Source organism: Corvus kubaryi, unplaced genomic scaffold (genome assembly GCF_017639235.1).
Source record: "Corvus kubaryi isolate FWS band 111438036 unplaced genomic scaffold, C.kubaryi_AGA036_p1.0 37387, whole genome shotgun sequence".
Taxonomy (NCBI): Eukaryota; Metazoa; Chordata; class Aves; order Passeriformes; family Corvidae; genus Corvus; species Corvus kubaryi.
In genome coordinates this window covers 10,317,698-10,389,786 of record NW_024581129.1, presented here as the reverse complement: position 1 = coordinate 10,389,786, position 72,089 = coordinate 10,317,698, and the positions used below count along the sequence as shown (strand labels likewise).

General features: G+C 40.0%; 2 long non-coding RNA genes across 3 annotated transcripts; both read right to left on the bottom strand.

Annotated features, from left to right (window-relative positions):
- Positions 1–10,928: 10,928 nt before the first annotated feature.
- LOC121669077 lies at positions 10,929–26,500 on the bottom strand. The gene is made up of 3 exons (XR_006017605.1): positions 26,295–26,500; positions 25,900–26,038; positions 10,929–13,150 (listed from the first exon to the last, which is right to left on the bottom strand). It is a non-coding gene; the product is annotated as an uncharacterized LOC121669077 (long non-coding RNA).
- A 4,578-nt stretch (positions 26,501–31,078) lies between these two features.
- Positions 31,079–62,476, bottom strand: LOC121669078. Of its 2 annotated transcripts, XR_006017606.1 has the most exons (4): positions 49,966–62,476; positions 46,409–46,447; positions 33,068–33,111; positions 31,079–32,419 (listed from the first exon to the last, which is right to left on the bottom strand). It is a non-coding gene; the product is annotated as an uncharacterized LOC121669078 (long non-coding RNA). The 2 variants fall into 2 exon arrangements; XR_006017607.1 differs by lacking the exon at positions 46,409–46,447.
- Positions 62,477–72,089: the final 9,613 nt, after the last annotated feature.

The window sequence follows — 72,089 nt, the reverse complement described above, 5'->3', positions numbered from 1 at the left end:
AGAATTAAATGCCTGCAGTTAGGTGTCTAAAATGGATGCAGGTTACCTTCTGTAATGAATTTAGATGATGTTATATTGAGTTCCAAGAAGATGAGGAGACAATATAAGGAAGATATTTTGTCCAAAATAAAAAAAACCCCCCAAAACTCAGTGGAATATAATGTTCACAAGCCTTATCCCCCTTTGAACTATTAAAATCTTGCTCAGATTCCATTGTGCATTTTTTCCATTGAGTTCTATAGTTACTTGTAATTACAGAGGTATATCAGCACCTGAAATGGGGAACTGGGGAAGAAGCTGAATTAGATTAACTGCTGTTCTTTACTTTGATGCGTTAGCTCTGTGTTCCTATGATAGAAACCTTTTGTCTTATCCAGCGCAAAATCAATGCCACTTCTAAATCCCAGCTCCAGAGGACTTTGCAAATACATAACAGAAAAGCTATAATTTCTTAAATAATCCAAAGCAAAGTGAATTTTCACATTACTCCTGCATAATCTTTCCAGTGTCATTAAAACAAGCAGCTCACTCTGCCATAGGAATTTTCCTATTTTCTTTGGGGTTTTTTTTAATAAAAGATGATAGGCTAGAGAATAGTTTTTCTTATCTGTTTGCTTTGTGTCTTAAGCACGGTCTGTTTTTAATAAAGTGTTGGAGATACGCAAATAAAATACCACATGAGAGTCTCCTACCCGAGAAATTAAAAGTCATCTGTCATTCACAAGGGTACCGAGATGATCCTTCTCGAGCCTTTGCAACAGGACCTGAAAGCTTCGTTTCCCTGTAATTCATCAAGCCTGTAAGAGCTTGATGAATTGGAAATCAGAATTTTTTGCTTCCTAAAAAAATAGGGTGACCAGACCCTGGGATGACACGGAGGGTCTGGGCAGAATCCTCTCTGCAGCTGTGCACACAGCACTCCTGTCGGCTTTGTTGCGACTTTCTCGTCAGATGAACTGGTGGTGCTGAACTACAGGGTGAGTCTGAGATGCCTTGAACACCCTCAGGGGATGTAGCCCCTGCTTCTACTCTGTGCTCTCAAGTGAGTTCCCCAAAGATGAAAAGCTTTAACGCACTGAGCAGCCCTCCTTGGTGGGAAGTTTGCTCTACATCCCATGAATCCAGTTCATGGATTCATGGATTTCTTAACTGTAGACAGTTAAGAAACACTGTCCTCTGTGTTCCCACGTCAGATCATTATTTTTTGTTTTATTAACCACTGAATAATGCTGAATCTCCACCAAAGTGGCAGGATGGCTTGCTTAGAAAAGAGATGCATGTGGCCCACAGACCAAATAACCCGTTCTTTTTGACCTCTTTTCCAGAACCAGTCACTCTTACATGGATGTAAATTTGACCACTCTGTGAACAAAAGGCCTTTTCCTTCCGTCCCACCTTTCCATTGCCCCTGCTGAGCCATGCTCTGTCACAACCAGCCTTCTCTCTCACAAGCCATGGGCAGCTGGGCTGTTATACACGTGTTTGACATTCACCTTCGTTCTTGTTCAATGCCATTGCTCCAGCATTTAAGACTTGAGTTGAGTCCTATTTGACCCATAAACATTCTGGTTTTAGGCCCAGAGGTGAATTTGAGTCAGTTAGCTCTAGCTATATCACAATGTTCTACATTGGAAGGGTGGCATTAGCCTGTGTCTTACATTGTAAATGAATTTATTTAACTTTCCAAGTTCAAGAGCTCTTGGCATTTTCTGCAAAGAAAACTCTACAGAGTCAGTGAGGCATCTTTGTGGCTTCCTATAGTGAGACAGCTCCTCCCATTAATTTCCATCCTTTTCTCACTCCTTACTGAACACCTTTAGCTAGAAGAGACCAGGAGATGCTCTGATAGAGACTGCTGGAATTTAAGAATAGCTCAAGTGAAAATCTTAAGTGACTCTCATTTCAGTGCCTCAAACCTTCAGCAGGAGTGTGGGGATTTTGAAAATACTGAGGTGACAGAATGGCATAAAGGAGCTGCGTTGGAAGGGAAAACTGAATTTAGTAAGTGCAACTTCTTGTTAAAATTTTTGAATTATGTTAATTTTTTTGGGTATTTTTTATTTTATTTTTAGCTTGGTAGATAAGACCTGCAAAGGGCTCAAAATAAGATTTCCAAATTAAATTTGGACTTTATAAGATGTATGGAAGGAACAAATTAAGGAGCTTACAAGCTTCTGCAGACTGTGACAGATTCCTCACTTGATGTCAACAGAACATCTGCTCCCTGTCCAGTATCCCTCTGCATTTCATTTGATTGTGATTCATTTTTTTGTAGAGGACTCAAAAGCTTTTCAATAATATCACCTACCCTAATCTGCTGAACTCTGTTTTGCCAGGTATTATGGGAAGGCAAATTAAAAATATGTTCCATGGCTCAGAGAAGCAGCTGCATGTCATACCAGAGATACCAGGGCTGGTGGATAAATGGAGATAAAGTCATGAGCTGGAGGAAGCAGAGATAATGTTGCTTAAATGAGACTAACAGTGTGAAAAGGCAGAGCGTAAAGAAGTGTATGGAGAAGGGAAAAGCTGGATGGAAGGAAGGTCTCCTGGCAGTTTGGGAATTCCATGGTGGATACTCCTTGTACAACCACCCCAGTGGCTGCTTGCATGCACAGAGAGAGGAGAACAATTTCTGCCTGGAGTATCTTCTGTATTTTCCTGATGTTCTTGCTACTCATTGTCTGACATTGTCCCAGATCTCTCCCAACCATTTTGACTTTTAATACCAAGTTCTCTTACACTGTGTGAGCACCATCTCTTCTCAGCTGGTCTCGGTGTTCCTGGGGATACCTCACATTTGTCTTGTCCATCATACTGCAGGAGTAAATGCTTGCGGGTTGTTATTTCCCTAGATGTTAAACAGAAAGAGATGGAGTGATTTCATTTCCTGTTTGCTTTCACCTTGACTTCCCTCTGGATGTTCTTGGTAGATGTATTCATTAAGGACGCACTCATGAGCAAATATAAATAAATGATATGGAAAGAAATACCCATCTTCTGCCTCTGGAGATCATCATGTTACATGTTTTGTAGCTGACCTAGCAGGATATTGAAATAAATTAATTATTTTTTCAAGTTTCATTCAAATGAATATTGGAACCCAGAAAATCTGATTTACCGATAGTGTTGTGAAATCAATTAATTTTTTTAATATTGATATTTTAATGTGCTCTTTTTCTGAAACATTCATAGAGGCATTAAAAACTTCCCCCTCTTTTAGTTCTCCAACAGTATCTTCACTGAAGTGTTTCCAAAGCAATGAGAAAAAGGGTAACGAATAACAGCAAAGAAAACCATTGAGGATCTTTGTAGTAAAAAATACCAATCACACAAATGCCCTAAAACAAATTCATACTGAAAACACATGATGAAGACACTCACACTAAATCAAACAGAATTCCAGCCCAGGTGTCCTGCATTACCTTTTAACCACAGCCTTAGGAAGGTTATTAGTGTTATTCTACCCGCTGTGGTGAAGACAGTAGAAATGCCTAGATTTTTTTTTTTTTTTTTTTTTGAGGTCCAGAACTGCATTCCTTTGTTCCAATGTGAAAATTACAGAGTATCAACAAACAAATAGCAGCACCACATTTCCGATTTCAGAAGATTTGGCCTCTCTATTAGAGACTGTTTCATTTTATTGTCAGCTTTTGGAAACTCTTTTTGTTCCTTGATTATGAACCTCATCTTGCATAAATCACGCAGCCAAAAGCTCCAGTGGTACAACACAAATTTGCTTGTGGTAAGGATCACAGTTAAAGTGTGTCAGCTTTTACCATTATTGCGGTTATTACTAATTGCTATTAATATCCTGTGTTGACTGACTCCAGTCCCTGTTCTGATGCTTATGGATATTATTCAGCATTCTAGAGTACGAGAAAATCTGTATTACCTTCAAACAGGCTGGTACTTTTATAAATTGCTCTTTTTCTTTATAGAAAGAGAGCAAGATCATTCAGAGGCTGTTCCACACATTCTTTTTTGCTCTGTGTGCATGATGCTTGATTAAAATAGAAGCCTAGTCAATTTATTAAAGCTCTATTCAGCAGAAATATTGTATAATATAGGCATTCTCTTCTTTTGACCTGTTTAGCAGAAATGTAGCTGAATAGCCCAAATCAGGGCAAGGATGCGCAAAAAGCACTGCACAATTTAATAGTTTTAACTTGCTGAGGCACTTCTTAATACAGTCTGTGACAAACAAATCCAGCTATTGCAAAAACTGACTGTTTCAGTAAACTTAAGGGTAAAAGCTGCATGATCTAGTGCAATAAGACTGGGTCTTTAAGTTACTATAAACTAAAAATTATATAGCAAATCCAAGCTCTCCTACATACTGATTGTTTTTAATCAATAGAACTAAGCTGAAATTGAAAAGTGAAAACATTATTTTGAAAATAATATTATAAAACTCTCAGTTTCAAAAAATGTGATATATTATTTTCTTATGCATATCATGCTTAAGGCTGAAAAAGATACCTATGAATTTAAAATCAATTTTTATCCCCAATTAACATTAAAAGATACTTACCAGAATCTCTGGAAAACTTTGAAGTTGGTGCCCTTCACATAAAATGTATCTATTTGAACATACAATTCAAACTCAAGGGATAGAGCCAGCATCCCATTGTCATAGGGTTGCAAGTGTCTTGCTCACTTTTATTTTGTAATTTGAAGGATAAGTTAAATTTAATATATTTCAAGTTTAAACAAGATGCAGCTTCTCCATAATCTGAAGGCGAATAGGAACCCTTGACTGTAGACATGTAGCTGTACCTACCCTGTTACCAGAGAGCCATGCAAATCACTGGTGGTGTCTTCTACCAGCAGTTAATTGACAAAACTTCTCTATTATTTCCCTTTCCTTTCTTAATTAACTCATCAGCAATAAAAAATGCTCCTCTGTAATCGGGAAGCTTTAAGGATGGAAGCTGAAGTGGCATATTAGTCCCTATTTTTATGAGTGCTGTAGCTGCCATTGTCTTTCTGGTGGAAGTTCTCACATCCTTGGGCAGATGGAGAAGAATCTGGGAGCTGACACTAAAAGCACACCCTGGGAGCTCGGTGCCTCTCACCACATTTTCAATTAGTGTCTGCAGTGTGTGTGAGGTGTCCCAGGCACAGCCCTCTCTTACATCATTCACGGCAATTTAAGTGGGGAAAAGTCTCTGCTGGGAGCAGATGTCAAGGGCAGTAATGCCTCCTCTTCTCTTCTGGCTTCTTGGCATCTGCTTTGAGTTTTGGGCCACCTCTGTGGATCCCAGAAACCCATTAAGGGCAAACACAATCCGTTTTCATTAGTGTGCAAAGCAAGAGCAGAAAGCTGCTTTCTTCTGCTTAGAGCATAACAGAACCAGTGGAACAGCTCTAAAAGACAAAGGGTCTTTTTCTCATTACTGTTGGAGAAACATTTTACCCTCAAATGGATCCTTCTCAGTGCCACAGTTTACGTAAGCTCAGTAAAAGTTGTGATGAGATGAAGCTCTGGTGAGAGTCCTTCTGTGCTCGACACACTGAAATAATGAGGCTGTGGAGGAGGATCCTGGAAGGAGGCATCCCCTCAGCCCTGCGGCCAGCAGCAGTCCATCAATGTGCTCTTGGAACACCAGAACTCTCTTACACAAGGTCTAAAACCATCTGAGCACTCAGTGGGGAGACTGAGCTGGTGCCTTGTTTCAGAATATGACAGCTTTGAGGATCCATGAGGGTTTTGATGTCCTACCAAATCTAAATACGTTCTTCCAGTTAATAGAAAATTAGGTGTGTTTTCAAGGTCATGTTGATGTTAAATTGTTCCTTTGAAGCTCTGTAACTGCTAGTGTAAAAATACCTTGATAGGGAAAGACGTATAAAAGCTCAAAGGTTTTTACTGAGGTCAAAAGAGCACTTCATAAAGAATGTGGGCAAGTTACAGGGCATGGCTAAGTGCTACATTGCATTAAGAGAGGATTGACTGTAGAAAAATGTAGTGTGAAATTTTGTGTTGAGGCAGTAAATCCAGGAAATATAAATTTTTATCTGAGTTCTCAAACATACATCACCAGAAATTCTTTTCATCCAGATGAGATGCAAATTGAGTGAAAAATCAAATAAACTGGAGTCCCACTCATCTTGTTAATTCTACTTCTTATTTTTCTTTACTCTTTTTCTCAGTGACAAAAGTAAGTTTACACTAGTCTTTGTGCTTTGTAGCTCAGTTTTCTCCTGTAGATACCTTCTGGAAAACTCAAAATAGAACAATGGAAAAGTAATGAAAGTAAAATGTCAGTTTGCTTGGATACTGAAAATATAATCAATGCAATTTGTCAGACTCATGTGCCTTTCACTGGGATAAGCATTGATAACAATTCATCCTTACAATTGTGAGTCCTGAGATTAATACTTAGAGTTCCCTTTCTTCCAGAATTCTTTGTTAACAAATGTATTTTCATGCTTCTCACTGCATGGCAATTTGTGATCCCTTGTAACCACCCTGAAAACTAGTCTGTCTTCTGACACTTCTTGTATTTCCAGAACTATTCTTAGACATTCCTGACTATTGTGGAAGTTGGTATCAATGCCACCAGGTTCCTCCTACCAGCACAATCTCAGAACTTGCCAGGGTAAATTAGACTTCAGCTAAGCCATGTCCGCACAGAATTTACTGTGAGAGTTGGACCCCGTACCAAGACTTGAACATGGCACATCTGAATGTGACCTTCAAACAGCTTCTCCAGGTTTCCACACACTGCAGAGCAGAGTAAACAGAGGATAATATTTACACTCAGCAACTTTTTGAAGATGCTTCTATTCTTCTCAAATCTCAATGACATGCATCTTTTATAGATGAATTAATTTCTGCAACTTTTGTTGTCTAGCCTATTCCTGGCTGTGAAACGAAAACATTGACCTTGACTCAAGAAATCCATAGAGTTAGAAGGAATCAATTTAAAACATGAAGTGCTTGTGAAGGAGGTAAGTCTGCTCCTACACTTTGAACTATGTGGGCTTGCAGATCATTACTGCAATGCTTTCTAACTCTGCTAGCACCTCTGCCTTGCTGACATTTTCATGTTGACTTGAATATATAAAAACCCAGTCATGTTTCTTGTTATTATCTCTTACCAGTTGGTGCAATATGGCCATACAGTGAAAAGTCATTAGGCCTGCAGATAAACTGAGTTTTTCTTGCCTGATCAAGAGGCGCATAAATCAGTCACAACTTAACTTTCCTATTCTTTCTTTTCCATGTATTTTCATCCTCCTTCAAACTGTAATTTCTGTGTATAAATATCAATATCACTTAAAGGGAATGAATTAGAAAGGGAAAACTTATAAAATATGAATTTAAATGTGTAGCTGTTTCTCTTCTTAATTTTAAACACAATCTTGGAAAATCCCTTGTGTCATGAAGCCATGTGCCCAAAAAGATTAATCGAGGAAATGAAAATAATGACTTTTTTGCAGTGGAGTTTTAGTTGACAAATGTTGCCAAAGCACTCTTGAGACTGTCACAAGATTAAAATACACGTTTGTAAAGGAATGATGTTAGCAAACCAATGTCCTAGTGCTGCATCCAAAGGCTGCTGGTAGAGTGCTCTGAATTATTCAAAGGATAAATGTGTAAAGATGCCTTTTCAGACTCCTCACAGACTCAAAATTCAGTGTTATTTCTACTGTTGCTGATCCTCTTTTTCTGTTTTTTTTCCAATAGATTATTTCAAAGTACCTTTATATTAAATGCATAAATCTCTTTGTGCTCCCAAGAGCCGTATTTTATGGTTGCATTGTACTTACAGAGGATGAGATTGGGGAACATGGAGGTCACTGGCATGACCCTCTATGAAGTACCTTCCATAGAGGTTAAGTTGTCATCATATCCTGAAGGGAGACTGTAGTACCTGGTAAGAGCAAAGCCACAGCTGACTCATACCCTAAGGCACGAGAGTAAGTCCAGCACATGCTGAAGAAAGATGCTCCTTGGAGCCTTTCCTGGTTAAAACCAGATCACTGTGTTCTTGCTCACTTGTGTAACAACAGTCCAGATGACTTCAGCAGGATCACTATGGCAGAAAACTGTGCTTTAGAACCACCTTGTGACACTCACAAGTCCCTTGCTGTTGTCTGCATTCAGGCACGGCCATTTGCAGTGGTACCACAACTTACCACTCCTTCAGGCTGTCGTGTTCCTTTGGAATCAGGGCTTTCAGAGAAAAAACCAAACAGCTGTGTATAACAAATGTTGTCCTGATGGCTCAAATTGTCTCTCCTTGGACTTCTCAATAGAAGAGAAACATAAAACTTAACATTGTTTGCCTTCAAGGTCTCCTTCTGTCCAAGTTTTTAATTCTATCTCTACAACTGCAGGATATAAAGACCAATACACATTTGCAATGGTTAAATGAATGCTTTATGCCACAAGAGCCACAGCCAGCTGAAGCAGCCCTCAACCCTCAGTGCCTCCTCCATTGAGTCCTTCACTCTTATTAAGGACTAATGTGAGTAGGTGAAAGATGGGAAGCACTTCCAGTGTTGGCAGGCAGACTAACAATCGCCCTTTTGGGATACTTCAGGAATGATGTCTAAGCCCCAGTGTTAGGCAAGTGACAGATTTGGCTTCCCTGAGCCTGGAGGTGTTTTTAGAATGAGATTCAGATGGGCTGTTATTTAAGGATCCACTTTAGCAAAACTTGCAACTGCTAAGTGATCTTAATGCAAATGAGTCACATTCCTACCTATGTTGTAACAGCACAGGATGTCATCCCCACTTGAGAATAATGTGCATACAAATAAGGACCTGTGCTGTCACAGAGAGCTCTCAGCTTGGTAACTCAACCATAACCCAGTTCTGAGAGAAGAGAGGACCCCCACACACCTCTGTGTGTTACACTGTGCCACATCTTCTATATTTGTCCATGCCAGGGAACCCTTCCTCACTCTCTTGCCTCAGTTTGTTTTGTGATTAACCAAGCAATGTCTCATCTGTATGGGAATAATCACAAAGACTGTGAAAGGATGAAAGCCATTGTGCTGGTGTCAAACTCTGATGGCAAGCAATTTCAGAGTGGTTGCCAGGATTGTAATCATTTCAGTCATTTCAAAAGAGTTTAAAGTAGTTGTTAAAAAGAAAGTGCCTCATCATCCTGGGAAATAGAGTCATTCTTGGCCTTCAGTCAGGCATTCTTTAGAGCTAGTGACACATTTATGTGATTATAATGACAAATTACTTTTCTGTCCCTCTCTGTTTGTATAATAGATGAGATATGTGCGTGGTTTCTGAGGATGGAAGAAATAAGGGAGGGTGGAATATTTGTATTTCAAATATGGGAAATTCTAAAATTTCCTCATTAATAACCCCACCCCTCACCCCCAAAAGCAGGAAAACCAAATTACAATTTTAACTTCGAAAGTGTGAGTCTAAGACAGCACCTTGCATCAGAATTAGCCAAACGTGGCTGCTTGAGTTCTCGGCCAGCCTGGGACAGATCAATTCCTGTTGGAGCTGTTATGTGCCTGTTTTCTGCAGATTTTGTCAGTCTGCACAAAGGACAGGTAAAGCTATTCTGAAGCCAGCTGATACAGGTCCAAAACTTACCCTCAGCTTAACTGGTGCAAATCATATTTGATCAGATACACACCAGATGTAAAGAAACCGAGAGCAGGGTTTGGCCTGTTGTATTTCCCTAGTGCAGCCCAATGTTACACGTACAGACCTCTTGATGCTGTTGCTGACACTGCTGACAGTGCTAATGAAATTATGAGTTAAAATCATTGCTGGAATTAGTCATCTTGATTTGTTGCTTTTGCTGTATCTATTTCACAAAAGAGTTCTGCATTTTCAAAGTACAGAGAACAGTTCAATTAAGTGTTTAGTAGCTCCAGCTGCCCTCCAAAATCTGTTCAAACAGTCTAATGTGAAAGGAAAAAAAAAATCTGAAATTGAAGGATTCTGCAGTATATAAGTTCAAATTTTGATTTATGAACTTGGCAGTCAGTCTCTACCAATTAAAAACATGCACAGGGTTTTTTCATCTTCCCCAGACAACTGTTATTACTGAGCTGGTCTGTTTTGTCAGCATGTGCCAAGCCCTGGCTCTGCCCCAGCCAGGGAATTTGCCTTTGCACCTGTCAAAGCCCAATGTGGAAAGAGCTGCATGACAAAGAGTGTAAGTGACAGTCCAAAATTGTCCACACAGCAACCTTTAAGTGCTTGGAGAGACTTTTCTTTCATGTTTTACCTGTACAGTTTTAATTGTAAAAGCCCTGTTCTCTACATCAAACCTTTTTCAGCAACAAAATTAAAGAGATTCTAAGTTTGTCAGTAAACCCTGACATTCAAGTGCTGAAGTTCATCAGGGTAAGGCAGATTGAAAAGTTATAGCACTGGGAGATTTTCCACTGAATTCATATTGTAAGAGATGGATTAAAGTTACAAAGATCAAATGATCTGGAAATACAGATGATATCATTTGACTTCTATTTCTATTTATTAAAAATGCCAGGCTGGATGTGACCCTGGGCAAGCTGTTTTAGCCGCCCCATTTGAGTGGCAGGACAGCGGATCCCAGAGGAGCTGGCCAACCTCAGCTGCCGTGGGATTCTGTGCATTCAACAAGATTTACACCCCATTTATCCTTGGCCAGTGGACCAAATAAAATGAATACTCTAGCATAGCTTTATCCTTAAACTATGTATTACAGCTTTATGAGTTAATATAAATAAATGCAACAGCAAGAATGATTCATTTTCATTCTTTGGGAAGCTGTAATATCTTATACTAGATAGACTGTCAGGATAGAATAAACAATTTCCATATTGATACTTGGTCCTTAGCACTTCTGTTTATTAATTCCTCTTACAGCAAAGAAACAAATGCTGAAATTTTAAAATGGCTCTTTGTTTAATATCAGAATTAAGTTTCTGTGCCTTTAGGTGGAAATAATTGGTATCATTTTATGAAACTCAAAAATGAATAAGAAGGGAATCTTTTTGCTCTCAGGAAATTTATCTTGTTTTAATTTAGGACAGTGAAAATTGAGAAAGAATCATCTACATTGTCAAAAATATTTCTATTTGCATAAGCCAACAACGTAGTGCTAATTAACCAGGGTAAAAATAGGCTAATTTTATATCACTAATGTGCTAGTCGCTTTGGTAGTGTTCAGATGATACTTAAGGATGCATGCTGAGAAAGAATATGTTCTTAAATGCTCCCTATTAAATGAGCCAAAATAAATGAAACCATTGCTATATTGCAAAAATCACTCATGTCAAGGTCATGGAGAGATAATATAATAAAAGGACAAGAAGAGCTGACAGGATTTTTAGGTGCCAAAAACTTAAACTTTTCTGTGGGCAGTTACAAACTCAAATGGCACTTGCTGCTGCCACAACCACTTCAGCCTCAGTTGAACTAAAGTTTTATTATCAAAACCTTTTCCATTAAAATGGTCACATCCTTCCAATGTAAAACCACTGATTACAAACAAATCTGGTTCGAGAACTTCCAAAATGCTAAATAGATCACAAAATGGCCACACAACAGGGAGATTTCTCTCTGGTTTCTCATCTTGAGTCCAGACAGTTCTGTCACTGTTCACCAAGCTCTACTGCTGAAATGGCTTCCTGGTTTTTACCTTTTTTCCATGTGCTTGGGTCTTTAGGGTGTCTTTTTTTCCCCTCCGCAGTCATTATGGACAGCTGCACTTTCAGATATTGGGACTTGTGGGAGCACTTTGGTTGGTACTGAATGGCCACGTGGCCAGTTTAGGATAGTGACTAGTGAACATTTTCATCCACTGGTGCCTTTGCAGCTGGCGTGTTCTGTCCAAACTAGAAATTTCACATGATACTGAGCCTAGAGGGTGTTTTAACACTACTGAATTCCGTTTCAGCTGGCACAGGTTGCACTGCTTGCTCTTTGGGTGTCCTGTTCCTCCTGACCCCTACATGTGATTTCCCCTCCTCCTGACAATGGTTCATTACTATGCACAATTTGTGACTAACACCTACAGTGACTCTGTTGGAGGGATTTTTCAGAAAAATAACAATTTTTTAAAAAGAATGTTTTCAATAGACTCCGGTGCAGTCTTGTTAAACACTACAGGGGAGCCTTACTTTTTTGCTTGGCTGCATGATTCTCCATTCTAATCCTGGTTTGTGTCCTTTGCTACCAGTACAAATCTTAAAAAAAAGTATTAATTTAATTTAAGCAGCACTAATGAAAACCCTAAGCAATATTATTTCACATCTGACAAAGTTAGCCTTCATTATATTTGTATAAAACATCAATTATGTGTAAAATAGGTTTGTATGAAATATCCCTCCTTATAATTAATCTTCCACTTCCAGCAGAATTAAGGGTATTCAATAAGTCTGGTTCCCAGTCTTTGTCTTGCAGCCAAAAAAAGAAGAGGTATGGAAGCTTACATGCATATGGGGAAAGGTTTTACTTTTTAAGTTTTTGCTACTTTTATAACCTTTTAGGTAGGAAGTCACTCTTGTGTTCATCATCTAAGTTTTAAACATCCTCTGTTATAATGCTGTTACGCTATTCCTCCTGAATAGCCTCTCTTTTCTCTACTCAGAAAGAAATTTCATTTATAATTCTATCAACACATTGATTTTTTGCTGCTTTTTGAATTATTCTAATTGATAATAGGCCAAGTCTAAGATCCTTCATATAAAGAAGATATGCAAAAAGGCTACAAGGCCTGCTCTGCTGATTTTATCAATAAAGCAATGAATATTTAAATAAAATAATTGTGATGTCTATTTTTTCTGTGGACTCTGGGATGGTGGCGATTTGTGATGGATCCAATATCCTGGAATAATTTCTTATCTTCCTGGTGAATGAGGTTGGAGGTGGAAAGAAAGAGCTGAGAGTCCTGCAGGGGCATACATCAAGTAAAAGAGCAGCTTCTGCTGGAGAGAAGCAGATGTGACATGATTTGAGGTTGCTTTCCAGGCTGAACAAATCCTACCTAAAGAGTTTCCTGAACATAAGGTAACTTTCAAATGTCAGTGGAGTCACTAATTAATTGTTGTGGTGTTCTCTGCAGATATTCCATCATGCCAGAAGCATGTCCAGGAATCCACAGGCTGCTGTATGACTTCTTCTTGGGTGTGCACACACTTTTCTGTCTTCACCACAAAATATTGGGCTTTGCTGTTAATGACATAACCAAAATCAGTGAGATTTTACTGGATGGTCTGTATTTACATTAGGTTTGCAACATTCATGTTCAGTTTCTTGTGGTTACTTAACTGAGATGGTCAAAGGATGTATTTGTGAGCTTTATTTCAGACCCAACAGGAATATTGTGAGAACAGTTACGAGATTTTAACAACAACAACAAAAAAGGTAGAATTGTGTCAGAGGCTGATCTCTTGTAAATTCCAGTGTGATGCATTAGACTTTTGAACTTTTTCACATTATTGGCTCTAAATCCAAATTTGAGCTCTGGCTGACCTTTATTCTGATAAACATAAATCAAATGAATGAATTAACAGAAGTGTTGTTACATATATGAGATAAGCATAATAACATTTCTGTATTTTTTTATTTGTCCCAAAAAAGGTTTTTTTACATGTAGGAGTTGATTAGCAACAGTATTCTTCTCACTTGTTCTAGTAAGTACCAGAGGAGATGTTCTGTAAGAAAAGAGAGAAGTTTGCCTGGGGGAACAGGATTTCATAGTAGGACAGAAGGACAGCAATGACTGCTCAAAACAAGTGAGGTTCAGAACACTCTTTATAGGTCCATGCCATGAGAATACGTTGGAGAAAGTGAGAAAATGGGATTTTTTGAATTATTTTTTTTATTTTGCAGAAAAATAGGCCTGTAGTCCTCACAGCTGTGATTTGACCACATATATGATCTATGTAGATGGTGGAGAGTCCTGATATGTATTAAAAAGGTACTTTAAAAAATATGTAAGGGATGGATTAAACAGAACTAATGGCATAAAATGTGCAAATTCATAATATTTTCCCTTCAGTGTGAATCACTGCTTTGGCCATTTATCAGTCAGACATCTCCAGAGTTTGCACAATATTGGCTGCAGCATGTCCCACCCAATGGTCAGAACTTCAGCAATCCTGTAATAAACATAAATAATAATGCCAGTAACTCGAGGTACAGAATTGCTGCATGGCAGAGCATTTGCAGAGTGAAGGTTTGCTTGAAGAGCATCTTCTGCAATGACCTGTGTTGCACAGTGGGTTTGTTAGGCTGCTGTGTCAGTCCTGCTGATAAAGTGGGTTTTTGTGGAGATGAGTTTCATTAAGAAGGGAAGAGGTTTTTTCCCTAGGTTTTACTAATCAGCACATATCAATAATTTTTTCTAGTTACTCAATTTTTCTAACACTTCCTACAATTAATTACAATGTTTATGTAACTCAGTAATTAAATCTGGGCACCTGATTGTCTCTGGGAACTTAACATTAATTTCTGTGGGGCTAAGCCTCTAGAGACTGCACATATATGATCATAAGTTATATGGTGAAGGCCAGGGAGAGTTTATGCCTCTGTGATCTAATTATTTTTAGGTAATCCATTATGCACTTTTTTCTCTCCTCCCTGGCAGTATCCAAATCCACAATAAAATAGATATTTATATTCTCCACTTCTGCTAGTTCTAACAGAAAAATTGTCTCCAGTGAGTGACAAATGTTTGCAAATACTTGCTTGCCACTCCTAGAACAGGTAGCCACATAATCCATTCTTTCTAAGGGCGGTTATGACTGAAAAATATAAATTATACAGTGTTGTACACTGAAGAACCATTAAACTCTTACTGAAGTGATGAGAAACTTTACAGAACCACTCCAAATTTGTATCTGGTCTGAATCACACTCTTTCCTCTGAGAAGGTTGTATCCAGCTTTTTACAGTGTACATGCTTGAAAAATATGGGGAGCACACCCGAGTGCACCTTTCTGAACACCTTTTATTTGTAGATCTCTAGACATTTCTAAAGGGTTCACTACCTTTTATCATTATTTTGAAAACAGATTTTTTTTATTATTACACTCAAACTTTTCTTTTGTTTGTTGTGAAGAGGCATAGTTCAAGATATGATAAGAAACAGCACATTGCCGAATTTTCTGAGGTTTTTTCCAAAATTATTTTTATCTACAGTGCTTAAAATTAGTCCTATGGTAATTTTCAAACACAGTTAAGGAATAGCTTGTCAAAAATTATTTATTCATCTAATGATAGATGTGACTATCTTCTGGGATTTTAAAAAGTGCCTGAGTAAGTTGGAACTAATGAAGTTTAAGCATCTAATATGTTTAGCTTATATTAAAAATCCTGTGAGATGATGATATAAAACGTTTTAGACCCAACCACACTTTCAAAAGTGCCTTAGAGACACTTAATTGATTAAATTGGAAATAAACCACCCACCCTAGTAGTTAAAACCCTGAATATAAATATGCAGAGAAGTATTGTTGCATTTGAGAGGATTTAAGGTTGGAAAAGGAACAAGACTTGTAGGGAGAAGTAACTCTAACACCACTGAAAATCAAAGCACTTTTCCAATCCTTTCATCCCCATAGTGTGTCTGACAGCCTGTTTGCCTTTTTCCTGTGCTATCAATGAGTCTGTTAAATGTATTGCTGCCCTGACAAAACTTTGCACTTCATCACAAATATCAACCTGCTAGTTATTAAACCAGGAGAGGTTAAAAAATGTCCCCTACATTGTGCTTAAAGAAAAAGCTCTAAAGCATGAGAAAACATCCCAGCAGCTCACCTTGGGATTGCGTGCAGTGACAGTAACAATAAGTACTTCTTTAAGAAGTGCTCCATCTTCCAAGAACTAAATTTCTGTCTGAACTGGAGATCAGGAGAGCCTCCCAGTAGCACAGCAGCTAAACAAAGCCCCAATTACTATTCTAAAGAGACAGAAACTGCAGCTCTTCACTACTCATGATAAAGGCAGCCAAAGCCCCTGGGTCTTATGAGAATGTTGTTTGATGTCCTCCAGCAAAGCTGTGTCTCGAGACAGCTTATCAATCCAAGCAGGGCCATGTGCTGTGCTCCTGTGCTGGGCTGAGGCTCCCCTGTGCTCTGCCCAGACTGGCATTTGTGTTACACAACACCCTGCAATTCCGGGGCAGTGCCCTCGTGGGAAGTTTGGCTGAGCAGACCAAGGCCAAGAGAGTTCCCAAGGAGTGAAACTCCACCTTATTCTCATCAAAGCCACAATGATGGATGTGACATGCTGGGCTCGAGACCACCCCAGTGTTTTACTTCCCCACTGTGCAATTTTTGTATGCAGAACACGAGTGTCTGCTACGACTTTGCAGAAGAATCCATGAGACTGCCTGTGCATAAGGCAGTGAGATGCCTTGATGCTGTAAATCACCTCTTGAGACGTATTTCTACTTTAATGCAGAGGGAACAGAGGGAGGACTAAGTTCCTGACTAAGCTGCCTCCTTTGAATACCAGAAGTTAGGCTGAAGTTGCTCTACTTTAAACTTGAATGGGAATGCAAGAGGCTCATTTGGTGAAGGAATGGCAAGATATGTCCTGAGCTGGCTCTGTAAGAGTGTTTTAGGTCTTACAGGTGCTAATAGCTACTTGTATCTGGTGATTGCATTGCTCTGCCTCTTCAGATTCTGCTCCCTCTGCCTGAAATTGTCCATTTGTACCTGGTCCCTTTGCACCCGGTTTTGAATATTTTGTCTAATTGTTCTGAAGGAGAGTTTTCCACTTCTGTCATTTCAATAAATTGCACATGCTTTGCTATAGATTTACCTTCTGTTCCTTTGTTTTTGAAGGCTTAGCTGGAGAGTGAGAGCTGCCAACATTGCAACTGTGCAGTATTTCCTGGCCTGGCAAGTTTCACATTTCTCCCTTGCTGACAATGCCACGAATTAGTGAATGATAATGTGTTGTTGCTTTTTAAGCCTTTCCCACACCGGTCTTTGTTCATTTGAAAAGATCTCATGTCTTCTCTTAAATGACTAAAATTGAAGCATTTCCAATATAGTAGAAGAAGAACCCACAAAAACTCCTTTCCTTTATACTGGTAGGGTACAGGAAAATTAATAGCAGCTTTATTAGAATTGGTCAAAGCCCTTTTCCACAGGAGGAAAACAAAACAAACAAACAAAAAAAAAATATATATATATGTGTGTGTGTGTGTGTGTATGCAGTCCAGGCCTGAGTTAGCCTAAAAGCTACTGGAAGCTCAAAATCTGGTGATTTAGATATTATCACTTCTTTCCCATGGGGAAGAATCTTTCAAAACCTTACCATTCAATCACAGAGCTGGAGCACCAGGGCTCTGTGACACATATCTGTCTCCTAAGGCTACACAGATATACTTGCACTCATAAATATTTTGCCAGATGTGAATACTTTTTCTACCTTAGGAGATCAGTGAGAAAGAATTTTGTGGTTTGTCATTTGACTGTCAAAGCTGCAAGTTGATTTACAATAGACAGTTTTAAATGGAGAAGGAGCTGAGGCCACATCTTTTCTTCTCTATTGTTCCATTCCTGCACTGGGTGAGGAGAAGAAACCACTGATAATAGCAACATACATCTCTAAGTCTCCAGAGAGCCTTCTGAGGGAGCAAGTGTCTGCTGTGGAGAGCTCTGCACCTCAAAATATATGGTGGTAATTAAATTGCTGCTAATTGAGTTTAGTAGTCCAAAGGCTCAAACACGAATGAGTTAAAACAGGAAATATGGAAAAAGGAAAATACCTTTCCCGTAACATTTTATGTTTTCCATCTCATAATTGCCTAGCCTGCACTGAGAATTGCTTTCTGTCACATGTGCCATCTCTTTTGAATTTGTTATTCTTGGATTTCTTTTCCTTGGGGGCAATTTTATTTGTAGTTGATGTTTGCTTACAGGATTGGAAATAAAAAAAAATTCACTGCCTGTCATAAAACAATTTACCTGAGAGAAAACAATAACACCACTGAGGCAACTGTACAGTTACATTTCTTGGTAAATATGTGCTTTTTACTGATTGCTTTTATTTTCGTTGTTTCTCTCTCACAGCCCTTGACAGCCTCTAATTCCCAAGGATAAATTCTCTCTTGCTCCAAAGCAGGTTATCAGTTAGACTGATAAAAGAGGTCATACTAGCAGTGGGTAATTTCACAGGATGGAGACAAACCAACAATCAAAAATGGTAATAATCTGTCATTAAAAAAAAAAAAAAAAAAAGGGCAGCAAAATTAATATATTGCATTCTTCCTCCAATTCTTGAAAATGGAAATCAAGAATTTAAAAAGCAACCGAATTTAGTTTGTATGGTACACATTTTAATGGCATGTGGGAAAGTAGTGTTAGTTTTGTTGGTTTATATATTTTAAAAACTCTTGCTCTTAACTGTGCTTGCCAGCAGTTGTATTCTTCTGGTCTCAATTTTCTGCAAGCTCTGCCTCTTGATTTATAATGTGTTATCATCAACTGCGCTATTTTCATAATTTATTAAGTATTCTTTCCTTATTTCTTCATGGATTCTTTTGCCTCTACAATGAAGCTTTAAAAATGAGTAGGTTTCCTTGATTATGATTTTGTATCATAATGTCATTGTAACTCATGCTATTCTGTTAAATTCACATCAACAATCAATCTGTCCTGTAATTGTTTCTGACTTCTCGGAATTGGTTCTCTAAAACCACTGGGGTTTAGACTTTATTTTGTTTGCACATAAGAAAAGCAATGGGATGATTGGTTTTACCCCAGCTATCACTTTTTTAGCTCTAAGAAGAATTAGTCTTTATCTCTCAAGATAAAGTGTAGCACAGATTTCCTAGCACACTGGATGGAAGCCTTTTGATTTAGGAAATTATCTTCTGGACTATCACCAGTCTTTTAAGATACATATTTCATATTTTAGTCTGTGTGTTAATGCAACAGTTTTCTCTAGGTAGAAACATAAATTGATATTAGGAACCCAAGCATCCTTTACTTTTTCTGGTTTTATGGTCTGTAAAAACTATCATTTATTTCCCATCTCATGCTTTATCTGTTATCATTCTGAGCATTCAAGATCCCTTTCATATTATCAGAGAAAGGTAATTCCATCTTTTTACACAGTTTTCTCAACCGCAAGGAACTTATTTGGGAAATCTCTAGTTTCTGCTCATAAAAAGGATACAGAATCAGTTGTTCTATAATGCAACATCTTTCTCAGATATTTTTCTATAATATCTTTTGTACTTGAAGATGAGAAACAGTAGCTTGTGTATAATAAATGTCAAAAAGAACATGTGCCAAATTTTCAGTGGCAAACTGCAGTGAAGCACACAGCCTAAAAGCTGAAATATATCATTTGGAGTCACAGGCCAGTAAGGATTGTTAGATATGTCCTGATGCTTTCCTGCTAATATTTTTGGTGGAAATTAAACTTTTAAACCAGGTACAGGTTGCTCACTTACGCACAACTTCCTCAGATTTTTGTTTTATTTACAACACCTTTGGAATTAAGAAATTTTAGCTCTCAAAGCTCTCATTACACTTGTTGAAACAAAACCAGAATAGACAATAACTATTAGCCAGTTATTTATGGAGAAAACAAGAATTCATGTCCTCCTCAAAAACCACTTTCCTTTGCAGCCAGCAAATGGTGCCATCTTCCAAGGTAGCAGAAATATTTGAAGCTCAGGAATAAGTATTTCTCTTACTGACCTCTCTCCATAGAAGAGCAGCATAGTTTACATGTGGAAAAACAGTTGGTGCTGTACTCCACAGGCCAGTAAAGAATGGGGGGATGGGTTTCAGGGTTGCCAGAGGGATATCTGAGACCTTTTCTGAACAGCACTGCTCCAAGGATAGCCTTTTCTCTTTTTCATCTGCACATTGTCATTTAAAAATGCATCCTGGTCTCAAGATAACAGATTTTGGTTTTGCAAATTTGGACACGGATTTTTTTTTTCCTCAGTTGGTGTGGTATTATCACATCCCTACTGTTTTTATTCTTCACAGAAGACATTTTTAAAATGCCACTTAAAATCTTGCTGCAGCAAGGGAGGGATTATCACACATTAATTTGATATGCTCACTCTGAGTGGTTTTATTGCTTTTCAAAACAATTTAAAATTTCAGTATTCAGAACCCATTTTAGAAATTATCATCAGAGGATATTAGTCTTACCCATGAAGGACAGATGATATATATTTTTACAGCTTATTGGGCTCCTAGATTTACTTTCAACACATACACAGAACCTGCTTGAAATATTGGCCTCCTACACAGCGACATGTAAATTACTGGGAAGATGGTCCCACTGGGGTTCCTGTTTTGTACCCTGGAACTATCAAGATTCATTGTGCCAGTGAGCATCCTAATGATAGCTGAGAGTGCCGAAACTTTCCGTTTTCATGGCAACCACACAATCTGTTGTACAATAACTACTGCTTTGTCACTTGTTTCAAGTTGAGCTTTGAAAACAGTTGGCAGGAGAAAAGTATCTTTTCATGCCTTCTCTCTACTGAGCCTGATATTGTTGCCTGATGTGTTTTGTTAGCACACAAGATACATCTCTTCCCATGCAGGTAATTGGCAGGGGGCTTTCAGGGATGTTAATGGCTGTGTGATCAGCTTGCTGTTCGTGCCTCTGTGATAATGAGAGTTTCCTTCAGGGGAACACTGATCTGAGCCTCACCTTTGCTCTTCACCTGGGAGGCAGCAGCTGAAGCTCGTGAAGGTTAGAGCCAGACCTGAGGAAAGGTGCAATGCCAGCAAAAGCAGTACCCATTGCCTGCAGAAATCCAATTAGGGATCGGCCAGGTGGGGCTGAACACAGTCAGGTGTGTGGGGAGGATAGGTGGAGAAGAGGCCTTTGACAAAGATTCCTCCCAAGAGTGTGTTGTCTCTCCCAATTGCTCTGTGTCACAGTCCCAGAATGGTGCCATGGCAGGAGATTTTCATACTGATGTTAAAAAGCACAGTCTGAGCTCTCTGACTGTTATCCCAGAAGTAGTGTTAATTTATACAGATTCTGTAAAATAGCTAACTTTCATCTGCTTCTCCAAATGGCAGTAAGATCTGAGCTGCTGCCTGCTGGAAGCCATGGAAATGACCCAGTAACATTTAATGGGCTTCAGATCAGACTCAGGATATTAGTTTCTGCATCAATTTTTAGGACATGATCCCGAATAAGCACACAAATGCCTGCCTGCTCTCCCTGAGTAGAGAGGCTGCCTGGCACCAGGGTCTGGCTATTTGCTGTGTACTTGCTGCTCCCAGGAGAAGAACTGTTCCAGCTGTGACTGGGTGTTGGAAGAGGGGTACACAGGGAGTCTGAGGTTTTGTAAATGGGCTCCTAGGGGTATTTCCTAAATGAATGGACTTTCTCAGACCTCTCAGTCACAGGAGCTCTTTCAGAAGGGTGATGTACCTCCTACTGAAGTGGACCTCGGTATAATGGGAAAGCTTTCTTGACGAGTGTGATGACAAGGCAGTTAGATCTATTTCCCTTTTTTCTTTTTTTTTTTTTTAATGCAAAACTGTAACCAATTTATCCAACACATATATTTCTGTGTCTTCATGGTGCTGTAAGAATCTAAGCGATTATGGAGACACAGTCAGTAGAGCCTCTTCGATCGAGGATCTGAGTTAAGTCCCAGGGAAAGCAGTTAGGCCACCTAATCTGACCACCTGGGTACCACATGTGTGCTGCATTTCACTCAGATGTCACTGTGTAAAAGACCCTGCCACTGAAATGCTGGTGTTGAACTCTCAGGGCACTGGACTGTGCCACACACAGGAAGGAGATGCACTAACCTTGCTGCTGTTCCTGGTAATCAGGTGAAATTTGCTGTGGTAGCCATGAAACTTGTTCCCCTGTTCCTTGATTTTGAAGGCATTTATTAAAAAAACAACCAACCAACGAACCAAGATCCTGGTGATCAATGTAATCCTGAGCTGGTCAATGAACAAGGTGTCAAGCCAAGACTTTACTTTAGCCTCTTGTAGCAATTATTCATCCCACCTGGTGTCTCAGTTCCAGATGTGGTCAAGCTCTGATTATCACAAAAAAAAGTGAAGAGAAAAAATCCTGGAGTACCAGCTCCCTCATGTAGTGCCTCTGTGTCAGAACGTGCCCTGGGCTGCCCTGCCAGGGTGCAGATCTGCCTGACTCAGTGCCACCAATCCACACCACCTTCAATGAGCGATTGTCCCCCAGAAGAGCTCTGTTCCTCCTCCACCAGCCTTTAAAGCAGGCTGCAAGTTCTAGTGGTCCCTAACCCTGGTACTGCCCTTTTGCTTCCTGCACTTGATCTGACCTACACATTTTCTTTAGTTTTGCTAAAAATAGGTGGTCTAAAGCTTTCAGCAGAATGATCTATTCAGAGACAAGCTGCAATGTTAAAGTACATTTGCCTTTTAGCAAGTATAATATGCATCAAATAAAATATCTCAGTGAAGGCTAAATACCGCTTTACTGTGCTGACCAGGGAGCTCCAAATTTCTGTTCTCTCAGATAACATTTTGTTGCTTTGAAAATGGTTTTCTCCATGAAAGAAAACAACAATGGTTAGTGGTTGTTTGGAATTAAAATATTGAGCATTTTTGTTGTCAAATACAACAATGGAACAAGAACAATTGGCACAGGAAAAGTAATTTTGATTTTCAATGTCTAAATTGATCAATTAGGAAAGAATTTGATTGGTATGGACATCACAAAGAAATGTCAATAGGTAACAAGTGTCAACACTGTAATTTGGCCTAGTCTCTAAGTAAATGTGCTTGCTCTTTCCCTAACTCCTTCATCCATAATTTATAAACCATTGATGGGATGAAGACACACAGATATTATATGAGGATTCCTCCAGTCCCAAGATTTGGGGTTTCATGATGAAATAGTCAAAGTATCTGTGTGATCCTGGAGGCCAGGCCCCATTCCCCAGCAGAGAACGCAAGCACAGCTGCTCTTCTGAAAAATACGTGGCCAACATGGGTGTGACAGAAAAGGGAGGGAGGGAGGGAGCCAGGAGGTGTGTGGGGGTTAAAAGGAGATCAGGGCAGAGCCAGAAATAGATGTAGTCCTATACGGTGCTGGCTTTCAAGGCTTATCTTGCAAGATAGGCTAAGTGTAGAGTCAGATGCACATTTTCATTCCGGAGTTTTAGACCTGACACTGGCTCAAGTAGTGCCCCACATTCCTGGTCTATTCCCCTGTGACTGTAGTGTGAATTAGCAGGAGAGGCAATTACTGTCCCCGAAAATGCTGGGCTGTTGATCCTTTTGCTTTCCACAATCTTTTGAACAGCTCCTTCGGGAAGAGGCTTTCATGGTATTTCCCCTAACACTTTCACTTGAAAGTTTGAAGTGCTGCTGCAGGTATTTTGACAAAACCTATCAAAAATGTCTTTCAGTGTCACTCAGTTTCTCTTGCCGTCTCATCTCAGTCTAACAGAGCCACAAATAGAGCTGTTTAACTGCATTTAGAGGCCTGGGTCCTGGGATTATGGCTAAGCAGGGAGTGGATTTTCCCATTCACAAGAGTAGTGTCTTGGTCACTTTCCCTGTAAGTGTCCAGATACGTAGTAAGAGTTGTATTTTCTTTGGAAATTTTCCTTGCTCTCCCTATGGATTGCATCTCTTGCTGTGATCTGAGAGACACCCTGCTCAGTTTTCTCAAAGTACTGACACAAATCCTGATGGAGCTTCCAAAAGCTCTGGCAGGAGAGTAGTTAGACTTTCTTTCTTCTGCTTCCCTTGTCTCACTTATCTGCTGTCTCAGGAAAGTAGGTGCCCTGTCTCCAGGGACTGGATTCCCCAGAGGGACTGTCTCCTGCATATCCATTTCTGTTATTGATTATTGTGTATTTCATTTTGCATTTGCATTTGCTCTGCATTTGTCTTTCTGGAATGCAGTGGTTACCATCAATGTTGACTTTAAATCAATCCCTTGACATTGGCAATGGCTGTAATTGATTTTCACAAGGTTATTGTCTTTGTTGTGGAAAATGTCCAGATATAATTCATGTTAAACTGTAGTGAAACCTGTAAGCCATTGGAAGTGTTTTAGCAAGATCAACCCTCCAGTTCTAATTGTACGTAACTGCAAGAGGAAAGACATTTCCCAGGGCCATGAGGTAGAAAATGAAAGTATAGCAATTAAGGTTAGAAGTTGGATATGTTGTATTGGGAATGCACAGATTCACATGTACAGTGAAACATCAGCCCTTATAGACTGAATAGCATCATGAGGACACTTTAGGAAGGGTAGGGGTATTTTAAATCCATTAGCTTTTCCTTCAGTCTGCATTTGCAGGCAGGTTTTGAGGCAGAAATAGCAGTGTGCACAAAGTGCTGATATCTAGCGTTATGGAAATCACATTTTTATATAGGACAGTCCTCTGAGTCCTAGAAGTACCTATTTCCTTATTAAAGGTAAATTGGTTTGGGTTCTCTATGTTTCCTGAATCCTCAATTGAATGAAAATATGAGCTCTTGAAAGTGCTGCAATTTCCTAACACTGATTCTCTATACATGACAGCACAACACTGGACACAGCAAAGACCATTTGAGTGGCTGTTGATGTGAGGTGCTCACAAAGCTGGGGCTGTGTTTACTTCAATTCTCATGATGAGTTTCATCAGGAGTTCAGCCCAGTAACAGAGGACTCAGGATAAGATTTGTTTGAAATGAGTGTACAGCCAGTGTATATCTCAGCCTCTCATTACCATATGAGTGAATGGCTTATATTTTTTAGAAAGTCTCAAAGTTGGCAAGTCTGTCTGGAGAAAGGGCAGTTGACTCACTGTTGCCTGGCTCCTTGAAAAGGTCCCAGCCTTCATCCCCTTTTCATAATTGTAGCAATGTTCTGGTGTTATGATTAACTTCAAACATATGATGAGCAGTGCAAGCTCAATAGCTTTATCTGACATGTTCATTATGCTTCAACAAAATATCACATCCAGTCATTCCTAGATATTTTCAGTTAGAAATGCATTTAAGATGATTGTGGCCAGGTGGACCAGAATCCTCTAGAATATATGTTTTTGTCTGGAAGTAAACTTTAGAATTAATCCCAGTGAAAATGGAAAGTACTTGTGGGAGAACTGGTGTATAGAGGTCTAAACCCTAGAACTTCCCTTAGCTCACTTCTGAGTACAATGTTCAGAGCAGTCACAAAATAAAAATGTGCAGTATCCCACTCTTCCTTTGGAATATAAATTTAGGCTTAATTGCCAGCAGAATTAACAGAATTGTCTTAAAGTCTGTGCAAGGAAGCAAAGAAAAAAATCTACAGGATGTTTGTCTTAAAAATGATGAGTTTTTAAAAATTTTTTGTCAGTGAAAAATAAGTATCTGCATCACACTAGAGGAGCTTCTGGTGAGCTAATCAAGGAATGTCCATTTATTTTAGAATGTCAAGAGCAGTTTAACCTCAAGATGGTGCTAGATGGTTAAGTTGGCTGTCACAACAGCTATTTATCTTTTACATTTTTTCAGAATGAAAAAGCATCGGTAACATGTAATTGGTTAATAACCAATAAGAAAAGATAAAGACTTCATATTAAAGTGCATCACTTTTACAGATTGATATGTTTGTCAGCCTAAGCAAGACATGAATTGATTTGAAAAGGTATTAATTATATCAATGTTTCAAAATAGAATAGTGAAGAGAATAGAAGAAACAGAGCATATATAAAAGTCGTTGGAACCACAGTGGTAGGAGATATACAATATGTTACTTGACAGCTTATCTGGTTATTAGAACCAGGCAGCCTGGGATTAATGGGACTTAATCATTCTGGCAACATAAAGTGAGCAAAACCTGTCAGATAAGTAGTAAAGGCTTTTAAGTTGCTGAAGAACTTAAGGAACTTCTTCATTCACAGTAAATAATATGTAGGAGTGCTTTAATTATTTCAAATCCAGCCGGTTTTCTGCTGGAAGGTGGTTATCCAGGGCATGGCTGTCTTACCTGAGCAGTAACCTGTCCCTGAATCAGGAGAGGAGCAGAACATCAGGAGAGGAGCAGAACATCAGGAGATGAGCAGCACTGGCACGGCAGCACCGTTATCCTGACAACTTCCTCAGCACGAGCAGCTGTAGGGATGGAGCTGCAGAACAGAACACTCAGGCTGCTGCTGAGGATTTTCCCTGCACTTATGGCACCAGGTCTGATTTTCTAGAACAGCCAAATAGTGACCAGATGACCAGAAATTCATCTTACCGCTTCCTTCTTTGTGGGACAGTTAAGGGAGAGATTTTCCAAGGAGCCCATGACAGCATTTTTAGTGTTTATGGTAAAAACATGCTGCCAGGTCTGTAAAAACTGTATCTCGAGCTGGTGGTCTCTAAAATGGACCCGCTTACCTTGAAAAAACTCTTTTCCCAAAATGAGATGTGAGTCTGCTTGAAGATCCTGGCTCCTGGGCACATCTCCTATGACTGGTGGGTGTTGGAAAGCAGAGAAGCTCTCTTCCCCACACAGGGTAATTTTATTCTTCTTTTTGTTTTCTTCTGTATTTTTCAATGTTTGCTTCTTTTTTTTTTTTGGTGACAAGATTTAATCCTTTAGAAAATCTGCAAAATGAGAACAATTTCTGTGTCAGGTTAATTTATTTTGCACCAGAATGGCCTTTCAAAAAGATGGCCGTTTAATATATAATCTTATAAATGAATCAGCAAAATAATATGGGAACTTGGGGATGTGCAGTGACAGAAGCTTTTTTATAAAATTTTATTTTGATTTTTTTTTATTCTCCCAGACATTTTTTTTATATGTTCCAAAGTTTTTATATTTGTTTAATGCAAGCAATTACTTACGAGGTGGTTGTATCAGCCAAGACAATGTTACAGAAATGTGAAAAAACCCTGGCATTGAAAAGGGATGCTTGATCTACTGAAATAATTGGAAATTTGCCATCATTCCTTTGTCACCTGAAGAAAAGAAGGTTTTACAGTCCTTCTTATTTGCAAATATGAACTAATATACCTTAACACAGTGCTGCCTATGCTGCTCAAGTATTCGTTTTTTCATTGTTTGGAAAATTTATTTCTTGGAGGGAAAAAATCAGCTAAATGTGATTGTTTGGCTCTATAAAGCAGGGAAATAGAAACTAGACTGTGTGTCCTACCCACAAATTTTTATCAGATGCAGATAAAAATATAAATAGCCTAGGAGACAGTGTCCTCTTAAATGATGATCCTAAGGTTAGTGGGACTTTTTGAGAAGATTTTTCTTGTCTAGACAGTTATAAAGAAGCTGAAAGTTGATTTAAGGTTTTATTATAGGGAATATAATTCTACCTCCCTCATATTCAGTATGTAAGTAGGAAGGTATTTTATGTGTAACTTTAGAATGCAATTCATAAGAAAATATACCGGTCATTCCAGATAGCTGAAAATATATTAAAAAATTATTTTAAATGGAGAATAGGTTACATATTTTAGAACAGTGAGGAAATCAAAACATTATTTTTGTTTTCACTAGATTAAATTCCAAAGTGACATTCCAGCTGACAGAAGGAGAGACACAGTAGTAAAATTCATGCTTATGTGGCTCAGGCTTAATCAAGGGGAGAGTTAGGGTGAGAGTGTTTAGCTAAAAGTCATTTTAAGTCACAAGTACATAAGAATAGATGATTAATTATGTTGTCCACTTGGGGCAATGACTGTGCAGGACAAATTGCATTTGAACTTGCAAATTTGCATTTGCATTTGAACAAAGAGTTTAAAGAATGAAAGCACTGGATGGCAATAAAGAAAACAATTCCTCCCTCTCAAAGGATGGTGTATTGACACAGGGAAATGATTCCCTCTGGGTCTGTCTGTAGAGGAATTTAGGAGAAAGCTGTCTATAGATATTGATCCTGACACAGGATCCTTCCAGTAACAGTCTCAGAGGTGCCACTTCTGAGATCTAGAGGCTGAATGTTTGCAGTGACCTCTGCCATACAAAGATCAGAGTCAGCATCTGGATCTCCATATGGAGGATGAAAGTTTTTGTATTACAAAAATCTTTCCAACAACTATTTTGGCAGGGACAATCATAAAAAGAGTATTTGAGCATCTTATTACTCTGTTAATATATTCCCATCAGGAAGTTAAACTAATTAACTCCTCTCTTATGCATACCTTGGTGATATTTTTACATTTCCCAGGGCACATAACCAGTCACAAGAAAAAGAAAATGTCACCTTCCAATAGTCACTCCCTAGCAGGCACTGGAGGACACTCTTAAAGCAAAATTTTTTGTGTGCTGTTAAGGTTCTTGTTGAGGTAGAACAAAAGATGATGGTCTCACGTGACAAATTTGCTTCACCTTGGTGTGTATCTCTTCTTTGTCTTTTTTTTGGATATTTTTACTTCTTTGTGCTCTTGAGATCACAGTCACTTCTTCTGCTTGTATTCTCTGCCCCAAAAAAAAAAAGTTTAATAATTACTGAAATTACTTAGTCAAGATACAGAGCTACTGGAGAGTACTGAGATGATTAAGGATGATAAAGGACCTCTGAGAGGATTTAAGGGTCTGGAGTACCTCACCAAGGCTGAGACAGCTGGGACTACCCAGCCTGGAGAAGGGAAGGCTCAGGGTGATCGCCTCATGTGCAGATACCCAGCAGGGGATGTAAAGAGAAAGCAGCCAGACTCTTCACTGGTGTTCAGTGAATGACAAGAGGCCATGGGCACAAGCACACAGGAGGTTCCCTCTGAACATCAGGGAACGCTTTTTCACTGTGAGGGTGACCGAGCACTGGCACAGGTCACCCTGGGGGGCTGTGGAGTCTCCATCCTTGGGGATATTCAGAAGCTGTCTGGGCATGGTCTCAGGCAGCCTGGTCTAGGTGACTCTGCCTGAGCTTGGGGTTTGGGCCAGGTGACCTCCAGAGGTCCCTTCCAACTTCAACCATTCTGGGTTTTTTTGAGTCTGTACCATTGCTGTTCAGTGTTTCTGATGTCATCTGTGACAATGATGAGGAATAAAAGACTTGGATCTCTTTAATTCTGAACTAAACTTACTACCGCTCTTGCCTTCTTTTCTTGTTAGGGTTCAATTTCTTCAGACTGTCTGTGCAAACAAGGTCTAAAAATAAAAAGCATCCCTTGGGAGAAAGCAGATTTCAGCACTGAACATTGGTCAAGGAGAGCAGAACATAATTCAGGTGACTAATGAAGGACAAAGCAAGGTACCTGTATGCAAACAAGGTTGCCTGTGTGCAAACAGCATCTGAAGGCAACTTGTGATATTTATGGTTTTCTTCCTATCATGAGGGAGTGCATTTTTTTAAAAGTGTTGTCAATGTGTTGTGGACACCAACAGTTACATGGAAGGACAAGGGCCATTGTCTCATCTACTTAATGCTTCTAAATGAGGTATTTTTGGAGAATTGGAATCTGAACTGGCTTGTGTGTCAGTCAAGGTCACATTTTATTTTGAGTTTGTCTGTAGCACACGGTGAAGGTCCTGTATTAAATGCTATTCAGCATAATATCCCTGATTTAACATGTAGAAAATTATGAAGGATTAACCAGGGATAATAGCTGTGAACGTGATCCTTTATTACCTGGATCAGCAATGTTGGAAGAACAAATGGAAGGCATAAATGAAATAATTTGTTGCTGGGCAGTTGAAGAACACACTAAATCACCAGGCTAACCAAGGATGAAGATTATGTTTCTGAACTGACAGAAAAAATCATGGTTAAGGTCATTGTGGATTTATTACCCCAAGGAACATTATAATAAACTGGTTTGTCTTCATATTAACTAAAGAAAGCCTCAATCTGCAGCCAGTTCTCTGTTGAAGGCACATGAATTTGTCTAGAATTAATTAGATGAAATGTTATCTGATCAAATTGATGGAAATCAATTGAACTGCATGAACTATAGGTTTTCAAAAGAGGCAGTCAAGATTTTGGCAGCACTTCCTTTGTTTGGCTTTAAGGAAATTCCACAGTTGGAGAACTTTTTGTTCCAAAGCCAGGATGAGCACAGAGCTCGGGTTTTGGGGTTTTTTTAAAAATAATTTGCTAAGCAGATCTTCTGAGAGGAAAGAAATTATGAATGTTTTAAATATAATGTTCCACCTTCTAGTTAGAAATATCTAAGCTATTCAACAGATATTAAATGCAAGGAAGTATAACAATTACTTCATGGAAAAAAAGGAAACATTCTGAAAATATTTAAAACTTATTCAAGTGCTTCTAATTAAAAAAATCGCTTTCACTAAAATCCATATTTAAATGAAATTTAAATTCCTGTGAAGACCCCATTGTTAGAGAAAAAAAGTCAAGTGAAAACATGCTGCAAGTCCTATTCAAGACTACATGTCCCCTTCAATAATATCTTCCTCTGGGACTCAGCAAACTGGAATAGCTGGGCCCAGATTTATTCCATGTAATTTTAACAGCTTTCCTGAAGGGGAAAGAGTCTCTTTGGTGGTGTGGCCAATGCAGAAAGATAAACAGCTCAGGGAGGCTGCATTCCCCTGGCAAAGCCTTTTCTCTCCATTGCTGAGAACAGTTGGCATGGGAGACACAAACCACATGGTGATAGGTAAGCGGGTGAAGGAGCTGTGGTTTATTCCTGCTGGTAACCCCAGCACAAACAGTTAAAAGTCCTGGCCATTATAAATGAGGCCATTTTTGTGAAGATAAAATGATCTCCTACCCAGGTAACTGTCTCAGGAGGCTGCTTCCAGCGCGACTCAAGATGGCCAGCTTATTTACACCATAAAATTGTGTCTTAAAATTTAAACTGAAAGCCTCTGTTTCAGCCTCTCTGAACAGCCAGAGAAACAACACAGAAGAAAAGGATTTCATACCAAATTCCTATTTTCTGTCAGCAAATGCCTTCAGAATTACAGTTGAATAATTGCAGGCAGATTGAAGAGCTTCATGGATGTTTTGAAGTTATATATATTGTCCACAGATGTTCAGCTCAGTGAATTTGAGTGTGTAATAGCCTGTGATGAAGCGTGCAGGCCCTATCAGTGTCCCTGGGGAGGACTCTGAAGCCATTTTACAGTCTGCACTGAGCAGGGAATATAAAAGGAGATCCTGCTAAGCCAAGTCCCCAGGAGTTAAATTCCCAGTCAGGGTTTGAAACTATTCAGGGTGTTACTAATAACAGACACATCATTAACTGCAGCCAAACTCACTTACATTCTTTATTTTGAAAGAAGAGAATTGGGATTAATTAGGAGAGGACTGTTCTTCCTCCCAGCCAAAGGGGTGAGCAGTGGAGTAATGAGGTGTTACCCAAGAGACTTCTTGATTTCTTGTTCTCATGTTTATTGATTGTCAGCCTCCATGGAGCACATGTCGCTACAGATTTGAACTGGAAAAAAGCTTCTTCTTGAGTGTTTTGGTAGCCTCGTATGTCTCTTGTTTAGATTTTAATAATTTAATAGCTATAGTTGTAAAATCAGTATAGCAGAACTTGTGTGTTTTTCGACAAAGATGTTGAACACTGCCAGTCCCAGTACTGACCCCTGAGAAACACCACTTGTTGCTCCTTTTCATGTGGATGTCGAGCCACTGACCACAGCTCTTAGTGTGCAACCATCCAGCCAATTCCTGATCACTGAGTGTTCCATCTGTTTCTCCAGTTCAGAGACAAGTATTTCAAGTATCACCCCCAATGATCTAATACTGCTGAAGGCATTTCAAACACCAGCCAGCCTTTGCCATTCACACCTGAGTAGTTTAAAATACCAGCACTACAGCAGCCTCGTAAATCAGCAGCATGTTGCATCTTTTTCTTACAGATATGGCAATGTCGTCCAGGGAAGTTAATGACTCAGGCACCAGGAAATGACCTTCCAGGTAGCAAATGTTCAGCAGTTCACAGTATTCCATTTATAGCACAACAGATGATCTAAAATGTCACCATTGCTCTGGAGAAAACCAAGTGTTGCATCCATACGTAGCTGGAGGCCATGTCAGTGGGAGAAGAGTTTCCCTTGACGGCTCAGGCAGTTAAAAGTCCTGCTTATCTATTACAATATGTGCTGTCTTTAGCAGCCCTATGTTTTGGTAATAATATATGGTAATTTTCTCATGATGGGTGTTGGAAGTCAGGACTGGAGCAGTGGTGGTTTTTGAATGTTTCAAGGCACACTACGAGTCTCAGAAGTTCTTGCTGTGTCTTGGTGATGCTGATCCTGTTTATCTATCTCAGGAACACAGACACTGAGAAAGAGAGAAGGGAAAGAGTTTGCCCAAGGCTCCCTCCATGGCAAACAGACCAGAGCAGAGCCCCTTGGTTCTCAGCCTGCTGACTTCTTTAGCGCAAGGTGAAAAGCTGTTTCCAACAAAATAGATTTTGCATACCTTCCTCTGGGGTGTCTGTGATCCTGTAGCATGCTCAACTGGTACTATTTTGTGTTAAGCTCTACATCAAAGTTTCTTATGTGAATTCCGTGGCATTCCTATGATGTGTACCTAGAATGTGGGGACTTTTTAATGCAGGACACTGGAATTGTGTGAAGTAGCCTGAAACAAAATGAGGACTATGTATCAGAATGTTTTCACAAATTTAAACTTTCTCTGTCACATTCATTGTTGTTTCTCTTCCTAGGGGCAAATTCTTGCTGAGTTCTGGATGGGGATGATATATATTTTCCCTCTTTTGGGTAGTCAACCACAATTGTTAATGTGGTGGGGGAGCAAAGTGTGGTTTTTAATATTTAGTTATACTTAGGGTCCACTCTGACCTAATTTTACTCCCTCAAGATACATTTCTGGATGTGGTGCCAGGAGGCTTTCCAGCTGGAATGGAGGGACAAGAGAGAGGAGCTTTGCTTTTGTTAGGTTTGTGTCAGGGACATGATTCCTGAAGTCCTCAGAGCTGCTCTCCCTGGTTTGGCCAGGAGCACGTGGGACTCCAAGCCAGGCAGCAGGATGGCTCATCCAGTCTAAGAGCTGTGCTTGCAGAAGCAGATCACTTGGTGGCCAAGCTTCAGTCCTTCCAGGACACCTAATAGGTGCCCTGGCAATATGGACTGCCTGGGCACAAAGGAAATATCTGGCTCTAGGCCCTTGGACCACTACATTTCCTCAAAATGTTCCCAAAATATCACATAACAGAGTATTGTCCTGCCTGAGCTCCCACTTGCTCAGACATTATTCGACAGTCCTCACCTCACATTGTTCTCAGTGCCCAGGAGCATTCAGAGCTTCAAAACCTGCATGGATAGATTAAAAAAAAAAAAAAAAAAAAAGGAGAAGAAAAGAGGAGAATGCATTAGTCAGAGTTTAACAGTTGCTTTCCAGGAAAATGTCATGTTTTTGCAAGCTTGAAAGTTTTCCCTGGATACTGAGTCATTTCTGCAGTTATTCTGGGCCATCACACCATGATACGGAGTTGTATTTCTTCACGTGGTTGCATAACAGAAATAAGTTATGACGAGTTCATTCAGCATCTTGTGGATGATTTGGGAAAGTATGTGACAATAGCCACAGGTCAGGATAGCTGACAGTCAGGTTACATTATTACAACTTGCCAGAAACCAGACCAGAGGGCAACATCCAGTATGGCAAAGCCCATTTCTGGAGATGTTTTCATCACAGTTTCCTGTACCCTGTATACCTTCTATTCTCACCTTTATGGAACATGGAAAGGAAATTGTTCTAGGCAAGTTAAAATCAAAGACTTGAACTGTAAATAATGCTTTTGTTGGTAACAGACTGGGAAGAATGGTGTAGATATATTGATATTATTGCACCTGAAGGATCACAGCAGCCTGATATCATCCAATGAATGTAAATCTGATTGGGCCTTTGTATTTTTATGCTAGGGTCACAAAGGGAGAATCTTGTGTATAATTTATAGAAAGTCACCTTGTAAGGAAAAAAAAAATCGAAGAGTTCCCAGCCTTGCGTGAGAACAGAAATGAAGCCCCTGCCAAACCCTTTTTCTTTCATACATCGCTGACCCACCTTTGCTCTGTCAGATTCCTACATCTCTGAACAAAGCCTCTGGATTTCTGACAGCAGAGGTTGTCTTTGAAATCTACCTTTCTTCTTCTCTCCTCACTGTCATTGTGTGCTGTCCAGCCTTCAGTCAAGAGAATCAGTTTTAGTTCGGTACTAACATCTGATTCGTGCTACAACCACCCAATTTTCTTCATTCTTTTCATTTTGCTGAGCAGCCCAGAGGCTGAGGGAGTTGTGTTGCCATTTCATCTCTCAGCTTTGGACACAGACATCTTTTGTGTTCACCCCTAAATATATAAGCACTTGTTGTGTGGAAGATGATCATCGCGTGAACTGGAGAATATTCACACAGAAAGCAGAAAATTCTGTGAGAATTACTGGAAAACTTGGCTTAAAATTGTAGTTATGGTACTGTAATTTTCAAATCAAATAATAAAATCTTCATTAGTGGAACATTTCTACCCTTTCACATGTATTCTGAACAGCAAAATATCGAAGTAGGTTTCAAAATGGAAACCTGTGAAGCACAACTGGATTAGTGATCACATGTTGACAGTAAAATCTTGCTCAAAATGTGGTTCCTTCTAGGAACCTGTCTAGGTACTTTACTCTCTTAGAAGGCTGATGCTGATCAAACTCTGTGTGTCATGTGTACCCAGTAACACTGAAATTTTAGTGTGTTTGGGTAGGTTTTGATATCATCCTAGTGACCAAACTGCAGAGCTTACTCAATAATATGGTGTTCCCTGGCCAAAAGTAAACTAGAAAGGGCTTTCTCCTTGTGTGTGAATGAGAGCTTTCCTGCAGACTCATTGCACAAGAGTGCCTGGAAAATGGCACCCCAGGGTTTTCCAAATCAGGGTCTGACTGGCTGCACCCCATTAGCTCCTGGAGAAATTATTTGTGTTATTCCACATAAAGGTGCCTCAAGGAGCGAATGTCCTTCCTGCTGCCTGTGGAAAATAACATTCAGGGAGTGATGGTTTGGTACCAATTCCTTGTGTTTTGTACTTTGGACAGTTTCTGTGCTGTGATGGCCCATGGAAAGTACCCCATGCAGGGGGATTTGTTAGGAGGCAGGAGGGAAGGCAGCTCTGCCCTTCCATGTGTGGTGTATTTGTCTCGGGTCTTGTGATAAGGAAGCAGCTGTGCCACATGTATTACATAACACAACTGTTCTGGCATCTGTAGTCAGATGCTCTCAATCACATCCAAATTTCCCTTTGTACTGCAGTTAGAATGGGACTGGTATTTTGCTTTACAGAGATTTAAACCAACCAGGGAGGCCTCTTTAAAGGGTGTTTACATCCATTGAGTCTACTTGACATCGTGGAAGTGTTATATAAGATCCTTTATGTGATGGAGAATCTAACCCTCCTATTAGAGTAGAAAAATAGCTAAAATAAAGTAATTTATTATTAAAAAAAAAAAAACAATAAAAAGAAGAGTAATTGAGGAAAGATTATTTGGCTATCAGAATTGCCAAAGTATTTATATAAGCTGCACTTCTTTCTATCCAACATGATCAAAAAATCTCTGGGAACATTGTGCTTGAAGAGAATGTCTAAGTTTGTAAGAATCCTCTAGTATACAGTGAAATACCTTTGTAAGCCTGTGTGCTGAGCAATATCTTACACTTTAGTTTGTTGTTTCAAGCTATTTTGGCATCAACTAGAACGGCCTCTAGTTACTCTGACTCTTGCTTTATAAAGTATTTTGGTATAATATTATTTTTCAGCTGTTGAATGTAGACCAGTTAAAGGTGAATTTCCATCATTTAAAAGGCAGTGTGAGTATTTTGCCAGTGATATGATTAAAATTAGTTGATTAATATTTCCTAGCAAGCTGCTTAATACTTTTAAAAAGCAAATTTTGTGTCAGGTTCCATGAAGACTAAAACAAATCCAAAAGGATCATAGATCATGTAATAGCCTGGGTTGGAAGGGGCCTTACAGCTGAGTGTGTGACAGACTATGCAATGTCCTGGGCTGCATTTGTGCTTGTCATTTCTACACTGGATGGTCATGACAGGCTTTCAGGTACTTAGACAAAAAAAGTTTGATTCATCCAGAGAGTGAAAGAGTGATTTATGTAAAGTGATAAAAGAATAGGAGAGGTATGATATGAAGGCAGAGGGAATATTTTTCATTAGAGGAATGGAAGTTGGGAAATGCAGAAAAGCAGTTGACAGTTCCATTATCAGGTTTCTGAATTTCCCAGCTGTTTTAACTGCTGTGCTATAAAATATGACTCTGCTCTACAATCTTGCTTTCATAAGACAAAGCTCATATCGTGGCTGTAACAGCAGTTTTACCACCCCAGCACGGAGTGAAATGCAGCTGTGGCATGAGCTGAGCGGTGCTAAGAGCAAACAGATCAATCTGCACATGTGGGAATGCTAGGGAGCCACAGCAGAGCTGTGCCTGTGTCACAGGCACTTTGAGAGTGGCATCACTCGCTCTGGCTGTGGATGGAGAAAATCTAGGATGAAAGAAAGAATTTCTGCACTTGTTAGAAGATGAAATGTGTGTTTAAGCAGTGGGAAGGATTTTATTTTGAACTAACATGGGTGTTAGGTGGTATTTGCCCTCTTGTAACACTGTCAGATCCAAAGGTCTGGTGAAATGATCTTTCCTGCCAGTTTCCCTCAGTGAATATCTGTCCTTGAGGCAGGCAGAGGCCAGGCAGATCCAGGATGATTAAAGAGATGCCTTTTCCTTGCAGCCTCTCCCCCTGATTTTCTTTGCAGATTTGGAGAAACACCCTGATTTTCACTTTACCTGTGCAATCTAATGTGAAATACACATTTTCTTTGCCTTTATTTGCAGTAGCCAAATACTGTTTGTATTAAAAGCTTGTCATTTCACCATGCTGAGAGTGTCTTCTTTTGTGAGAGAACCTTTCACACGTGCTGTACTGATTGTAACATCTTAACAATTGAAGCATTGTTGTTAAACTTCCATTTTCCTTAAACTATCTGCCCTGAAAGGTCAAAATACTTTAATTCTGAGGCAAGGCATCTGCCAGTGATTGGCTCACTGACTTGCCCGTATATACTGTGCTTTTTCCCTGACTAATCTACCTATTCAGTGAATTGAAAATAATTAATGGAAATCCTATGCCAAGTTTTCAGTCAAATTCACTTGGTTGCAAGTATTTTGGCAGGGTATACAGGAGGGAGTATTGTGATATCTGTAAGAAATTATATCAAATGTCAGGTTCCTTCTGTGACGTTTTACATAGAATAGATGCTCTTCACAGCAATAGTTAAAAGCCCTTGATCCTGTGCAGTGGACCATTGCAAGTATAAAAAGTCCCAGCTAGCAGTTTTGTTCATGGGAAACTGCTCCTTTACAAAAGCTTGTGAGTGCACAGTGGCTTTTCTGCCAGCTCTGTGCTAGCAGTAGGACACTGGGAAAATCCTTTCACAAGGTGAGAGCAAGAAAGCTGCTGAGAGCTCAGAGAGGGTCCTAAATGTATTTGTTTACATTGCAGCTCTCTTGGCCATCCTTGTGAAGGCAAGGTGAGCCCTTCTGCCTGGGATAGGGAGCTGTCTCTGACTGCCAGAAATGTCCTTTTGAACAGCTAGTGCCCAAGCCTCTGAAATTATGTGTGAGCAACTGTTCCCACACACTGGCCACTCTTCTACTCAACACAATTAGGAAATGGCAAGAAAGTCATCAGTGGGATGCATTTCATGGCAGCAAACCCAAGAAATGTTGTTGTTCTCCCATATTTTACCAAGTATGAGATCACATCTTGACAGGTTGGGTCAACGGGCTGAGGGCAACTGCATAAGGTCCAGTAAGGTGAAGAGCCAGCGTGTGCCCAGGTGGCCAAGAAGGCCAATGACCTCCTGGTCTGTATCAAGAATAGTGTGGCCAGCAGGACAAGGGCAGTGACTGTCCCTTGCGCTGGGCACTGCTGAGGCCATGCCTTGAATGCTCTGTCCAGTTCTGGCCCTTCAGTGCAAGAAAGATATTGAGGTGCTGGAGAAGGTCCAGAGAAGGGAATGGAGCTGGGGAAGGGTCTGAAAAACACATCTTATGAGGAGTGGCTGACAAAGCTGGAGGTGTTTAGCCCAGAGAAAAGGAGGCTCAGGGGGGTCTTATCTCTGTACAACTCCCTGAAATGAGGGTGCAGCCAGGTGGGGGTTTGATATCTCCTGCCATGTCTCAAGTGAAAGGATGAGACAGGTGAGTTTCAGATTAGATATTTGAAAGTTTTTTCTCACTCAAAGAGTGGTCAGGCATTGGAATAAGTTGCCCAGGGAGGTGGTGAGGTCGTTGTCTCTGGAAGCATTTGGGAGGCCTCTGGACGTGACACTTGGGGATGTGGCTTAGGGGTGATTATGGTGGTGCTGGGTTGGTGCTTGGACTGGATGATCTTGAAGATCTCCTCCAAACTTGATGATTCCATGATGTACCCAGAGAACAAAGGAAAGGTAATTTTGATCCAATGCTTCTTTAGTTTTTTTCTTTTCTTTACAAGTGAACAGGATTTAGATCTGAATGAAGGACAATATTATTTCTAGAAGAGTTTAGACATTAAAACATAAAATTAACAAATTAATAGTATACTGAAGGTATCTCTGATTTATTTAGCCAGCTCTATATGCTGAATGTGTACAACCTGATGCAAAACCAAGGGGAGTCAGTACCTTTCTAATGACTTCAGCATAATTTGAGCCAGGCATTACAAGGAACAAAGAAAATTGACAGATAATTTACGTGAAAGCAATTTCATAAAATCCAGACAAGTTGTTCTTATTTTGTGATGTGTGTACATTGTATTCACCCGGTGCCAAACACATTTTGTAAAGTGTATCGACTGTTCAAAGACAGTTTGTAAACAGAAAATTCTAGCCTTTCCACCCACTTGTTGTGTAGGTGTCACTTTTGGGCAAATCACATTTTGGAGAAAGCCAACATTTTTAAGGGGCAAGAAATTAAAACGAAATGTATTACATTAAATGTGACTAAAAAATTAATTTTTAACCAGAAACAGGAACTTAGATTGAAATTCTTTTTGGTCTTTGAGGAGACTGGTTTATTGAATTTTATAATTAATAGCAGTAAAACACACCTTGTAGAAAGAATTTTTTTTTCAGTAAGATTACCAATTTGGCTGATACAACAGGAAAGGTAACATCAGATGGAGGCATATGAGGGCATGTGTCTCTAGGGTTTAAAAAGTAGACAGACATAAGATAGACTATACAGTAAGCAGATTAAAACATCCTCAAAATTGTGTATTTTGCTACTGTTGCCCTGCAGTTCAAGGACGAATGAATTAACTGCAATCCCATGACTTTTTTCTTCCCGAAAATGTCTGACAGGTTGATCACAAGGTCTTTTGCCATCTTAATTTATGAGTCTGATGGCAAAAATCAGGAATTGCTAGCATTTGTCGTTTTATATGCAATATAACTGCTGCCATTTTGGATGCTTCTGTCCTGAGAGGTGTCTGTGTAACGACTGAGCAATCACTGATAAGAGTTCAGAGCTTGAAGTTGCTCTAAGATTTTTGATTGCCTCATCTAAGAAAAGGTTTTTTACCTTTGTGTTAGTGAGAATTTTTTTCAAGAGCTTGAATAGCTAATTTATTTTGCTCGGTGAAAGGACATGTTTTTATTATTTTGAGGAAAACTGAACCAGGCTCTCAGCTGATGCAAACAGAGCAGCTTAGTTTTATCTGTTCCAATGGGACTGTGATGATTACTACTGATCATTGCTCAGGTCTCTGTGTTTTTTGTAAAATGTTGTTCACATATAAGATATTCTGAACTATATTCTCTCACATCAATTAGCTTGTTTACAAGCGGCAGTAATAGCATTTGTCCATGGAAGCATATGGATCAGAGCACAGTTTCAGGCAATTAAGTTCTATTTTTGCAACTCACTGAATTATAGATCCTGAAGCTCCTTTCTTATCTGATTTTGATGGATTAAGTGATTTATCCTGCTTTAATCTTAAAGTAAAACTGTATATATAATGTAGTCATACTTAAAACTCTTTTGGTTGTGTCTTGATTACTTACTTAATTCTTAAATATTTAATTCTTAAAACTTTGATGAGTTAGGATCTATCATGTTTAGTTGAGAATGATGATTTATTAGATGTTAGAGTTACATCTTGCCCTCTCACTGCCTTCTTAGAGCTATCAATTTTAAAATAAGTGGAAAAATAAAGGACTTTAAAATTTAGGTTTTACAATTTGCAAAATTTCAAAATATGCTGGTTTTGTTTCCCTCAGACTCAGCTGTGTAGACATCATTGTTTGATAGCTGTTGAGGACCTTGCAGCTTTCCTCTCATCAGAGGAAATATGATGGGCTCTGGTTTAACTCCTCATGTTGAGCAATACAACTGAGCAGGTGTGTTAAAACACTGGTGAATGAGGGTCACCAGATGATAGGAAAACCTATTCTTCCTGAGGCAACAAGTCATGGTCAATGTGTCAGAGATCAAGGCAGAAATCCTTGAACAGATCTAAAAGCAGCAGCTTCTGCACACTGTTGCATAACTCAAGGACTGCATAGGATATGCTGTTCCTGGGGTTTTGGCAGGAGAAGGAGCAGGAAGGATTTTGGCAATGCAGTTTGTATGCCCCTGCCTTTGTCCATGCTCTGTCATGTTTCAAAATCCTTAAATAGATGCATTCAGCCACCGTCTCTGGTTCAGCATAATGCACTTTAACGAAGTGTAGAATGTTAAACCCCACCATATGTTGTTTGGCTGATTGTGACTTAAATTGTTTAATAGTGTGCATAGAACCTGTAAGAAGAAACAGAGTATGATGTTGAATATCAAAGGAGGATTTAGATCTAATTCGTGCCCATGCTCAGGTAATCACCCAGGTGGGACACAAACACTCTTAGAGGACATGAGGACTGTCACAGAAAACCAGACAAAGCTACCTTTAGACTAGATATTCAGAAGAAGATTTTTACAGTGAAGGTTGTAAAACACCATCAGAAGTTGCCCAGAGACTTGCAGATGATACCTTCAGAGTCAGGTGAGAGAGGTCTCTCAGCTGACAGGTTCACACCCCCAAACGGTATTGAATAGTTTTGATGCCTGGAGAGGTCAAAAGCATTTTGATACTGTCTCACTCTGTTACTGCACCCCCAAAGCTGTCAGGGGTTTTAGGGACATGAGCTAAGACCTCACAGGCAGCAGATCTGCATCTTCCTCAGCTGTACCTGAGATTGTGGAGACACACAGCATGCAAAGGACACTGTTGCCACGGCCCAGCCAATACTGTGAAACCAATTTGTGTCTTCAGGTGGGGCAGGAATGCCAGGGCACCCTTGTAAAGATCCTTGATGGCATGACTGGGCTTTTCAGAAGGACAACACTGTTCCTATGGAAATTACTCCCACTGCTACTCATCCACGGAGCACAGGAGTGTGTGTGTGGTTAATTACAACAGGGCATTTTGCCTGAATGGTACTAGGATTGGAATGATCCAGCATTTCTGATGACTGTCAGACATTATTTTACTCATTTCTCTGGGGAATCAGAGGTGGCACTGACAATTCCCTCTATTTCAGCTTTTGTAATTACTAAGACTGCTTAGAGAAACACCTTCTCTCTGTGTTGGGATACAGACTTATATGACCTACGTGGTGTTTGTGAGCAATCCTGCCTCATGGACAGAGTCATATTCCCTGGTGCAAGGATATCTTGCCATGTGAGATATCACAAGTTTGGCATGTCTGTTTTTTGTTTCAGTTTCCCTTTCTCACACATTGTCAGTCAGCCTCAGGAGAGGCTTGGTTTTACATTCAAAGGGCAGATTTACACAGCAGCAATTTGTCAGTTCACCTAAAAGATGCAGGTGTGATGCTTCAGCTCACAACAAGGATGTGATTCCTGGCTGAACAAAGCCTGACATGCTCCTAACTGGCTTGTTTACACCATCAGCACAGCCAAGCTCTCCCGTTCCTCAGATTAATTGGGAGCTGCAGCCAGCAGATATCCGGTGTCGCTGTAAATTGCTGGTGGTTGAATGACTGAAAATGAAGCTGAATGTCTGCCTTAAACGTGGTGGAGTAAGAAATGCAGGCTGAGCCCACAGACCTGTGGCTCCTGCAGCTCCAGCTCTGGAACAGGGAATATCCCCTATAAAACACTGCCCTGTTCTGTTGTCCCTGGGCGGCTCCAGGGTGGAGCTGGGGATGCTGTGACTGTCGAGTAGCAGTGACACAGAGGTGCAATGCAGTAAATGCAGCCCTGCCAGCTGGTTACCAGCTCTGTGCAGCTGCTAACTACTGACTGTAATGCAGTAAAGCAAAGCTCTGAGTTAGCAAAAGTTCTTAGAAAACCTCCCTTGATTGAGGGTTTGGTCTCTCTGCTTCACTTCGTGCCTTGGAATCACTTTCCTCGTTTTTTTGTCTGCCTGTAACCTGTGGTGCTTTTCAACTATTTTAAAGTGCTACCTCCTCATCAATCTCAGTGTTTCAAGCATTTTTCTTCATGCTTTCACTTCCTTATTTTTGATTACCATGTCCTCTCTTGGCTTCTTAGTGTTCATAGTTAGGTCTCTTTTCATTCTCATCCAAGTTTTAAATCTGTTGTCTGTCTTTCAGGCCCCTTAAATCCACACTTTTGTTCCTTTCATGCTTCTGAAATCCTGACCTGAATTTTGGCATCTCTTTCTGACAACTGCAGTCTGTTTTGTCTTTTAATTTTTATTTTTCTAACATCTAAAACAATGGCAGAAAACCCTCTCCTAAACCTTGTATCCCAAATTTAATTTTTCCTGAATAACTTTCCTTTCTTTAGAACTAATCTGAGGTGCCCTACAATCTTTCTCACAAGCACTTAGTATTTCATTCTTATGACACTCTTATTCCTTTTGTCATATCTGGCCTCTTGCTCCTCTTTTTGAGGCTTGAGTCAAAATGGAGGCCTCATTCTATGGTTTTAGTGGCTTTTGATCAATTCCTAAAGCCCTCCCTCCTGTATCCACAGAGAACCTCTTTCCCAGTCTGTTGTAAATGTCACATCTCCCTCTTTTCTCTCTTATACAATAACAGGAGGGAACGGGTTGCTCTGTACTTGTTAAGCCTTGTACAACTCTCCAAAATATACAAGAAAATCTCATATTTATCTATATTTAATAGTATTGAATCTCCAATCTGTTGGCTCACCTCAATATAAATGCAACAGAAAATGCTCAATATGTTTGCTTTGCCAGGATGAGAAAATTAATATTTTATTTCTTTTATTAAATAAATAATGGTTTGCAGGGCTACCATCCCTTGAGCTATAGAGATACTGCATTAATTACCACCCCAGCCCTATTCCCTTCAATCCTCCCCATGAACTGAAGGAGAAACACTGATGCACTTTTGTTGTTTTTGATTAAACAAATCCTTTGAGAATTTATTTCAAGCTCAGATGAATTTGTGCAGTTCCTAATTACTTCTGAGAGTGTTTTTTTCCTCCTCCCTTGGACAAACGTGTCCCTCAATGCAAGTTTGCTCACCTGTGGTAGCACAGGTTCGAAGGCAGTGAGAGAGCAGTTCTAAGTCTCCAGCTCTTGTAACTTCTTTCTCTAAATCTCTTTTTATTTTGACCTCTTTAATAGCTGTTGTTAGCATCTTTATCACATCAGGACTGTCATTCCAGTAAGTTCTCCACATGCTCCTCCCTGGCTGCTCTGCCATGTTAATCTGCTTTCTGTGCTGAAGATGACTGGAAGCCATCTATCCACTCTGTGCAGCACTCCAGGGTCTTGCAAAACACTTTGGAGAGCGTATTTATTTAAACATTACCATAAATGCAAAATGAATGTCATGCTTTTCACAAAATAGCCTTGAGTAGGTTCATTTTATGAGAAGCTCTCTGTGAAATCTCACTATGTGCTAAAAGAACAGCAAAATGTTTTTGGGGGAAAGTAGAGAGCAGATAGGGAGTCATCAAACACTAGAAAATTAATCATGGCTGGATTATCCTAGCTAATCAACGTTGCAAAAATATTAGTGCTCTTGCAGAATTTCTTCACCTACTGGCAAACTATTTAATATGTTTTAAACAGTACTGAAAGAGTCACACAGTGTCTTTCAGGTTTTAGACTTCAAGATTATTTACTCTTTTTGTACCAAGTCATGGTATATGTAAAACTAAAGCAGTAATCAAAGAGGCAGAAATCAAGCTCAGGCCTCTCCTGTTCCCTGCAGGTGAAACTCTGGGGCTACTTTTACCTTTCTGCAGATTCTTAGGTTCCCGGTCTCTAAATTTCTGCAGAAGAAGCTTTAAATTCCCCCAGGCTTTCAAAGCCCTGAAACACCTATCTCCAACTTCTTGTCCAAGTGTTTTAGCTACGAGACACCATAGTCCTGTATTTGCTGTCTCTAGGAAAATATTCCTGATGAACTCCTGATTCTTACAATGTTGGTATGTGGTGCCTAATTTGGGGTTTAGGTCTGCTCACAGGAGGTGTCTGCCTTCACACCAGCTCATGAAAGAATGAGGATTTAGTCCACAAGTGGTGATACAGTTTTGCTCAGAGAGCTGAGCACTTCTACTGTGTTCCAAGCCGACAAAACTTAGTCCCTTGTTCATGGTCCTGGGTATTAGAGGAGGGAGAAACAAGGGCTGATGCAGCATAGAGTGATTAAAGAAGAGAAACCCGTTGGGACAGTCTTGGACATGGAGTTATGTTTAAATGCACAAATCTGTCCCACTTAAAGTTAATCAGAAGCTGAGAATTTTTGTGATTGGGGAAAAATTAAGCATGCACTTGAATGTTTTCCTAAATTAAAACCCCGACTATGTTTTTCTCCAGTTAAAGATGGGCGTCTTGGAGGAAACCAAATGTTGGACTATTTATAGTGGAATGTTTAATGAGATCATATGTCTTCATGGATAAAATGGCACAAATTTAGATCAGTGATGAAACCGGGGATGTATTCCTACTTTCCACTTACACCACAATTATATCTTGTATTTCTAAAACCCCATGAACTTCTGGTAGTAATTTCTAATAGTAATTAGTAGTAGTTAATTTAACAGCTGTGCATTATTGAATAATTAGCCTGTATATAAGTTATCATAATTTTCATATGGTAAGATCTGATTTTAATGAGTTTTTCTACCCATCCTCATTATTGTATGATGTGATAGCTGCTTGCTGTAAGTTACTTTCCAAAGTGTGTATATTAAATCTTATCATTCAAACAAATGAATAGTATAACAGGGAGTCTTAACAGTGTTTCTCAGCTAGGGGTTTTTAACAGCAGTTGTGAAAGATTCTTTGTGACAGATATAAAGACATGTTACTAAAATACTTTGTCTTTCTGGAAACCTATCACAGTCTATAAATGTCTCCCAAAATAATGCTGAGAGCATTCTGATATCACCATCCTAAATATACACATTTTTTCTTGTCTTGAAACAAACCACGGAACATCTTTGGTTTGGACTGTCGGGAATAACACTCACCCCTAAAGCGAGATATTTGACTTCCATCTGTTTGGGGGTTGTTTTTTACTTTTTTTTCCTTCTGGTTCTTCAAGTCTCCTAATTTTTTAACTAGCTTTTTCTTTTGAAGGAACCTTATTTAACTTCTTTCTGAGTTTTGAGTGTTCAAGTGAAACACAAAGAACCAGCAATGTGCTAGCAAAAGGATTAGCATAATTTAGAAAGAGGAATTCATCCTCTCACTCTAATGGAAAACCTGCTAGCAACAACTTGATGTCTTTGTTCACATTGTGTTATCTCTTGTGCAGTTATTAATTTACTTTGCTGTGTGAATGACCACGAACTTCCTAACTTTGTTTTTCTGACTGTGGCATTCGCTCAACAGAGACCCTGCTGCAGAGTCTGTCACTCTTAGCACGAGGAGGGTCACCTGAGGTTTGTGATCATGTCTTTCATTCTTTCTGCTAAAGATCACTTTGACTTTTGGTAATACATTGTGACTTATGATCACAGGAGAAAGTTTGGTGTTATTTTTATTCAATACCTTAACCCAGTTGCATATTTTGTGTTTTATTTTCCAAAATGGTTTTGTTTTCAGCTACAGGCATGGGTAAAATATACATATTTCATTAATTCTCTAGGGTTTTTAGCTTAGTGTGAAGACATATTTTGGTAACTGAAATGAAAGATAATGTATCTAAAAGGTTCTGCTGATCTGAAGCTAATAATAAATATTCTGCTGTTTACAGAAGTCAGCAGTACTTTGGGGCACTGACCATAGTAAATAGCAGAGTCCAGCTTCCAGCAGCCACCAAGCACTCCTTAGGGAAACACAGATTTCTTCAGCAGGTGAAGCGGATCTGTCAGGCAGAAGCAAAGATCCAGCCTTCCCTCCTGCCTGAGACCAGGCCCACAGGGAGCTTCCCAGAGGGACTGGATTTCCCAGGATTGATGTTTAACACCAGTGAGGGGTCAGTAGTTTCATTTCTAGTACTTGAAAGGCTCCCCAGAATGTCTACCTTACAAAAAGCTGTTACTGTTTGAGGAATAGCTATTGTGGGGTAGAAACAAGAGACACACATCATTTTAGGGAAAACACTGGTTATAAAAGTACCTGAGAATTCTTGGCCTCAGTGTTTTCAGCTGAGGGAGGCTGTGGAAAAGGCGACATTTTCAGTTGCATGGGATGCACATTTTCTTATCACTTTTGGTTTTTAAGGTTAAAAGAGGAATAAGGGAAGGAAAGTTTCAAACAAAATAGTCCAGAGAAATACGATTTTAATACAGAGAAACTAATCAAAACTAAAGACTCTTGGAGTTATCTGCCTGGGTAAACCAGGTCAAATTCACCTTTTTAGCTGTACTGGAATGACTTCTCTTTGTGTAGGAGGAGAGAGATCTATTTTGGAGGTATCTTCCTCTGCTGAGGAACTGATAAAATACCGAAGGTGTTTTCTTAACGGAGCTTGCATTTCACCATCCATTTATGTAAGGAGGATTGATACCTTTTTTTGACAATCTGTCATAAGGTAACACTTCTAAGGAAGTGCCAAGGATCTTTGAGCACTGATTTAAAGAAATATTTACTTCAGCATTTGAAATAAGGAAGAAAACTTTCCTTCCCACAAAAAAACACATCTTGGAAGAGTGTAGAGCTGAAAATATGTGCTGTCCTTCCATGAGCAAATACCACCAGATTTATTGTAGAACAAGCACTATGTTCATTGTCACAGCTGTAAAAACTCTGATGTTCTATCTAGTAAACCATCCTTTTAATTTTCTTTTGTTTATAAATCTTTCCATTATTTCTCTCAAGTAAAACATTTATTTTTTTCAATTCCTCTGCACTGAGGATCCAGTGAAAAAAACAGAATTATTTGTACTGTCACAGTGATACTGGCTTTTCTTAGATAGTGGCGAGATATAGCATTTGTTTTGGATGTGGTGTGTAGTAATGCATGACTGCCTACAATAAGTGTGTAGAAATCTATCACCTTTATGGATTGCATTGTTGTCTCTACCTTTCATACCAAGTTCTGCTCTGCTTTACTTTGCCATGAGGAGCTACAGATGCAACTGGCTGCAAAGCAGGGCCTGAGGTGAAGACTGGGAAGTTCTTGCAATCTTAGTCTTAGGGTGATAATGCTGCCTAGGGAGGAAGCTTGTGTGGAGCCCATCAGTTAGTGATGATTCATTAGCATGAGGAGGAGCAAAAAGAGATCTCTGAAAGTCTTTGAAGACTTCATATGGTAAAATATCTTTCCTAGTACAGCACCACATGAACCTCTGTATTTTCTGTAACATAAAAACCCTACCTTGTCTTGGAGTCCAGTGTACTGTCAGGAATAACAGGGCTTTTGTCCCTATGACTTGCCTCTGCATTCCTTCTCTTGCTGCTTTCTGCAAAAATACTGGCATTTTCTGGATAACCTGCTGCTTTACTAAGGTGTAGGTTGGCTTTGTGCTAAATGTTATGCAGCAAGAGCAAAGGGCAGTGCATCCTTCCTTGCATGAATTCATGAGAAGGCAATATAAGAGTTCTTCAATTCTTATTTCCCTACAAGTCCTCCTCCAGGAGTGATTATTTTTTTTTGCCCCAAAGATGAGTCTTTCCTGATTAAAAAAATCATGTTAAAACTGGCATTATAATATCACACATGCAAATTTTGCATTAAAGAGAGTGGACTGGGAATAAACTCCTGTTTTTGTAAAAAATCCTACATCCCTGTGTTGCTAAATCCATCATGTTTCCAAAGCAGTACCTGCTGTTCTCAAACAACACATGCTGTTACCAGCTCTGTGCTAGACCAGCTGGCACATTCCTGACCAGGCAGACTGACAGGGCAGGGCAGTGGGAAAGAGGAATGGCTGATGTAAAGGAAAGTGACCTGCAAACATGCTTTTGACCATGGTTAATTCCATAAATACCCTTATACCCCACTGCCTCCTCAGCTCTGGTACTCTTGCAGGAGCTCTAGCACTGGAGCACAATCCCACCTTAAAATATTTATCTTCCCAACAATTTGGTGATATTGGGAATTATTTCTCTTACTATTCATGCACAGGATAAAGGCCGTAAGACTGAAATGCCTTCCTGTGCTGCTGTGTATGCAGGAATGCTAAGACACGCAAAGACTAAACCCAGATTTTCCAAGTTCCCAAAAAAATTAGAAGCAACTTTGCTCCAAATGATAAATGCCTGGCAGGCTTTTCTTAACACCATTAGTCCCTTATTTCCTGAGACTCAATTCAGTGCCATGTCACGTGCAGCAAAGCCATGCCCAGAATGCTCTGCACCCATAAACCACTATTTTTGGATATTGGAAGAGGGATAAGTATAATTTTTCTTCCCACTTCACAGTGGCTAAAGCAGGTCTGTTTTACTGTAAACTAGACACTGATATTGTGTACAAAATATGGCATGCACAGGAAGATGCTGGGCCATGAAATAGAGGTGCCTCTTCATGCAAACAGTGTATTGGAATAACCTAGCAGCACAATGAACTACGGAGTATTATCAGTTCTGTGGTAAATTCCAGATTAATTTCATTACAGATGGTCACAGAATTAATATATTGCCAGAATTGCCCCTTGTCCTTTCTTGATGGTTAATAGTTTATTTGCATTTCTTTCACTCTAAAGTGACACTAATAACTTTAATAGTGGGAAGTGTCCTGTGGAAGCACAGCTGCCAAGCAAGGCTCCCATGGATGGTGGTAATATTGCAGGCAATTGGACTTACTGGGAAGACCTTTAAGAAACGTGACTCTAACACCTTGCACATATATACACAGAGATTCCTCCTTGTCTGAGTTACCTAAGATGGTTTATTTAACAGGCTGCAGTGATGTGAAGAGTATCTTACTGGTCATCAAGATAGAGAACCTGGGAGAGAAATTCACAGTCAAGATGTACAAAAATCAATGAGTAGCTTCACAAGGCTGAGAAAGTTGAAGCTGCAATATTCCACTTGTTCCAAGTCACAGGATGAAGATTAATAATCTGATTGTTCTAAAAGCAGCTTCTTTGTGTCTTGAATAATTGATTTTTTCTTTTTTTGAGGGAGAAGCAGATCTACTACTGTTCAGAAATTTTTCTGCTCAGATTTAGGGCCCTGATTTTCTGTGAAGACAGAATTTCACAATACCAGGTCTCCTGCTTGTGTAGAAAACAGGAATTGAGTGCAGCTGGGGCAGTATCTGCCTCCCAGCAGAGGAAGGTCCCTGTTACACATCTGTCGCCAAACTTCACAGGGAAGAGCAGGAGGGGGCACCACTGCTGTTCTAGCTGAAGAGGGGTCAGTGCCCAGCCTCTTTGCTGGCTCAGATTTTGAGAAGAGAGGTTCTACTTGTGTTTTTTTTTTCTTTCTGAGCCAGTCTAAGGTCCCACTTTCCTGAAAGCAAATTTCATAGTTGCATTATCTAGGAACAGAGCAGTGTGTTGTGTGAGACTGCTCACTGTACGGATAATCTGAAGGATCATCTTTACCTGAGAGCAATGGGTTCCTTCTCCAGGACTCACCTGGCACCAATAGGTGCTGCCAGTGACTGTGGCAGGGTTGAGTACCCTGGGGACAGAAGTGGCAGGAGCCTAGAGCAATTCTTAAATCTCTAGAACCAACACTAAAGGGTGTCTGGACTGGGTCAGAAGGCAAGGTGATGAAGTACTTACCCCTTAAACTGAATGAGATTATCAATTCCTGGTGTGCAGCACTTGGCAAAATACAAGGATGTGAAGTGAGACAGATGATCCTGAGTCAGGATCTTGTTTTGGTTCAAAGCCTTCTGTAATGCTGCTTTTACTTCTCCCCAGTTCAGATTTAGAAGAGGCAATGGCAGGGATTGGGAAATCATGTTGATTCCTGAAGGAATTTAATGCTGTTTAACAGGTTTGCCTAAGGAATAGGGAAATAACTCTGTATTCACACAACTCAAGTGAGGAGGAATCATGCAAAATTATGTAAACTCTTGTTCTGTTAAAGAGTCACAAACTTAGCCCATTCATTTCAGCTATGACTGTCTCCATTCAGTTACTAAAAAGGCTCGGTTGTGTCATTTATCCACTCTGTAGCCTATGAATCATTTATCATGGATTTCTCTGTGGTCTGAATTTCTGTTGGACACTGCACCTTGTACCCTACTTTTTCAATGCTGCTTAGAGCTATTTGTGCTAATTTGGACTTTTATCTTGCTCCTGTCACACTTATTTTTTGGAACTTATTTTGAACAGCTTTCCAAAAGGAACCCTGCAGAGATGTAACCCTTTTCATATGTCTGTCTAATATTGACCATCTCTCTCCATATTTCAGCTCCCTTTGATGCCTCTGCTAAACCAAGAATGGCTAAATGGATACATAATTCATCAGACCTAAAGGAGAGTAGGAAATAATGGGAAAAAATAGCTTGCATTCAAAGTTCAAGAGAACTGCTCATTAGTTGAGTCATTCTTTGCAACTCTTATATTTTATTACAGAGGCAACAGATTTTAACCTGTGGACATCTGGCTTAGAGACTGAGGTCTCCAGGCAACAGTAACACCATCTATCATGGTATTATAGGTGGTTATAGTAATGTTTCTGCTCTTTTACTTAGATTCAGTTGTCAGGTTTACGCTAGAACAATTTTAACAAGGAATTACCCAGCTGTTTTCATGATTTATCCCCAGAACCACACATCCACTCGCACTTGCCAGTCCTGAGTCTCACAGCACTGCACGATTTCTTCTGTGAAGCCTCTCACTGGGAAGGAGCTGAGTTCTAACCTCCAGATCTGAGCCACACTGGAATGGTTGGAAGGTTGTGTAAGGGAAATGACTGCTCCAGGCAAATAATGATTAAATAATAAAAGTCTGGTCACCTCAGCTCATAGAAACTCTCTGCCCAGAAACTGCATGTTCCACTGAAAGATGAAATATTCAGTGCTTTCGTGCCAGTGGCTTCCTCATATTCAGCTGGTCAGTAAAGTTTGTATTCGAGAACTTTGACACTTGCTCACACAATTGTGGGATTTTGGTTTTTGTAATAGTGTCCAAAATTCTTTTAAAGGCCTTGTATTTCAGCTGTGTCTAAGCAGAATAGAAGGTAGCTGGTCTAGCAGTCTGTTCCTTTTACTCCTGAAGACTTGGCTCAACAGATCCAAGTCTGAACAAAGACTCTTGGAAAAGCAGAAGGCCAGTTAAATGGATCCTTTTCCTCATGCCCGCACACCTCTTCCTCAGTATTGCCCACTGTTTCCATTCATTAAAGACTTTCAACATGACACTACATGTGGCCTCCTGCTATAACACCTCTTTGCCTGCCTTCACCAGCTGCTGTTTCTTTGTCTTCTTGCGGCCACAATAAGGACAGGCTGTTATGGAGCAGACTATTATTCACGTGCTTCCAGAATTCCTTTGAAATTATTTAGTTTGTCCTGGCAGATGTTTCAGGGATTCTAGGACTGCAAAGTTACCAGCATGATTGCTTCTTGTTTTGGAGATCTGGTAGTGGTGTTACCAGCTGTTGTCAAGTAAAATTTTATCAGGTGTTAATCCATATAAAGCGGTTGCCATGCAGTCAGCACTTCCTAGTCTTGTTGAGTCCTCTTAGAATCAGAAAGAAGCAAAACAACCTTTTTTTTTTTTTTAATGTCTATCCTGGCTTTATTTTTACTACACTGAATGATCAAAGCATGCATGAGGCCTAGGGAAGAAATGCAGCTTCCCTTGGGGCAGAACTCAATGGTGTGCCTGTCCCGACGTGTTGAGGCAGTGCTGTGGGTGACATTAAGGTGATGTGTGATGTAGTGTGCCTCTCCAGAAATATGACTGCCCTCACAGGAGGGGATGAGGGAATGCATTACTACAATGGTGATGCATTCAGATTCGGAACCAGTATTGCCACGCCATTATCTGGATGTACTTGGGTAAATTTCAGGATTTAACATCCATCAAACTGCCTGACAACACTAAGCCTGCATTTGTGAAATGTCTCATAGCATAGAGGCATAAATCTGAGTTATCTACGTAACAGGGATATTGAGTTATGCTGCACAGGAGAGGCCATAAACATAGCTGCTCCAGAAAGCATTTCTGAGAAGAGAGACCTGAAATACAGCTCATTAATAAAAACAGTGTTACTGTAATACATAGCTCTAACTTTCAGCAGAAGGAATGGAATTATTCTAGGATTATGCCTTCAGGACACACATTTATGTGACTCCTAGGGACGTGCAGTTCCTTGTGTAGAAGATGAAAAAAGCTTTAGCAGTTTTAGATGTCACCTACTACTGAAATTACACTAAATACTACTAAAGAACTATAAGCATAAGTAAACTTAGCTGCAACTGATCATTCTGGCCTTAGCTTGTTACCTGTGATAATTAGAAACAACCCAAAATGTCAAGTTTATTAGACCTCATTGTTTGTCATTTCACTACAGCAAGTCTGTGCATCACTTCTATACAGTGATGCCATCTGGAAACTGATGGCATCTCACCAGCACAAAATGGATCTGACAAGAGGGAATCAAGACTATCACTGTGTCTTTTCTCTGGAGTTGTGTTGCTGTTGTGACTTGAATAAAACACTTGTTGGCATTTAATGTAAAATACCCAAGATTCTGCACTGGAACATAGATCTCACATTTTCAGTAATTATACAGAGATGTTCTTTCCATTCATCAGAGAAAGCATGTGTTACTCTGGAGAAAACTGGTTCCAATGGACTGAAGTACACTTGAGGCACTCATCAGGGTGTTTCAAGACATTCTGTCTTTAGGAATTTTTAGCTTTTTGTTTAAAATCTTGGAGTAGACTGAAGTAAATCATGATGTGAAAGAGCACTGGGTTGCAGCCTGTTCTATAAAAAAACCCGACCAAGTATTTGCTCAGAACTCTAGTGTTCTAAATGTGTGATTGATTTATTTTTATTTAAAACCTGTGATGCATTACTCTGCTTTACACATAACATGAGAATTATTTAATAGGGTGGAAAATGCTGTGATCATACATTGATGAGGCTGCTGGACAGTGTTGTTAGTGCACTCATGGATTGTTACCTCTTTGGAAACAAAATGTAATGGAAAGCTCAGATCCCTCTGATCCCTGCTTTGTCACCTGTTCTGACTGCAGGAATGTTATTTGGCTCCTTGATTCCAAGCTAATTAACATGTAGGACAGTTAACCCTCTGGTTTTCTGGGGAGGATTAGAGATAGGCACAGCAGCATGTCCTGGACACGTGTGTTTAACTGTAGATGGATCAAAGGTTGCCAGTGAGGGGATTAAGAACGGGGTACCCTGTTGTGACCACAGCAATAATCACCTTTTTTCCTAAAGAAACCTATGGATAGCTGAGATAAAGGACTAATCCGCTCACTGGTTATACTAAACAAGCAGAAAACAGTATGAAAACCGATTAATTTAATATGTTAGAAGAAGAGAAAAAAACCAAGGCTTTGTAAGTGGAAAGAGAAAAAGCCTGGTTGGTTATTAATGCTTTCTTTTCTTGCTAAAAGAACAAATGTAACTTTGCCAGGGTTTTTGCTCATAGGTATCCAGGAACTCAACAGTTTGTAAGAGTATTATCCTAAAAATAACCTTAATTACTGCAGAACATATAGACTACTTTCTAGAGCCACTGCTTCTTAATTCATTATAGCTGATCATTACCTGGTAGTTGGGACCAAGCCTTTACATACCCTGACTGGATGGTAGCTGCTCATCTGAGGGGAAAAATACTGTTTAAATTGGGCATGTTCAACAATGCCATTGAGCTTTTGGAGGCTTGATGTAAACTGGTCCCAAAACGAGGAAGGGGCAAACAGAGTTAAAATCCCGTGCTCATAACCAGGCTCTGCCCCTTGGCTGATGAGCAGGAAGATCTCTGCAGGCACAGGAGCACTGTGGCCTTTGAGGCCACACAGAAAGGACAGATCACAACGGGTGCACTGGCTTTATTCTCACTGACAAACCTAATCCTACATAATCACCAACAAAGCTGAATCAGAGCAGTCTTTCTGCAGGGGCTGTGGGAGTAGTGTCACAGCAAAATTCCTTTCAATTCCTTGAAGAAATTCAGTATAATAATTATTTTATTCTCTCCTCATTTCTTCTCTTTCACTTAGAGCTTTCCTTACTGGAGCAGTCTGTGATTGAAGACAATGGAGTGAGAGGAACTTGCATGCCTGGAAAACAATTAAAGTCACTTGTGATCAGTAGCAGTAATATACTGTGGGGACTTGCAGGAATTATTGGATCTGGATAGTATGCTGGGAACTTCTTTCCTCTACTTCAATTATAAAATGGTTGTGACTTAAAGGGATCACCTACTCCATGCACAAAGAAATGTTGACATGTGGCCAGGTCAGCATGAAGTGTCTGTGCAGTGCCTTAATGGCAATAAATAACTTTATTTCCAAGCAGGAAAGGGTTGTCGTGTTTGGTTTTTTGTTTTTGTTTGGTTAGTTTTTTGTTTTGTTTTTGTTTGTTTGTTTGTTTGTTTTGTTGTTGTTGATTTTGCTGGGGTTTTTTATAGGAAGTTTAGGTTAATTGCTCTGTGAAGAAATTTTAATTGAAAATTAAAGAAACCAACTATATATAATTTTGAGTGCTAAAGGGAGCAGCCTATTAATACTTTTGTTAAGTACATTGTCTATGACATAGTGCCTCAAGTCTTGCCTTTACATCCTTTATTTCACACATAAAGACTAGTGGAACTTGCAGAAAAGTAGATATTTTTGTGGATTGACAAGATACTTTTATGGGCATAAGAATGGGGGGAACCAGTCACAAAAACAATCAAACAGATGCAAACCCAGTAAAGCTGTCACAGCAGAAATGCACTTGTACTACTTAAAGCTGAGTGCTATGAGAGATTGTGTAATAAAACTAAACTGTGAGTTTGGTATAAGCAAACTTCAAGTTTCAACCTTTTTTCATTAAGTTAAATTTTGTGCATGGGCTGCAGCTGCTTCCTTGAGTGAACAGTTGTCACTGGTATGAACACACAGCTCAGATTAGCTCACCTCCCAAAGCTGCAAAAGGTCTGAAATGCTGCCACAAATTAACATAGCAAATGCAGCTTTAACCAAGGGTGTCAGTGTTCACAACCAATGCATGAGCAAGTTGGATTGTAAAAAAACCCCTTAATTAAAGCCATCTTTGATGTTTGTGTTTATAGGCCATTAGTTTGCTGTGTGTTGTGCAGATGCACTCAGCTGTTTGCCAGAAGGATCTCACTTGCATAATATGAACTAGGGTTTTTACTTACAGCTGCTTTAACTTGTAACTTCTGGCTTTTGAAGCTTGCTGCTGGTTTTTCAACTTAAGGCTACTTTCCAGTCTTAACTCCCACTTTTTATGAAGTAAGTCATCCTCTCTAAGTAGAACTACTTAAGGCAAGTAGAGAAAACTACTTTCCATCATCTCTGTTTTTTGGCTGAACTCCAGATGAGTAGCCTTCCACCAAGAGTGAAGGCTGGATGGAAACATAAAATCATTCATAAAAAGAATGCTTGTCACTGTCAGGAGAAAGATGAGAATGAGCTGTGCTTGCTAACGAGAAGGAAGTGAAATGTTTTTAATGCTTTTACCGAAATTTAAATCTTTGGCACTGCCCATGGGATATATTTGTGTGCACAACATCACACAACACTTTTTCTTCAGATCAGGCAGAATAAAACCCGTGCCTCAACATAATGGCAGGATGTGAAAACAGTAAGGGTTTGTGTAGGGAAAAGAGGAGTTCAAAGGGAAGAACTAAATGTTCTCTTGCTTTGGGTTCAACCTGGCATTGTTACTTCTGCTTCCTAATAGAGGACATTCAAACAGCTTCTCAGAAATCAATCAACACTTCAGAGGCAGAACTGGAAAGGGAACATGTATCACCTGGACCCTGGCTATGAATCCCTTATCAGAACTTGGCATCATCAGAAGCAGAGGTCGGCAGAACCACATCGAGACTAGCAAGGCTGATAATCTGTGCTCCTGTCAGTGCTCTTGAGTCCTGCAGTTGTTTTTTCAAATATAGGCCATATAAAACAGCCATAGGTGTCCACAGGATTCAATAATAAAAGTGAAGAACACAGCTATGAGAATAAAAAGCAGAAAGTTTGTTAGAGTGGATGAGTCTGTTGCTGTAGGGAATAAATATTTCTGGTGACAGGGGTGAATGATACTTAACAGGTAGATCTATAAGGAAGCAATATTTAAACGTCAGCATGATAATAACTGTGTGGAATCATGACACATGACAATTGATGTAATGTTTTAAATAAGATAGAAGAAAAAATCCTTTGAAGTGCAGCTATTATTTAAAGTACTTTTAAAGTGATCATATTATGATCCATCAAAGAAAGATCAGTAAAAAGGAGCATGGTAAAAGTTATATTTGAAATATACTTCTGGATTATTCAGTGCAGTGATTCATGCTATATTATGCTGTGCTTGAAGCATGGCTAGGGAATCTGTGACTAATATATCAAATGGACTCAATCTGGAGAGATAAATATCTGTAAGGATGAAGTGAGTGTTCAGGAAGTGAACTTGCCATGGTTTTCTGGGACAAATCTCATAGCTCTTTGCTGTCAGCTGAACTCAGGGCAGTGCTGGTCCACAGCACAACTGTCCAGTGCATCCTGTTTGCCCATTAAAATAAAACTGTGTGTTAAGCCACTGTAACAATGTCCAGTTTGGGGATGGGGATGTTTCTGTGTGTGTACAGGCATGCATTTGGCAAGAAGCAAGGTGGCATAAGCAATGTACTGTAGAAAACTATGAAAGCAGTTAAGACATTTTTAGTGGTAGAATCCTGTAATTTTAGTGGGATGCTGTAATTACAGCAGAGATGGAATTGTTTCAGGCTGTTGGGATGTTACTTTATATGCCAATGAACTGTAAAAATGTGAAAGGGGGAAGAGGCACTTTAGTTTGTGCTTACGTGCAGTTCAGCTTGTGTTCTGCATGCTCAAAAAGCAGGGATTTGAGTTACTGAGCCTCTCATCTTCTTTTATCTTGTGGGGATACAAGAAAAAGTTGAGACTATTTTCCTGTTTTTGCAGGCATTTGTGAGAGAAGAGGAAAGTGGCTGTTCAGTTCATCAACAGCCTCCTCAAATTAACAGGAATCGATAGGCTCATACTGCATACAACTCTGAAAAATCTCTCAAATTATATTTGTTTGTGCACACAAGGGATTTTCAGATTTATAAGCAGATACCAACCTTGTGTGTGCAACATCTCTCTTTAATGGAAAAATATGTAAATGTGCTTTTTTCTGAATCCTCATTGTTAGTTTCTAATATGAGCAGGGCTACTCTGGGGAAAACGGAGCAACTGCATCCTTATAAGAACTTGGCTGATTTGGCTTTAAGCCGGGGCTCAAAGTTCTTAAGGAGTGCTGGTAATTGTTGCCTAGCAAAGATACTGCTGCAGGATTTATGGGATTACCTGGCCTCAGTGGGGAGCTGCATTTCCTGGCTAAGGTCATGAAAATCTTTAATGTGCATCTGGTACATTTTGGCAATATCTGTGTCTTAGCTCTCTAGAAATCTTTATTTTAAGCTTCCCAATGGACAGAATAAGAAAATATTCGCAGTGTTTCCCCAAAACCTCAGAGAGATCCAGACCAAGAAGTCGATTATCTTTGTAGTCCATAATGACTAGGGACAGGAAAAGTAATGGTCCTTTAGCATTTACCCCAGTTTGACTGTCAGAGCTGTGCCTGAGAGCCAGCAGGGATTTTGAAGTGGCTGTAAAAAGAGGACGATCTGCGTACTAGATCTTTTGGTGATCAAACCTGATAAGGATCAAGAATGACCAAAGCAGGTGCGTGATGGAGCTTCAGCTTTATCTGGGCAGTCTGCAGAGGCATTTCAGGGCATGTGGTCTAATGTAAAGCACACAAAGCTGTTCCAAAGTGGAACAGCAAAACAAGATTGCATGGGTTTAGCACTCTGCACCAACTGCTCTACTTCTGCTAATCCAATAGCAAGACCCAAAATCTGGATTCAGTCTTGTCGAATTTTAATGTCCTTCTGCTTTGCTGTGTCCAGAAAAAGGAAGCAAACCTGCTGGGAACAGCAGTCCCCACAAGTCTGCAGAAAAGGGAGGAAGAGTTGTTTTGTGGGAGGAAAGCTCAACAACATCTCTGTCCTTTGGGATAGCTTGGAGAGATCCCTTGTCAGTTTAAATCTCTCTCTGCTGGTGAGGATCAGTCACATTCCTGATGGACAATCATCCCCAGGATATTCCAGGAGTTTGCAATTTAGACTTTGGGACCAGGGGCCATCTTTGTTCTGTCTGTCCTTATCCACTGTGGAGGCATCTTGTTTGCCAGCTGTTCCTATAACCTCATCCATGGTTGCAGACTTGGACCCTGCTTAATTGGCTTCTATTTAGAGAAAAATCTGCATAACTCATAAAGTTCCCTTAAAGTAACAGAGCCTTAGCACATCTTGCTGTGCTGAAAAGTGATAGACGCTGGAACATTGTCAGCTGCTTTGCTGAACTACAGCTTTAACACAACCAGTTCTGCTCTCCAGTGCTGTATTCCACACCCACTGGAAGGGTTAAAACAAGTGGTGGAAGGAGAGAGGAGAAACAGCTCTCAAATGTTACCTTAGTTATCAGCTCTTTTCCTAAACTACTCTTATTCATTAAAAGCTAATGATGTTCCACTAATAAAATCTGATCCTTGCTTACATAAATTTATTCTGACACAACCTTTAATAAATTGGAAGGAGAAAGTGCCAAAAAAACCTCAGTTGTGCACATCTCTGGTATACGATACTGATACACTTTGACACCTGCACATTTTAGTTTCCATCAAAGGTCACTTTAAACTGGGAGGGAAAAAGCATTTAACATAAAATCAGCAAATTCACTTTAGGTTTGGGCTTTTTTTTTTTTTTGGCAACAAAAGTTCCACTTAATTTAAGAAATCTTAAAAGAAAAGCAAAACCAAAGCACCAAAAAGTTATTTCATGTGCTTCAGACCCGTGTTCCTGAAAAAGCAAATGCAGATCACTGAAAAAAGATTCTTCTGCAGAGAGGAATCATGAGGGGATTGCTATACCCCCACCTGACGCCAGAACTGCAGTCCTTAGTTGGGAACTGCAGATATTCTGTAAACAGTTGTTGATCTTTATTGATAAGAGATAATCCTCAATAATGTATTAGGGCAGATTACTTTAACTTCTTTCACTGAGGGAAGAAAATCTGAAAAATCATTTTGGAAAGAAATTGAGACAGTAGGAAACTGTATATATGTGAAATGTTATCTAATTATAACTAAAAAAATACAAAGCTCTGGTTTATAGTTCTAACATGATTACAGCTTTTAAGAGGTCAAGAAAGGTCCTGATCCTGTGAGAGTTTCTAGAAGCCTTGGCATCACAAAGCACTGTGATGGTTAGCAGGAAGATCAACTGAGTCTATCCTTCTCAAGACCAGGACAAGCTTTATATTCATACTCACTTTAAGCCTTCAAACCTTTTTAGTTTTTTTCCCTCACTCCTAATGGTTAATCAGAAGTGCTACACATAATTGATAAACAAGATTTTCCTCAAGCAAAATAAATGTCATGTTCAGGAAAGAAGCTGGATTTAATTTTCCTCTCAGGTTACCCAGGAAGATATCAAGGGCAAATTTATTTTGTCAGCTCCCTGTGTACTTATCTCTGGAAGAGATGAGTGAAATCTCTTGTGGGACGAACTATTTTACTGCTGCTTCTCAGATTGTATCTCTAATCCCAAAGTATTTAACTCCACCTTTTGTAGTCTTTGTTACATTTTTCAAGCAGGGACTTCTGATAAAAAGAAGAGTTACTGGGGTCAAAGACAGTACTATAGATATTTTTCCATTTCCAGCGACTGGAGACAGCAAACACAAATTTCTTTTTCTGAACACAATCTACTTTGAGCTTCTCCTCCACCACTGCCATCTCATCTGATGTCTGTGTCCTGGAGCCTCCTTGCTGCCTCAGGAAGAGCTGTGAATTTCCATTTTCCCTCCTCAGGCCTTCCTAGGACACTTTGGAGAACTCTGCTTCTCTCTATGCCATAAATCTCTGCTGCTCCCAAAGCAATAGGATCAGGCAGAAGCTGTTGGCCTGGCATTGCCTTTCCCTGCAGCCAGTCCTGTGACAGAATATTGGTTTAGTGGGACGGAAATGGCAGTGGAAATGTCCTGGTTTCCTGTTGGGGTGACAGCACTGCAGGTCACAGCCTTGCTGAGGGGAACTGTGCCCTGGGGCTTGGGCAGCTGCTCTCTGCTCTCCCTGGGACACAGTGCCCAGCATGGGCATCCTGCTCCAGCAGCACCTCTGCTACCTGAAATCAACTTCAATCACACTTAAAATACAGCAACCCCCAGTTCTGGGTGTGTTTTCACCTTTGATATATCACAATTCATAATGCATCAAATCCTGCCTGGTTTGTGAGACGCAGATCCACAGAGACTCCAAATGCTCTCTTGTCAAGCTAATTGGGGGTTGTGAAGGAGAGGCACTCTGAATTTAGAGTGCTGCTTCTCTCTAACAGAGTCTGAGAGGTGGAGACTGCTCCACATTTCTCTGCCCCATGACCTGATGGAGTCAGCAACTCCCTGCGCATACTGATGAAAAGCTTTTTGAGATGGGTGTTCATCCTGCTCCTGACATTCACCCTTGTTTCTCCTGTAAACCATTAGGCTGGTGACCTCAGCTGCCTCTCAGTTTTTAATGGGCTCTTAGGTTCAGGTTTGAAGTCTGTGAGGAGAGGGGTTTACCATTTTTACCCAATCATTTAGGCAGTTTGTCTTTTCAGTGTGGTCTGGATTGTGCTTGCTATTAGTTTCTCAGCCTGAACTCCTGCCTTATTACCCAGTAAAAAAATTAAAAAAAAATAAAAAAAAGTGAGTTCAAGGGAGTGGGAATGTTGAGGAATGTTGACCATGACTTCTGTGGTCTTAGGAGTTCAACCCCGTCAATATTTGATTTTCTGCAATGATGAAAAATTCCTAGTGCTCTTTTGGGAATAGGAGGCTTGTAAAAGTGGAATGAAAACACAACGATGCTTCAGAGCTTTCATGTATGCACACAACTTCTAAAGTGCAGGATGTAATTTGGGGGAATGGAGTTCTCTAGCTAACTTTACATCTTGATCTTACTTTTGTTTCATGTCTTCCTGTTTCTTGGGAACTCATAATATAGCATTGTATGTTGAAGGAAATGGATTGCTCTTTCCTTCGGCAGTTTATCTATGAGATCAATATTTGTGCCTTTCATGTTTAAACACCTAACAATTTCCTGTTTCTCTGTGGCTGCTTCAGGAAAAGACCATACATTTTTTAACAATGCAAGGTTTTGAATCAAAGTAATGCCATACTTCACATAGTTGCTTTATTTTTGCCTAACCTGAGTCAGAACACGTTCTAGCTTTCTTCAGCATCTAAGAAATATTGTAATTAACTTATCACAAGTGCTTTTTTAGAGTATGACCTGGGGATCACATTGTATAGCTGAGTACTTAGTACATGGAGATATTCAGATATGCTTTGAAAGCCTCTCCACGACAGAAGAACCTTACCCTGAGAACTGGCTTATGGGCAGACTTTGTGGCCTATCACTGCAGAGAGATCCTGCAATAACTGTAAATAACCTGGCTGCTCAGTTGCCTTACACAGAACTCGAGAAATGTGGCAGTTCTGATGCTTTTTCTGTAAGTCCCTTCAAACACACATCAGTGATGAACTGTTTGATTTCCTCCTGCTGCACAGTAGTAGCATCTGTGGCTGCACAGTGTGGTTGATCTTGCAGACATGACAGACACAGCAAAGGAACTTTTGCTCTTTGTCCTGTTACGAAATAAATAGCTGCAGTCCAGCCCTGTGACCCTCTGGAATTGCCAGCCTATTACTCACTGGGTATGACCTTGTATTTGCATGACATGGGTCCTTCTTGATACCTTCTAACTGACTATTTTACAGTGAAGATGCAGAAAAATAAATTGTCTTAGACAGCACAACAGTTTCCATTTTCCCTGGCTTCACACACAGCCTAGAAAATGTTTGCTGGCTGATTAACCTTTCAAGGTTATTCACCTGCAGTAACGAAATGCAACCGAGGTATCTTACAGGTGTTTTGAGAAAGAACTATATGCTTTCCCCAGAAATATATGTATGTATGTGTGTATACATATATATATATACATACATATATATTTTCAGCAGAAAGCATATGTTATACTTCAAACTACTGCAGAAGGATGAAACTAAAATGAATTTTGTTGTTTAAAAGTCTCAGTACAAGACAAGGGTCTCCACTGCTCTCAGTTTCCTAGCTTAATTTTCTGTAAGGATAAATATTCAAAGCGTTAGTGGAAGGCCTCACTTTTGAGAAATTTATATGATTTGTGATCTGTGTTTATATACATGCTCTTCATGTAGTGTATGGACTTCTTTCCTTTCACATTGAGTGGACTTAAAATGCTTGCAGGGCATATGACTGCATCTTAACTGGTTCTCTGCTTCAGCAAACTGAATTCTTACCTCCTCTCTGATGCTTTGAGATAAATGTATCTGCAGAGTTTCATCAAGTGGTTTAATCCTTCATGAGCAGGATTGCTAATTGCTAATAAAAAGTCTGGCTAATTTCAGCTTTGTCACCACTTGCTGCTTGACTCCAGAGCAAGGCAACTGAAATTCAACTCTTGTTGCATTCTGGGAGAAAACGAGATGTAAAAGGAACTATGGAAATGAAAAGTTTTCTGGTAGAATGGAGGATGTGAGTTTATTACTTAAAGTATGTAATAATAGTGAGAATGTCTTGTGGAACTCTTGTCAAGATCTTGTGAGGGGGGAAATTGATCAGAAAGCCAATAATCTGCATTAGAGTAACAGTGAAGCCATTGCTCTGTGGTAACTGCCCCATTAGTGCCATGGCTGTAGTAAATAAGCTGCTGAAGTCATGACTGCTGCTGGATTTGGAAGGATTACTGACAAGCTTTGTAAGCCATAACTAAGTAATAGAATCCAATTGTCTCATTGAAGCATGACTTTTTAACTACCCAGCTGCTCTGAGTTTGGCATGTCAAGTGTGTGCTAAAGTCGGTAAATAATCACAGAATAATATATAACACAAACAAGTGTACTTAGAAATGGCAAAGAATAGAGTAGAAAGGATAATGTCTGGTGTTTATGTAGATAGACCTTTCAAAGCCCCTTTATCACTTAGGAAAAATATTCTGCTCTTGATAGACTTCCTTGCATGTCGATAAAATAATACTGAACACCAGTAGAAAAGCAGGTGCAAGTAAATCCTCTTGAAGTGAGTAAAGTTCAAATCCTGCATGCCCTCAATAGCCTGTGCACTGTGCTGATTCCCACCAATTTCCATGGAGCATTGCCTGAGCAAAGACTGCCTTGCACACTCACAGAGACCTTCCCTTTGCTCAGCTGTGGTTGATTAAGGCATCCCTCAGGAGACCCAGAGCCTCTCATATTCATCCCTTATCAGGGTTAATCTGCCTTTGATAGATGGTCAAAGAGGAAGTGCATATTAAAAAACCATTTTCTTTCTAACTTGGTATAACTTGTTGACTTAGAAGAAAACATCTCTTCTCTAGGTGCTGCTATAGAATGAGAAGGGAGGAAAAAATGATTCAACTTTCAATTTTTTAAATGAATGAAGGCTTTTCTAGTTTTAAGAAACCTGAGACTGTACTCTTGAGCAGATGCCTCATGGAACCTCCCTGTCTGTTCAGAGCCCTTCTCTCTAAGCTATTTGTTAGCAGGAACCTCATTCATCCTTCCATTTGAAGCACAATATTCCTTTTCACTTGGTTAAATGAGGATTTTCAACAGCTGCTGAGGGAAGTACAGCTTGATTTAATCTGATGCTTAATGATGGACACAATACTAAAATTAAGAGCATCTCTGCCGCAGGACTCTTGATTCCATTCTTGCTGCCATCAGTCCAAGTCCTCTTTCTATTAATAATGAAGTGAAAAGCAGCAACGATGGCAGGAGTCAAGGTGCTGTTTAATAAGTCATCTGGCTGCAGAGCCGAAATTCAGGCTTCAGTGTCCTCTGAGCTTATGAAGCACAGAAAGTCTCTAACTCCGAGTGAATAGAGCCCTAAGCCTTTACATGTTAAACACATTAAATGTTTCCAGTTAATTTCATCTGACATCAATCAAAACTCCACTAAAATTACTCTTGGGGAAGGTGGTGGGGAGGGAGGGGAAGTGCAGTACTTCTTAGTTGGCTTTCAGTCCTTTGCATGAAGTAAAATCACTGAGCCCTGTTGGGAAGAAGGAAAAACCTGTGTTGAGAACAGTTCCTTCTGAAGGCTGTTGCCTGCTCAGCTTTCATTGGAAAAGAGTAGGAGAACAGAAAATATGGAGAGTTTGGCTTGACTGCAACAAAAGAGTTCTAAAGACCGTACACAGATCCTTATTCACAGATGCCATGGTTTCACCCTAGCCAGCAGCCCAGCCCCAGGCAGCCCCTCACAACACCCCAACCAGCAGGACAGGGAAGAGAATGGGAAGGGTAAAAGATAGAGAACTCATGGGTTGGGATAAGGACAGGTTCACAGGGAACATAAAAGCCATGCACATAGGCAAAGAAAAACAAGGAATTACGTCACCACTTCCCATGGGCGGGTTGATGTTCAGCACCTCTGGGACAGCAGGGCTCCGTACGTGGAGCAGTTACTTGGGAAGACAAACTCCATCAATTCAAACATCCCCCACTTCCTCCTTCTTCCCTCCACTTGTGCATAATGCCATATGGTCTGGAATATCCCTTGGGTCAGTTGGGGTCAGCTGTCCTGGCTGTGCCTCCTCCCAACCTCCCAGACACCCCCAACCCCTCCCCAGTACAAAAAGCAGGAGAGGCTTTGGCTCTGTGTGAGCTCTGCTCAACAGTAATGAAAACACCTCAGTATTACCAGCCCTATGTTCAGCACAATTCCAAAACGCAGCCCCAAACCAGCCACTGGGAAGAAAATTAACTATCCCAGCTGAAACCAGCACAATGATAGCAAGTTCACTTGGAAAAAATCTGGAGCAAGGTGCTCTGAGTTGCCAAGAGCTGCCCAGTTATCAGTTAGGCAGTACCTGCAGAGAGAATTAATTCTTATTTGGTGAATTATCCATGCTCAAATGAGAGGAAAAAATGAAGGAAGGAGAAGAAAAGATACTTTAGTACTTATAAAGAGAATGAAAGCTGTAAATTACTGTTTGATATTCTGTTCTGCAGAGCAATGAAACAGCCATGCATTCAGGTGATATTAAAATGTATTTGAACTATAATATAAAACAGGATGGAAGGTGTGTCAAGGGCTTTTTTTATGAAAATAACAATAAAGGGAGTGATGGAAGTCAGCTGCTCTTGATGAAACTGGGGAAGCTTTAATGAGTTACACCAGCACCCCTATCTGATCACCTACACCCTACAGAGAATTTACCCATAATTTCCACTAGTCTGTGGAGAGACAAGTCTCCTCTCTGGTCACAGCTTTGAGTATTCTAATGAATTCCTCAATTCTCTCATCCTACTGGCTGAAAGGTTCCTTGGCATGGGAAAGCCTCTAGTGACCTCTAGTCCATCAGCCAAGTCAGCCAATGTGTGGTTCATCCCATGGTCCCCTCTCCATTCTTTTTCCATACAGACGCAGTCAGACTGTCCCTGTGCTGTTCCATCTGTCTTAGATCCCTTCACTTTTCAAGTCTCTGTCCCTTAAGAGGAGGGGCTTGCCCAAGGCTGGGAGAGAGTGTGTGGAGAAGAAAGTTCATGCGAGTGGCACAGAGGCAGAAAGGAGAGGAGGGCCCGCTCTTTGCCTCATTAGGTGCCTCTTGTTCTCTTCCACGGCTTCCAAAGTCACATCACTCCGTGCATTCTTCTCTGCAGGTGCCAGTTCCCACTTGAATGTGCCTAAATTTGCTCTGTTTGTTGTGTTTCTCTGTGGCTGGCAGCCATCCTGTCTTGTTGGTGCCCCAGAGATCATTTTTAGGTGTTAATTGAGGCATATAATTCTATTATGACTATTCCTGCATTCCCTCAGTTTTTTGCCGCTCAGATTAAAATTGCTTAACAACTTTAATCAAACTCAACCAAGCTCTTGACTAAACTAGAAAATGCTGAGAACATCTCATTGCATTTCGATTTAGGATATTTTAATGGAAAGTAGGAGGTGCAGATGCTATTGAAAAGCACAAATAAGCCCTGAGAGACTTGGCAGAACACTGACATGAGAAGGAAAGAGTTGAATGCACAATTCTATAATACACATGTTGCCAAAAGCAATGGCCACACGCCACAAATCTTCATGTGCAGGCAAACTCTATCAGCTGCACTAACAGCTCTAACTAATCCTATTTACTGTCATCACTGACCCTAAAAAACCCGACAAAACCCAGGGAAGTCCTAAGGTGGGAGCTTCAAATTACTTCTACATCTTGTCCTATATCACGCCTCTCCAATGTGGCTATGTAGCTGAGAGATGAGGTTTTTTGCAAGATGTACTGGATAATTGTTTTGAGAAGGAATTACTGCCCAGGAACTCGAAAGAAAACATCAGCTCACTTATCAGTGCTAAGAGAAGCGCATTCCTCTGCAGAAGCAGGTAACGTGCAAGCAGAAACAACTAAAATCTGTTAAGGAGCTATGAGAACCAAGCAAAACTAACCACTTTGTGACAAAACTGCTGATACTTGTAAACCAATGTCACCTGAGTCAGCTCATAAATATTTCAGAAGCAGGAAACTCTGGCAGTCAGATTACTCAGTTTTAAGCCACAATGTACCCAGTGTTTCCTATGGGAGTCAGAAAGCCTTGATCAGCAATTAACATCCACAGCAGTGATTACGGTTTTTGTCTCACAAATTCTTAGGAAGGGAGAATATCTGGTTTCGCATTTTTCGGGTGGTAGTTCAAAGCTCTGTGGAGATTTAGGCTGCCTATAAAAAGATTTCATGTGCCTTTAATATAGAGCTTGTCGTGGTTTTGTTTGGGATAGAGTCACTTTGTCTTCCTAGTAGCCAGTAGAGTGCTGAGTGATTCTAGAAACTCTCATATGATCAGGAATCTTGAGCTGTTAAAGCATGTGCCCCTGTTAAAACTATGACTTGAATAGAGGATTTATCTTATTTTTTGAGGTTTTTTTAAGTTTTCATTGGATCTCTTTTCACATATATACAGTTTCATACTGTTGTCTCCATTCACTTCTGGAATGGAATTTAAAGACACTCGAAGGCAGGAGCAAGCATTACCAGAAGTCTGATGGAGGAAGCACCCTGTTGGTGTTGATGTAGGGACAGTCAGAGAGTCCAGCAGTAGAATTAAAAGCCAAAAGGCCAGAGGAGGGGTAAAACCCCCCAGCTACACCTGACACAGATGAGCTGTAGCGGGGTCTGCAGGGACTGGAGCTCACCCTGATCACCCTCTTGCCAGTGCCCGGGTTCAAGCCAGTCTCAAAGTGGGAAGAGGAATCCAAGGCTTTGGTTTACAAGAGAAAAGAAATCTTTAAGTTGTGGGCAGATATCACAGATCAGGTGATATGCCAAAAGTTAAATCTTGTCTCTTCACAGCACTCTCAAACGAGACACAAAAATCTTTTGTTTGAGCCCTTATCTTCAGCTCACACTTACAGCAAAGGAAGCTCAGGTGGCAAGAACAGAGGACTTGCTCTTGTTTTAACAAGGATTGGGTATTTCCAGGAGTGCAGAGGTGGACCAGGCTGACCATCCTGATGGCTCTTTTGTATCCTGCCAGCTTTCAGTGTTCCCTCCCCCAATACATGTCTTGAAAAATGGATGTATTCTCATTGCTCAGATTCATAACTAGTTTAGGTTTTCTACTGGTCCATGGTCCTTATGTGCTGGTCTGCTGTTCTGGCTCATCTCATTTAAATTGCATTCCAGCTCAGCTTATTCAAAGGGAAAATGAATTCTGACAACTGGCATATCTTCTTCATTATTGTGATTGGCGTAAACCTAACATTTATAGTCTGAATGCTAGCAAAACTGTTGGACTCAGAAACTATCTTACCCTATTATGCTTTTAATAGCAAATGAACATTCTAAGTGAAAATTTTAATAATTGCCTTTATTTCCTCTTTAGCACTGGCTTTTTTCTCTTCCTCTGTTGAAAATCCTGCTAAATAATCTACTGTTTGTGCAGCCTGTGAGTGAAACTTATAAGAAATTTCTGTGCTTACCAATTTCTCTCTCAATAGAATTCAGAAAACATGCAAACATACAGGGTTTCTGATTAATAAATGGGGTATGCACTCGAAAATTAAACCATAGGGAGGAAATAGAAGAAAAAATTGGCAATGTAGAAAGACTAGAAAAAGAGATGAAGAGAGCTGCTTTTGGGAGGTGGGAGCCTTTGCAAAGTATTCTAGAAATTGGGTGGAAGAAGGGAAGGTATTTTCAGCACCTTCCTTTTTATTTGTTCCTTAGATTTGTGTTTGGCCCTGGTGATTTTGAAGAAGCACCAGGAACTGAGTCCGTTTGCTGTACAACTGTGCACTAAACTGTAAATCAGAGTTATATCTGTGATGCCTTTTTTCTCATACCAGTATTTCTCCTCATAACAGCCAAAGACATCTAGCTACAAAAAAAAAGAACAGCTTCCACGAAGAATATTTTGCTTTTGTTTTAAAGATGTTTCTTAAAGAAACTGGAAACTTAATGAGACAGAAAAATTCTTCATGTATTATTTAAAACCTCTGCCATCATAACAGTTCACAATACCCATCTGTTCTGCAGTATGCAAGTTTTACTCTGAATGCAAGTAATACAAGCTGCTCTGGCACATTCATTAAATAGTTCAACAAAGAAAATTAAGACATTTTTCCAGAAATTGCCCCTAGTATAAAAGCAAGACAAAACCAAAAAACTACATTAAGAAAAGAATAAAAAATTCATCCTATCGATATGCAAGCATGACACTGTCACAATTTTTTATTAATTTATTCATCTAAAAGACCATCCATGCATGAAAAAAGCAACACATGCTCATTCCTATTTTCCAACAGACCAATAGAAGGACGCTATAAATTACCGTTTTTTTCTCAAGGAGAAATGATTAATAATCCTGTGGTAGTGGTGGAAGTATGCAGGGAAGATCAGGATCTTTAATCGGTAGCAACCTGTTATTAAATATTTAGATAATTTTAATTGGTGCACTATAAGATTTACATTTAGAAAGGAATAATTTATAGCCTGTCTATGCTTTATAGGTTGACATTCCTTGAAGCTTGTAATGGGATTATTTGAAGGAACTACTGCTAGGACACAAATAAAGAACTTTTTTTTCCTTAATTTGATAGTTCACTGGCTTTTGCATGTTCATAAAGCATTGCAGTTCCTGATGAGTCCTGATTTAAACTTGTTTCATACAGATTTAAAGCTTTACCTAGGCTAGAATAAATACATTTTAAGATTCCTGCAGCACAAACCCATCTATTTTAAACAGAAAGGATCTTGAGGTTATGCAGAGGGTCTCCTTGCTCCTTCACTGCGTGTTCAGTCGCAGGTAGGTGTGGGATCCAGCTGTGAAGTGTTTCTGTGGTGAAGAAAATAATCAGCCTTACATAACAAACTTTCTAAATTCACAATCTCTTCTTCTTACCAAGAAAGAAAGGGTGATCTAAAGTTTGTTCAGAAGATAAAAGCTTCTGCAGACATTTGTTTACAGCCCTTTTGGCTGGATCTGAATCTTTTATTGGAGACTGCATCATACTATTCCTGCCATCACTCAAGCCTCCTGAGACTGAGCACCAAGGCAGTCAGGGAAGGGAGAGGCAGAGGCAGGAGCAGTTCAGTGACTGCAGTGCCAGGAGAGCTTGTAAATAGTTGGTGTGGTGGCAAGGGGAGAGAAGGAAGAGGCCGATAACTTCCCTGAAGGCACTTTGCATTTAAATGGGACATGGTTACAGAGGGATGGGGAATGGGTTTCTTAGCAGCTTGGGCCCTTCTGGGACTTCTGACATCTGGATGCAATTCCCAGCTTTATGCATTTGGACAGAGAGAAATGAGAAGTGTTTATTCAGTGCAGAGCTGTAGGTGCCTGGACACAGCAGACTGCAGGTACACACAAAGGTGATTGCTTTTCGTGATTGTGCTGTGTGAAACTGAACATCGAGTTAGATAAATAGCAAATAAGGCTTGTTTGTAGTTCTTATGCCCTCTGTGTCTCACAGTTAAAGTATTATTCACATCAATCTGAGAATTTTTCCTACAGAAATATGAGATGACCAATTCCTACTTAAATTCACGTTCCTGCGACTTTTGCAGATAATCCATGAACTTTCACAAGTTTGTTGAAAGTCAGTGCAGTCAAATTTGAAATTGAGATTTTTTTCTGTGATTCTACCCTCTGTCCAGAGGGAAGGGAAAGCCTTGTGAAGGCAGGGACTGAGATTTCCAGGATAAATATTTGCAATGAAGGGTTTAGAAGTGGACAGCAGCACTGCAGGTCAGGTGGCACAACAGCTTCCCTGGAGTTTGTGCCTAGAAACCCACAGCTGTACCACACTTGCTTCAGGCATAGGCTGTAGAGTAACCAGACTGAAGGATTTGAGGGTTCTGAACTCAAGGGGTTAATTTACACCTAGAAATTTTGGTGCCCTGCCTGGTGAGTCACTGCTGAGGTAAAGCTTTAGGCAGAGCACTCACTCTTGTTTAAAAGTAGCTCCTGAAAAAGCCTTTACTATGCTACTGGGCCCTGCCAGATAGAAAAAGAGCTGTTTGTTTTCTCTCTTAAATTACTTCTGTTTTTATTGTCATGTTTGTAACAGTGGTATCAGCCAAGCATTAAATTATAACCAGTGAACCCTGGTAAATTTTCAAGGGACCATGTTGTCCTAAACTTTTCAGGCTTATAAAGAGGTATCTCATCCCTTAGAAGTAGACTTTAAAAACCTTTAGGGCACTGAAATTGCAATAAAATTATGCGTATAATTTTCTTTCAAAATTGTCATCATGTGTCTCTAGCCAGGCACTTTGCTGACAATCTCCCAATGTGTTGTATGGACCCTTGCTCTGGTTCAGAGATTGTTTCACATCTGGGCATGGTGGCAGCAGATGTGAATGCAAAGACTGTCTGATAGACTATGAATGAACGTGTGATGAACCCTTGGAAGTATCTGGTATCGATGGATTACCTCAGCACAAAAAATATGGTTCTGGCTTTGATGCATGAGGTCATGCACATCTCACTTTATAATTTATAGCAAACACACTCAGAAGCAAAATGGCTGCAGGACAGGCATCCTCTTAGGGGAAACATTTACCTGCACATAACGTATTTGTGAATCAAAATTGTTCTGTTTGAGGAAGTGGATAGACAAGGGGTTTGCAGCCTGGTTTAACTGTGCTAGGGAGCAATGAGAGGGAAGGGGATTTCTCTGCTCCCCCCTCAGTGAGCATGGTTACCCCACTGCAGTGCCAAAAATTCAGGTGATGGCAGTGTTCCAGATGACCTTTAATGGGGTGAAGGACAACAAAGGAGGACTGGGTACCAGCCTGGCCTCCACCCTGTCTAGTAGCTCAGAGCACATGCGCTACAACTTCTACCCATATTATAAATTATTCCCTCCCACAGAAATAATTTTGCCTGAGGTGCTGTTCCCTCATCGCCATGTGTCAGTGGTCTCTTTTTGCTGACACCCACCATGGAGCTGCCATGGGGAAAGGGGGTGTGGGGCCAATTGCCTGGTGCCATGTCTGACAGCAGTGCTGTGTCGTGGGGAAACCCCGCTCAGCTCACACAGCTTGCATCAAATTAGGATCAAAGTGGGTTACTGACTTATTAGTGGCACATAATTAA